General features: G+C 35.5%; 1 protein-coding gene across 1 annotated transcript; it reads left to right on the top strand.

The window, feature by feature from the left end:
* Positions 1-27,472: 27,472 nt before the first annotated feature.
* LOC134743188 (netrin receptor unc-5-like) lies at positions 27,473-40,609 on the top strand. Its single transcript, XM_063676567.1, has 10 exons — positions 27,473-27,828; positions 28,434-28,886; positions 31,680-31,858; positions 33,330-33,408; positions 35,192-35,362; positions 35,945-36,097; positions 36,192-36,326; positions 36,587-36,710; positions 37,386-37,501; positions 40,001-40,609. The coding sequence occupies exons 1-10, from the start codon at positions 27,753-27,755 to the stop codon at positions 40,159-40,161; spliced, it is 1,647 nt and encodes a 548-aa protein (XP_063532637.1). The 5' UTR covers positions 27,473-27,752; the 3' UTR covers positions 40,162-40,609.
* Positions 40,610-70,171: the final 29,562 nt, after the last annotated feature.

Below are 70,171 nucleotides of genomic sequence, written 5' to 3'. Positions count from 1 at the left end.
GTCACAGTCATTGAGTAGGGTGACCAAATAGTATGCAAAAATGTTTTTTGTACTTGTCATCTGAAAAATAATCATCATTATAGGTGATAAACAATAATTAACAACATCATTAGGCTCATCTTTGAATTATGTATGATGTCTTGCCCTCTTGGGGGTCCCTTTGTTTGACATAATTATTGAAAATCATAATGTAATGATTGTCATGTTATCATTAGTCATAATTCTGAAACCGTTAACTTTTCAGGATTTTTCTCGGGTTATCCTATAGATAGGTTAAGTTAGGTTTGTTTTATAGCAATTCTGAAAAGTTACGCGTTTCTGAGAAAAACAAAATTATGACTAATGATAATATGACAATCATTACATTATGACTTTCAATAATTATGTCAAACAATAGAGACCCGTTCTCTTGCTACACGACCCCGAAATGTTAATGTTAATTATATTTCAATGTTACATTTTAGCTACCAATATGTCATACGGTCAAAGTACATATTTTGCAGGTAGGTATTGAAAGAGTTTATGATATGAACGTGCTAAGCTTACCTGCAGTGTAAGTATACGTGGATCAGTGGATTTTTCTTCCTACTATTGATTTTTCTCTTTTTTTCGCTTTGATTGCAGCTATTACCGAAATAAATTTCAAAGTCTTATCACTATACGATACTCTTGGAAATGCATTTAACGCGTTGCATATGGTAATGGGGTAGGTAGTATGAGGGCGTATTGTCCATGGCGGCTTTTACACCATATGGTCCAAAAATTTACAAACAAGTGTGCGCTAAATCCCACTCACAATACTCGCGATTATGCGTTTGAATTAGCTACTATACAAACATAAAGAAAACAACTCTATGTAAACAATAATAAGATCGAAAACTTCGTGGCAGTTTATGACAATTTCATTAGCAGAGGATAAAATTAGAAAATCAATCGTATGATACATGATTTAGAGTTCAAATTTTAAATTGTATAGGAAACTGTCCATATGAAAGTAGAAACTACCAGTACAACTTTAATCAAAATATTTCACTGTCTAAATTGTAACCTTGAAGACTTGTACATTAAGTCGATTTTACCTTACACGTTATGATTAGATTTTGACAATTAATAGGGTGAATGGTCTAAAAATAGGCGCTTTGCAAGTAGAAAGGGATGATTATAGTGGAATTGTATGATGGCGCATTGTTAGAGATCGGACACCATATGTTGGATTTATATTAGTATTATTAAGGGATATTGCAGAGCGTATTTCGTGGACAGGTGTTTGTTTGGTTTTGTGACTATCGACAATATTGACTTTCTGGTGCAACATCATTATGGAGCTATTAACAATATTATATTTTTAGCGATGTATGAGCGATTATGAGCTCTGTTGGTCCTATTGAAGTACCCAAGTTTTATCAATGTTAACAGTGTCTCAATTTTCATTGTATTATTGCACCAATGTTTGTATGTATATATGTATAAATATATGTATGTGAGTTCCTTTATTACTGTTTTTGCATATTGCATCATATGAAATATTACACTAACCTGCTTAACTTATTTTTTTGCAACGGTTTAGATTTTGGCAATATGTTTATAATGTTAATATTCGTTCTTCGGTATTGGATCTAGGCATTGTATCTTTTCTCACCTGCATCATTTCTCCCGCTGGAGTGAATTTACATTTATTAATCCGGTCATCCTTAGTCATAAATATTAACCTTAATTTTTATCCGGTCTTCAGCAACTTAATGTTTTAGACCTAACGTTTATGATGAATATTTATTTTTGAATTACTTGTATTAAGTAACTTCATACATCTTCCTGGCTGGTTCCAAACAAACTATTCAACATCTCAATCAAGACGTTGTCCCTGGAGAGTCGTCGGCAATCGCCTCTAAAAGAATATTAGTCGGCAACCAACTAATCTGTCGGAGCTTGACACGACGCGACAAGACCCGGGAGAGACGCGCAATCAAAGTTGCAGATGCGTCCGCGGCGGGATCATCAGTCAATCAGACAAAGGGTTTTTGGATACAACACATGAATTTTATTTAGCTTTTGTTCTACAAAGGAAATGGACGCCTAGACTTCTAACTCTCCCGATTTAGAAAAAACTCCTAAAATTGCTGAGAGAATCATCCAATCATTAATATTCCGTCCAAATTAACAAAACTGCCTGTCGGACAAACAAGCATGGTAGGTATAAGATTTGCTTTATTTACGTAGCAATATTCAACTTTAGAGGCTCGTGATCACTCAAATGTGTCCTTATCAAGGAAGTGAATATTTCTCTTCGATTTTCTATTGTTTGCGCAAGCTATTAAAATGTAAAATTGCTCATCTTAACGGCGCTCGCTGACGAGCTGATGACCTATTAAAATTGACAACTATAGACAGTTCGGCTTAAATCCAAGTCATGATGTCCAAATGAAATTAAAAAATATTACTTAGTATTCCATAAAACCATTTTGGGGCAAAAACCCCTTCTCAAAATAAATCATTGAAAAAGTTCTATCACACCATTCAAAACGGCATTCTGCTAAGCGCGATCAAATCTAACGAAACATAAATTTAAATTTAGAATCCAACACCCTTTGCTAACGTTCACCCCAGTATTTCAAAAATCATCAAGCAATCGACTCAAAACGTTTGACAATTTTGGCTTGTATATTCCATGCAAGAAGGTCTGATTTTGCTCTGTTCAAGTGAAAAAGGAATTATGGATTTAAGCGCTGTTTTTACCAAAAAGAGTTTAATAGAATTTGGCATATCGATTGCGTGCTTTTTGGGCTACGTACCAAGTGCTTGAAATTTTTTGAATAGTAAACTTTATTGTGCGTGTAGCAAGCTTACTTTTGCTACTACAGAATGGCACTCAGATATGAGGTTGTGAAAGGCAACAGTGGGTATCTTACTAATGGAACGTCGGTTTAATGAAATGAGGTGCTTTTTGTTCCCATTCTGCGATTTATTGTAAATGCTCGTTTTTCAATATGCGACTGAACTCAAATCTGCTACTTTATTGGCACTCGGCTCAAATGAGTTTTTACTCATATTCGTTTCATAGATTTTAATGTTTGAGTTTGAACTTTGTAATAGGTACATATTTTTAATGAAGCCAATAATTATAATTGATAATTATTAAGTAAGTTTTGCCTATTTAAATGTTTTACTTAATTTTTTAGTGGTTTCACTAATATATTTTTTATATGTGGTACATTGAGTGCAAAGATAAATTAAAACCAAATATCTATTTCATCATAAACTGGAAATAAAATTGCATGTTATGTTTACGACTAATAAAATATAATAATCTTATTTAAAAATTGAGTATGCACCTAAATAAGTAAACATACAATAAATATGTATTAATTTCAAACCACAGATACTCACAGTTTATTATGCGCTAGGTGTTATTTGTTTTAATAAATACAACTTCAATGAGAAAAGTACCTAATGTTGCCTATTTTGACTAACCGCAAGCTAACAGACCTCTCGAATAATTAAGTGTCTCAAAAAAACTCAGGCGGATTATCTTAATCAGGTTCCATATACCAACTGTCAAGACTTTCCCTAAAAAAACCTTATCGACCATCTCCCTCCCAAACAAAGGGAGGTTATTTAGCATAATGAGTGACGTTTCTCCAGCGTTTAGGGGGATAGAGATAGCTGTACGAGATTTTGCTGTTGTTAGACTGGGACGGGCAGTTAGAGAGAACAATATCACAATCTTGTTTCTGGACCATTTATTTAATTAGTGGTGGCCGACAGCAGGCCATTCATCTGAGCGTTATGGTAGAGATACGAATGTGGCTAAAGGGTTGGGATTGGCTTTTGACGTCTTTCAGCGAAATTTACACTGAAATGGAGATAGTTTACATGTATTAGTACTTATAACCGCGGAAATTAAATGTGGTTGGCAGAATTTGTTTTACGGGGAGTATTGTAAGGAGCTTTGTAATTTTTTCTTGAACAAGAGAAAGACAAACACGAATAAAAAAATATAAGCTAACATAACTTTGTTTTACGTAAGTTGTTCAGAAAGAGGCAACTCAGAAATGAATATCAAAGTATAAGAACTATGAGTGTCGTAAAAAAGGAGAGTGGCATCTAATGAAAACAACTGCTAGTTTTTTCTTTATTAGTATATTTTTTTTATCATTATCATTGCTTTTACCCACATGCACAACAGCAAAGGCCGATTATTAAACTTACAGCTATAATTTGTAATAATCAGTGTTTCGATCGAAGTGAAAATCAAAAAAAATACACTTCGCTAACGGATCTTTGAGTATTCACTTCTCGGTTTGAATGTTTAGAAAATTGTGTAGAACAACTTAATTTACGAATTCAGTTTGTAGCTCTCACTACAGCCCAGCGCAAACCCAAATACAAATAAAGAAACTGCCACGTAGGGTTAAACACAGCTAACTGATCTTTCCAACGAATTAACCGTTCAAAAGCCGACGGGGGTCATAACAGCCGGGGGGACACGGTTGTAACATTAAATTGAGACATTAACATTGGGGGTCTTTGTCTCTAAATGGTTCGCAGTTCAGTGTGACACCGTGGCTAATATTTTAAAATCTTGTTATGTTCGTTAGGGTTAAGGTTTGATTCAATTGTGTCGGGAAATCGGATAACGAAGTAGTTTTTCTTACGACTTTAGAGGAATATCTACGCACACATTTAATTGGGATTTAGGTGTACCGGTTTGTTTTGCAATATTTTTTGTTAAATTGGTCCATTTTTTAAGTAAAAAATGCTTCAAGGTCTATTAACTAGACCTAAAAAGTAAAAAAAAAACAATAACTTGTTTTAATATTATGACAGCAATGTATTTTTAGCAAGCATAACAAGTTTGTCTGTCCTTAACAATATCTCAATAGAATCTGTCTGTTCATCCCACACAATAACTCTTTCTCACGTCACTGCCCACCAAAAAACTGAATTAATTCACTTCTATCAATATGCTTGAACAACGCACTTGGCAGCGATTTTTAAGAATCTTGGCTGTGGCAAAATCCGGGGGAAAATCAACAAAAAACGTTCATAAATCATGAGCTGTTGGACTCAGTGGCTGAATGCGGAATGAGCATTTGAGGGTTATTTTTATTCATTTCTGTATAAGAATGTGTTATGTCATCTGTTCGGAAAATAGATTGTAGGTAGTAGTGTAATGATTGTTTTGCGTTATGAATCTGTATATTCTTATGTATAATTACATAGTTAACAGTTCAATATTTCATATATGTAATATCAATCCAAACAAATCATAAAAAGTTTCTTATAGCGAAATGAGGGTACAAGCAAGTCAAACGTAGTAGATTTTTTTTCGATATTTTTATTATTATTAAAAAGCCTTACTGTGATTTTCAATAAACGTTAAATTGTCATAATAATGGTAATTTATCGTTGATCCTTGGTTGGTTTTTAAATAAATTAGATCCGCAAACTGAAGTTAACGATTGTGTCGTTTATTTAGTGTGGTAGATACTTATTTGTATCAGTAGGGAATACATACAATCATTCTAGTTTAATTCCTTTTACATAATCTAATGAATTTAAAAAATATTAGCCGTAAAACACAATTCCCTTTACATCTATCGATTAACATCGGCTAACTCCAGCTATTAAATCAAATAGCTATCCTCCTTTTCACCGTAGGTAAGTAATCCAGCTTTTCCCCCTACAAATTTAAGACACGGTAGCTCTTATTAATAACATTATAACAAAGACAAATAAAAATATAGAGCCCCTTTCCTCGGTACAATGGAGGCACTTATTCACGCCGCGCTTCCTGCCCTGTGTTCACTCGACATTGTTTTTTTTTTCACCAAGAACTTTTCTGTTCATTTGTTTTTCGCTTTTTGTAGTACTACGGACAGGATTTCTTGAACCCATATTTCACGCTCATATTGTCCACAATTTGCATCTAGCGAAAGCGACGTTCGTTTTTTGTTTTGGTAGGATCTTCGTTGAAATATTTTTGGATGAATTGTAATTTTTTAGCTTGTGTATTGTTTGTTATACTTTGTCATTATACTTTTTTACGATTACGAAAGATTAGATTTTGTAATTCAATTTTTAACATGCAGATACGTCTGCGATCGATACTTCTAATTGTATATTAGGAGTTTTAGGGATAGGGTTTTTATATTTTTTCCCTTTAATATAAAATTAGGATTTCGTAATTTCTTTGGAAGAGGCACGCGTAGTAACCTGCAATGCAACGTGCTTCAAAGGCCGAATTTTTCAAAAAAATCTTCAAGGTATGCCTTGTTTATTATTATTGATTTATTTATTATTATTAAATAAACAACAAAATTATATTTTAGATAGAAATCCCGCAAACTGTTATAACAGTTTATTTATTTTATTCTATTTTATTTTATTATCTTATAGGTATGTATACTATGTATATATGCCGTGACCTATAAAATTCAATAATAGAACCCTTCCTAAACAATTCGCACGTCAAGTTTATTGAGAGGTCATTTATCTTCTAAATTCTAATCTGCATCTATGGGTGGATCCACCGTCAGGTGTGGCGGGACATGTGGCTCCCAGCGTCTTAGCGTTTACATAAACCCTCCGAACACCGGACAGTCTACCGTGCCTTCTACAGGCTGATGTTCACATGAGACTATCTCCTTAAATAAAACGCTTTACGTTTTCATTAGTTTTTGTTAATTACGAGCCCCGATGCAAATTACTTCGTCTAGTTCCACACAACAATTTTGTTTATTCTAATAAATATTACAATGAAGATAAAATGACCCAGTAATGGGAACCGTAATAGTAATGTTTAATCTAGTTTATTTTGATCGTATAGTAATAAAATTGCATGAGACTCTTATTGTTAAAAAAATGTGCTTTTCAAAAACGTTCTCCAAATCATATTGTCCTCTCCTATAGCACTGCTGCATGCATGGTCTCGAAAAAAAATTGTCAGTACATTGGTAGAGCCGTGTTGCTTTCCCTAATAGCCCTTGTGATATCTGTTATATTCCTACCCGTCAAATAAAAAAAAAAAAAATCGTTATTATTTTTCTTTCAGTACAAACGGTATTTCTTGTATTTGGATTTAGTTATTGGAGAATATTACCATACAAAATTAAACTACATTAGCATTAGCATTAAATGTTAGTGATTTTTTAACTTAAACATTTTTTTGTATACAAACGCGACAAACCGACGCGACGCGAGAACCTCAAAAAATGGTCTGACTAGACGAAAACATATGCATCGGGGCTCGTATGTGTAGGTACAATGCCCTAAATAACAAAAGATATAAATTTAAATAAGTAACAAAACAATAATAAAATAGTGCCTACTATTATGCAAACAAGTACTGATAAATTTGAAATAAAAACAGCCGATAGGATTCTTGAAACAGTAGTAATAGCCGATTGTTTCCAAACTTTGTTTTCATTAAACCACATAAATCCTTGTCTTTTTTATACAGAATCTATTTTTTTTTCCAATAAACAAGATAAATTTAAGGGTTTTAACTTAAAGTATCTTCTAACTGGGAAAAAACGTCGTAACGTTAACGTTGGAAAAATGGTAAAATAATGAAATTTAATCGCGTTAGACCCGGTAATGACATTAATTATGTGAACAAAACGCGAGAGTTTAAAGTGTTATATCTTCTAACTGGTTACAAATTGGGATTATTTTTTCTCATTTCATAGCTCGATACTAAAAATAAAGGATATCAAGGCGTGGCAGGGATATTCATTTCAAAAACAAATTGTCAATTTTACTATTAACTAGGTAAGGTCAATGTGGGGAAAGGTCTGCATATAAAATGTATTGCAAGTAAGACCATCATAGGGCAAGAACTCTCGTATTTGCATCCGTACGTCGCTCAGACACAGCCATAAAGGGAGAGCTTCACTCCTTCTGCTCTACCGACCTTCTGTAAGTGGAGTATGTGGAGTTAAAAGCGATAAAAGAGCTTGTAGGTAGTCTTTCCATATAGACGGTCTTCTCCACATTGACTATATAATAGATTTTGCCTCAATATTTCGACAACGGAGCTACATCAGAGTTTTGCATGAGAATCTCCAACATCTCATCAGTGAATACGATTTACGGTCAAACGTATCCCTAAGCTACGTCATCCTGTATGTGTCCCCATGCATATGCGAGAGAGTTATGCCACCTCTAATCCTGTACATGCTGGCAGCCTCCATCTCGGATTACGCGCCGTTCTAATTATGTTCAGTTTCAGGGCGTGTATGAACTAAGATGATATTATGCTCGAGATTTGAATAATCTCCTAGGCCCGTATTATAGTCGGGCTAGCCAACCATTTCACTATAATTTTCTTAGAGTATTCTCATAATATATTTCATACGCTAGAATTACTTCCAAGAAATATTATGTATAATATGCTTTTACTACTACTGACGCGCTAGGTGGATTAGGCAGTTTAGCACCCAATGAATGTTTTTTTTCGAAGCCATGAAAATTTCATTCACGATGGTTAAACAATGATATTACATGGTACCTCTGGCTGAGCAAGAATGAAGAACTTTATACAGAAAATTTAAATGTAATACCTACTTATTAAAAAAATATATGAAGAAATTGTCGTCAATTTTGAATTTAACTACAAGCTTTTAATTACTTGTTCAACATTCTTGTTAATTCATTCAGAACCATTTTAACCAACTTCATGACTTAATTAGACATAATTTGCCACACTTGACTCCAAAGATAGTTTGCGCTTCAAAGTTACCGTATTATTAACCGACTTCAAAAAAGGAGGTTATCATTTTTAAAATACCTGTCCAATAACGTTTCTTCCACAATAAAAAAATACACTTACCGTGTAGGAGAGGTAGCCATACCTATTTACTCAAAAATAAAATTTTTAGGTACGTTAACATTTCAAATTACACTAGCATTAATGGTCACTGAACTAAGCCGTGGATGGATTTATAAGGGTTCCTTGCTGACTACGAAACCCTAAAAGGGGCCGATCATTATTAAAAGCAAGTTGAAAACAATGAGAATATATAGGTTTTTTAATATAAAAACAATTTTCGCCCGTTGAATATTTTAAATAGTTAAATGTAAGTACTTCATGACTGTAAATTTTTGATTCTATCATCGGAAAGTCAATAAATTTATTGAACTACTTGCATTATTCTTCAAACACAGCATACATAAACTAAAAGTCCAAACAGTTGCTAGCCTCGTTCGTATAATCTAGCCATTAGCTTCACTCGATTGGACACCAAACCAAATCCAATAACTGCACACATTTAATTCAATTTCTGTCAAGAGTCGTTTGCTCTTTGAAGAGAATTTTCAATGAAAGTTAGTTTTTATAGTTGCTATGGTTATAAAATCTATTATTTTAACGATTATTGATAGAAAGAGTTAAATGGGTTTTAAATGTTCTTCGATTTCGTTTTAATGTGCAATTTAGACCAAATGTTTCTATTAATTTATTTCTTCATTTGTAATGTTATTTAAGTTGATGGTTAAGCTAAGCTGTAGTAATTTTATACTCAAGTCAAATTTAATTTTTTTTTTCTTTACTTGGTTATGTAACCAGTAGGAGTTATGTCACCAGTGGCCAGTAAGTGACTATTTAGAGATCGACGACTTTTACTTTTACAGACAAGAAATGTGCTGATGTAGATCTCGTGTGAATAAAAGAAATACGTATGTACGAGTATGTTAATCGATGATTCTGGAGAGCAGTCCAGAATCATCGAACAAAAATAAAACACTCGCCCGCCAAGAAAAATTCACCTGTCGGACATCTGCCTGTAAATGATATTCTCGCATTACTTACTAATGGTTGAAGTAGATTAATAGGCGCATATATGGTGGAAATATTCGCTGTCCCCGGGTGTAGTCTTGGTAGCTCAGTTGGCAGAACATGGGCTAGTGATCTATGGTCGTGAGTTCAAGTATCAGTTCTCGTTCGAGACAGTGATTTTTTTCACTTTTAATTTATTTCTAAACTTAATAGCATCGGTTGCAGACGTTTCAGAAATTAATTTATAGATTAATAGGATCGGTTTATATTTACGAGGAATATTATATAATAATTAATGATGTTTTCAACCAAAACAAAACCTTTGTCTACCATGAATAATCGGAAGAATCTGCCAAATAAATATACTTCAAATTAAATTAGGATAATAAAACATGAGTTAATTTCATATGTATTTTAATTATGGTTATTTGGAGTTTATCAGTTCTGATTATGACCTATTGTTCTTTCACGCCCTATATTATAAAAAAAGGTTTTAATACCTGACCCGGACCCTTTAATTCAGAGCCGGAAGCATAGATAAAGCAAAAATATTTGGCACATAACTCAAATGGACAAAAAAGTTGAACAGGTGTCGACCGCGTCGCAAAAACCGAACATCAGGGTTGGCACAGCAACAATGACAGTTCGACTATACAGGATCTGTACATAGGCTCAGGGATCCTGAAGTTGGGTACTCTAGTTATAGACTGCAAGTTAGAACAGCAAAAAAAGTCTTACGTTTACACACACTAAAACACCGAAATACTTTACAGTAGTTTATTTATTTTTGAGTTTTCTATAATTATAACAATACAAATCTCTTATTCAACCGCTTGGGTATTTCCTCTAAGTCGTACGTAATCTCATGTCAATGTCACATTTTATCACAATCGCGACAAAACTATCTCTATCTAGTGTTTGATAAGTATCAAACACTTAAAAAAATAAAACGTAGATTGTTCGAAATATCCTTAACATCTAATACTATATTTTAAGTTTATAACAAGGTAATAATGTATGGGAAATGAGTTATTATCAAAGATAGATATAACTCCGTAATAGATGGATACAGTCTAAGAAAAAAACGCGAAAAATCAAGAAAATTTGATTCTCGATCAGAGGGCGCTACTAGCTTTGGCCTACTTTCGTATAGATGGCGTTGACGGTTTTGTTTGTTATTTAACAATTTTAACGCATATCAGTGAAAGAACATGGGTCAAAATCATAAAAATAATTTAAATACATTTTATCGTATTTTTATAAATCTTCATTTTTAGTTTTAAAGTGTGTCGACAGATGGCAGTGAATTTACTGGGGTTACAAAATTTACTATGACAGTACTGTACCGCTCTAGTATAAGTTACTCTATGGTATTATGGCGATGGCAGTTGCCATCTCATAGATGACGTTGACTGTAAAAATAAAACAAAATTAAATGACAATAGGTAAAGGCAAGACTTCCGGTTCGAGCGCCATCTTGATAGTTAGCATCGTGATTAATTACTTTGTTTTTTGCTTATTAATATTGTTTAAAGTGTAATATCGATAGCTTATTATACAGTAAACTAATGTGGTAGTGTGCAGTGAATGGAGAATTAATTTTGAAGCGCGTTTAACCACCATCTTGGAGTCAACGGCCGGTAGTCCACGTGCTTCTTGTAAAGTCTAGCTATCGATTTACAAGAGCTAACAAATCACCGTACACTGTCTTGTACAACCGTACAATTTTTGTCGTTTGTAAACCTCTCAATACCTTGATACTGGCGAAATAGTCCCACTGGGCTGAAGCCATAATTTTAAAAGAAGAAGAAGAAGGTAAAGGCAACATCCTTGTATAAGTAGATATTTAAAACAGCGCAAATCCGAAGACCGTAACGAGGTTACCGAAGGGCATAAAACAATCGTAGCTATTGTCGAGAAGGGTAAATTAGGGTTGTCTGTAGGGCTAATACCCTTTACTAATGCTGAAAATATTCATTAATAATTTTCATTGTATTCGTTTACTAATATGTTTGTTGTATAACTTGAATTTTTTTTGACAATATTCCTACACTGATTACAAAAGTAATGGCATAAAAAATTAACCATTATTCAGTCATTATACAGTCAGCATTAAAAGCTTATATTACAACGGAACTGTATAGTTACTTTACACATATTAACAACTACCATTATTACAATACTTACTCTTAGAATTAAATAGGTATCTCAGTGACCAGTCACTTAAAAATTCTTAAATTACACCTATCACTTTGTAGGTGTAACCTTATTCATTCACACAAGATTTATGAGCTTATTTGTAAGAGAAGAAGGGTTGGCAACCCTGGGGCCGGTGACAATGCCCGACTCAACTAGTTATCTATTTAAACCTGGATTAGCACTCGATAAACTGTGATTAATAGACGCGCGGACGGACAATGGGTAACGTCGGCAGAAACATTAAGGAATAGGTAGGTTATGTATACTTTGCGAGTTGGTAGTAAAAAAAAACGATCACTTTAATTAAGACAAAAGTCCATAATACAATAAGGTAAAACTAAGAATTATAATACGATAACTTAGAAGTAGGTTATTCATTGTAATTAGAAAGAGAAGGCATATTTAATTTACATTTGAATAGTATATTATAGGAGATTAACAGTGACGTAGCAACCCAACTGGGTTGTAATTCAGATTTTCTCAGACTCGGATTAGTTTGGTTAAATTGTAGATAAGTAGGTACCTAAGTTTTACACTTCTTAGAAACATATATTTAATTCTTAATTTGCTTTATGTTTTTAATACATTAAAAACATACATCAAGACTCTCATATATTATTCTAAAAATGTTTTAATAGGTATAAAAATAATTTGCTCATCAAACTCATTTTGCTGTCGGTACTTTAGGGCGGGCGCGTGTTCGCGCGAAGGCGTGCGGTGAACAGATAGTGCCGCGCAAAAGTGCGGATTACCGTGCGCGCTAATTTATGGCGTCGACCGTGTGCGGCCAGCTTAAAGCGTGTGGACCCGTGATTGGGCTTTTCAAAAGTAGCCAAGTAAAAAAAAAACTAACGAAAAGGGTCGAAAGTGGATTTTCATATCTCAAATGCCACAATATAAAGAGAAGATTGCTTCTGCCGTGCTCCATGTAAAAGGATTTAAGTAAGTAAATAACTTCTAAGGAACTAGGTAAAATAACCTACCTTATTCGTGAGGAGGCATGGATACCACACGAAAATAATATTATGTATGTGTGTTGTATGGAATAATATTGTGTATGAATCACGAAACACTATACCCCAACACCTTATAAAGAGACACGTGTCTAGTAATTATAAGTGAAATTATAGGTACTTAAACATCAAAGAAGTCAAATATCTAGTATACGACTCATTTTATGTTTAGTACATTACACAGGATGTAACAAAAGTAGTGGGGATCCGTTTAAGGGCAATTTCGGTATCGTGTCGTAATTGGCCTTTGTATGGTGACTTGGACGATCTGCACTGCCCCGTAGAAGAAAAATATCATTATGCGTTGAATATTTTATAAACATTTTTTAAATACAAGTGTGGTTACGGAACTTTTAACGTCAATTAGTTAGCAGTCTGTTTCAATTATTATTTGTATTTGGTTAATGTTCGAATTAAGTAGGTAAATAAAAATTCGTTTTTAGGGTTCCGTACCCAAAGGGTATAAACGGAACCCTATTACTAAGACTCCGCTGTCTGTCTGTCCGTCTGTCTGTCACGAGGCTGTATCTCATGAACCGTGATAGCTAGACAGAATCCATATTGTCTGGTCACTCTGCGAGCTGCGATGTCTTGAGATTTTGGGATTATTTAATTAAGTATAAAATAGCTGGAATTTATATTGATGTCCTAACTTTATTTTATTCTACTTAAAACAAGCTGTATCGAGAAAAACATTCTCTGGCAGTTTGCGCTAAGCTTCTTACTGCCCGCCATTTGCACGAGTTGTGACGACGACAAAATGGCGGCCGTCGGTTCGAGGAGCCGTCCAATTTGAATATAGAACAGCATACGTCTCCCGCGCTCCAGAACACTAACTCATCGGATTGTGTGAGATGGCGCGAAAATCGTAAAAATATATTCTTTTATAGGAACATAGAAAGAAGTGGGATGGTTTTAGGTAACAGTATTTTGTTTTGCATTTCGTTAATTTTCCTTATAATAAACTAGAAAATAATGTGTTATAGTTGAGTTTGTGAAGTGTTCAGATAAATCAGACGTTAATAGAATGAAGACAATTGTAATATTCATATCTATATGACACGGCTAAGATCTTTGGATTAACATGATAATGTCATAACTACGACTAATGTAGCTGATTTAGGAAGCTATAAATCTTCCTATAACTCCTGTGTAATTGTTGAAGGATTATTCTTGCATAGATATAATAGCCTTACTCGTCTATTTGTTTATCTGTCTTCTCTGGTACTCCGACGGCCCCCGCCCTTCTTATAAAACTAGCCTCTACTATCCATAAGTCAAATTTAAACCAAATCTATTAGTTCTTTCTGTGTAACTTTCATATTTATAGTATAGGTTATTAAGATGAAGCTTGTCGCTGTTGTACGACTGAAACCATGGGGGGCTCGATAGTTTTTTCTATTCTCCGAAGCGGGCTCCTAAGGCAGCTAAGAATATGCCGGCCAAAGCACGGCAGCGGAAGATAGCGTGCCAATCCGCCGGGAAGATGGCCGCGAGAAAAATAAAGACGTGCCGTTTGTCTTTATTAATATTGCCTGGGTGTTGGGTTTTTCGTAGGTGACGTTTGCGGTAGATTAGAGGGTTAGGGGGTTAGGTACTTAACGATATGTTACGAGTTCACTTCGGACACATGACTAGTTCCCTCAAATGAAAGGTTACTCAGATGAGCTTTGAGGATCTATTAAACGAACGGAGACTTTCGGCACCGTTTGGGTACGTGACCCTAAAAATTAGGGGTGTTTAGTTTACGCGGACATACTAACAGTAGTATTGTCTTGTAACATTAATTATTTTATTGATGTTTTTCTAAATTTAAGACTGTAAGTGTTATCACTAAATACTCTGACTCAATTAGGCATTAAACTTGACTTGATAAATATCTGGAACAGTTATTTCTTAACGTAACGTATCCATTTTAAATGTTCCGTATCATAACCATTTTAAATGTTTGCCCAGCTTCATTTCAATCCGATTCCCAATAACAACTATAGGAACAGCAATCACACCGTTCCCACAATCCGATTGGTATTAATTTCAAAATGCCTCGCTGCCGCACTCAACTCAATTTCAAGTGTGCTTACTGCCGCGTTCCTGCCATTAATGTTTTTGATAACCACTTATACCCCCAGGCACAGTTATATTTTCACATATGACAGACTAAAACCTCTTTTATGTGTTGCCCTGTAGGGTGCAACTCTTTTGTTTACGATTTTGTTTAAAGTTGGTAAAGCTCTTGACGTTGGCGATCAAAATATAATAAAGAAATAAATTAATTGTTGTAATAGACACCGCCTCAGTAGGTTTTTGAGCGTTTTCCTTTGTTTTTAGGCGGTTTTTCGCCATGTGTCTGGTGGTAGGGTGTAAGAGCAGTTCTTTCCTATGAGAATATTATTGGACTCGAGTGGTTTTTTATTCTTAAAAATGTGGTTCGTATTATTAAATGAGTAGTTAGTCGAAATTATTATTATTATTGGGTTTTCGTACTTAGTTTTCTTATAGCCCAAAGGAGAGGTAGGACTGCAAAGAATGTTTGTATTTTATATTAATATAATTTTAACGACAACGAGGAAGATCGTTACTAAATTAAAAAAAACGTAAATACAAAAAAACAATGATTTAATCAAGTTTGAAGAAAACAGCTAATTTGAATAATAAGTACGTTTTGCACGTTACACACTTGTAATGTTAGAGCTGCAGTTTGCAGTGCAAAGATGATGACCAGAATGGACAAAGATGGCTTTCATCGATGCAAAATATTTGTTTTCAAATAACATGTTCATGCAACTTTCATTCATGTGTCGACCGATATACATCCTTTATAAAATTTAAGGTTATTCTCGTCTCACTAAAAGACCCTGTCCCTGGACACAGTATTTCAATCAGAAATCAATCAGCACCGGCGGCGCGGACCCAATATTTCCCGGCGCCCAAGCTAAAAACTCGATACGGTATTGCTATCACAGCGAAGTGGCTTGGTTAGAAATTGTGTGGATAAGGTTTAATGAAAACGTTAACTTCAGAAAACCACACGTTATTTTAACAACATGGTTCATAAGTTATTAGTGTGATTACATTATGTATATTTATCATTATTTATTTATTTAAAAAAATATATTACAAATAATATACCACTAATCAAAGATAGATATAACTCCGTAATAGATGGATACAGTCTAAGGAAAAAACGTGCCTCGAAAATCACGAAAATTTGATTCTCGATCAGAGGGCGCCACTAGTTTTGGGCTACACTCGTATAGAGGGCGTTGACGGTTTCGTTTGTTATTTATAATTTTAACGCATATCAGTGAAAGAACATGGGTCAAAATCATAAAAATAATTAATGCAAATAAAAAAAAATCATTTATCCATATTTAAATACATTTTATCGTATTTTTATAAATCTTCATTTTTAGTTTTAAAGTGTGTCGACAGATGGCAGTGAATTTACTGGGGTTACAAAATTTACTATGACAGTACCGCTCTAGTATAAGTTACTCTATGCCACTAATATAACAAGCATTTATTTTCACGTCACAATAAATAAAACAGTAAATAACATCCATGCATAGATCGTGATCGGCAACGCAGGCTTCGTCAAGTGGACACAAAAGCAAATCAGCAACAGGCTTCGTCATCGACTTACAAATGATGTAATCCGCAACAGGCTTTGTCTAGCTTAACCACTAAATTAAACTATTTAGGCTATGGTGCCACCCCGGACCGTAGCCGGCCCAAACGTCCCCATGACACTGGCCCGTTGAATTGCCAAGGAGATCTGTTGGACCAGGTACGATCCGGAGCGAGGATCGCAACCCCTATCTCTCAGTCGCCGACCCAATTCCCACACAAACTCCTTAGCCTCCGCACCCCAAGGTCCTGCAGTCTCCACCGCAACTGGTATAAAATCATACATTGGTTCCAAGGCAGAGTACTTCGTATGCTTCTGTTTAGCCGCATACTCCGCAGCTGAACCAGCAGCACCGATGGTGTGACTCAGATGGGACGGGGCAAAGGTGCTAACACAAATGCATATATATATATAGTCCTCCTCATCGTTTTCGATGACGGCGACCCCAAATAAACATTATGGACGTTGTCTAGCGTGAGCCCTAATGTGGCTGGCCAGGCCGAACTTGTTCTTAAATGTTCTATTGCACGCGTGACAATAAAGTTGGCCAGCTGCGTTGAACGTGTACACGTAGGAGGGCTTTTTTTACACATTGTAACACATTGTAAGCGTAGGTATTGTAATAATGACTAAGATAATGTGATCAATAATGTGATCAATAAAACATAGATAATGTGATCAATAAAGCGTAGGTATTGTAATAATGACTAAGATAATGTGATCAATAAAACATAGATTTAAATTTTGGGCGTATCAAAACTAAACGACGAGGACAAAAAAACATAGATTTTTCTGATAAACGAGATGTGACCCTTTTAATTGTTTTTCACCACGCCAGCTCATAACTAATGAAATAGTTGCATTTAATCCACGAGATTGCCAAAGTAATTTTTTGTTGTTTGTAGAATCGACTTCTAAATAATGATTTCGAATCATATAACGTTATTAATAAATAGCGTTCATTTGGATTTGATTTGCTAGGTTTCATTTAATATTTTTCTACTGATGTGATGAAATAAAATTTTGTATTTCACTCGGTAACAAAGTTTGTTTAACCCTCGTTCCTTGAAATCGTCGTAACGCTCACGTTTCCACTTTGCTACGCTCGCTCAGATATGTCAATATTAGCACGAGAGGTGGAACGAACGTTTTAAAATATTACTACATCACCCTTCAGTTCTTAGAGAAAAACCAAGCCATGTAACGCTAACTTATTTCCCGCTAAGTACTCTTATACATCGCTGATAGTCAGTACGAGTGGGGTAGGTTACCCTGGCAAGTCCATCTGTAAATTCGCTAACACCACGTCTCATCCCGCCTACTCCCCCGACTGCTGGGTCAGCGCCGCGTAACGAGTTTAACAGAATATGATTTGCCGAATGAGAGACGTTTTAGCGACGCTTTTTATCCCCGAGAGGATGCGCAGACGGCCGCGAATATGGAAGGGTTGGGTTATGACGTTCTGTTGCTGGATGTGTGCGAGTTATGAGTTTCTCTGATACACTAGTATGTGACATTGTAAATATAAAAGTTCTTATTAGTTTACCTTTATTTAAAAAAAACTGGTATTCATCACATATTAAATATTTCGCATTTAGTTATAAGCCGATGTACGAACCCACGACCTCCAGTTTGGAAGTTGCATGCCTTACCGCGATTTACTAAAGAAGGTATGAAATTTAAATGTTAATGCCGTCGAGGTGAAATGCAATTAAAACTTTGCTATAGTACAATTTGTTCTGTAATATTTCAACTACATACTTATTAAATAATAAATAAATAAATAAATATTATAGGACATTCTTACACAGATTGACTAAGTCCCACGGTAAGCCCAAGGAGGCTTGTGTTATGGGTACTCAGACAACGATATATATAATATATCGATATATATAATATATGATATATACATAGAAAACATCCATGACTCAGGAATAAATATCTGTGCTCATCACAGAAATAAATGCCCTTACCGAGATTCGAACCCAGGACCATCGGCTTCGCAGGCCACTACCCACTAGGCCAGACCGGTCGTCAGAGTTAGTAAGTATATTTAAAAATGTGAGATAAAACCGATTGTTAAGTACTGTACCCGTAAGTGAAGCAAACTACTTGCAGGGTGTTGGCACTATCGATTCGAGCGAACGGCGGCAGGATAAGTCAATTATAGCGGGGGCCGTTTGATGAACTGGTAAAAAAATCCACTTCAGAAAACTATATAGGTCGCAAGTTTCAGTTGTGAGGCAGTAGGGTGACCGACGATTGGAATCAAAAGCTAAAATCATTATTATGGCTGCTATATTTACTCAAACACATGTGTAATTGTGTAAATTGTATATTTTAACTAAAAACAAGCACCTACATGGCGTGTAACAAGTCGCATATACTCGTGATGTGCCTACCTAAATATTCGCCTCAACAAACCTTATCAGCGTGAAGTTAGCCTCCTCCGTCTCAGCAGATTAGCATAGCGTAGATGTTTAAAACCATATTAAAACACGCCTTCATCCGAAACTGTTCATTTAAAATTTTCGCTAAACCCCAGAACACACTTAAAGCGATTATCGCAGCGCAATATCATAACACGGAGGACGTCCTAAGCCGTGTTAATTCGTCGGGCAGCGTCAAATACAATTTTACGGCACGGTGGACACTGAGCCGATTGTGGGCGACGCGAGACAAGCCTGCCGGGGGCGCCGGGATGCATGATCTCTGGATAAGGTACAACACAACACCTATCCTATCTTGTAGCATGTAGTCAGGGGTTAATCTTGTGGCTATTTAAGCCTAGTTTGATTGAACCAAGGAACAATTGTGCTAAGCGGCGCCGCCTGAGACAAAAGTGCAGACTGTTCCGTACATTTCTGCCACTACATAACTACCTATTGTCCCCAGTAAGATGAAACTGGTAACTAACATTTAAGGTTATCAGCGTAAAGAAATAAACGAAATATAATTTCACTATAGGTACTTACATAAGTTTTTTTACCAAAACTTATGTACCTTTAGTGAAATTATATTGGCAAAGGCTCTTTGTAGCAAAGGTTTTAAAGACTCCTAAAATCAACTATTTAATAATTATTTTAAGGCATAGGTTAGGTTAGGTTAGTTGGTACCATTATAAGTTGACATTTTAAGAGATATAATGCCGTATCCATGTTCTCATTGATCTAACGGCAGCGGTCACGTATTGGTTAAAGTGTAGGCGAATGTTCGCAGATTATACCGTGGCCGTGCTATCACTGCATCGCGAAATTTACGCTGTTCTGAATTCAAATTTAACGCTTACATCTTAGCTGAAATTCAATTAGTAACCTCTGCTGGAGTGTTAAACAATTAAAAATATATTTAAAATTGTAAACGCAGCATAACAAAGGGTTAGAACCTAGTCCTGACTCTCTGTCTGTAACTAACCTTAGTCTTGGGGACCCGAAGACCCGATGAAGACGGAAAATTAGAAAATTACTAAGTAGGTAAATTAATATTTTAATTTATATTACGTATTCGTAAAGACGCTAAGTAGGTATTATACAGTAAATAATTGCATTTGTACGAGTATCTACTAAATAATTTAAAGTTATAAATTGTTGTGAACGTGTTTTTTTTTGTAAATTTGTCTGATGCCACATGCCACGCGCCATAATATTGAATGGAATCTCACGTGAATAACTTTGAAGGAAATGCTTCAAAAATAAGCTAAATAGCTTATTTAATCGAATAAGTTAGTTGACATTGCTATTTTTACATATTAATTATAAATATAAAAAATAACAATAACGTAAAATCTTCATACAAACTCACCTACCGTGAAACCGCATCAGCTTACATAGCAAATAAATTACTTTATATATTTTATCGGTTCGATAAAAGATAATCAGATTGTTTTAATTCCTCGGTAAAAAATAAATGCTGGGAATCGTTGCACTTGTGCTTTGTGAGAAAGAAAGGTGATTATTTTTTTATTGGCAGGAATGAGAGAGATAGCGAATAAAAAACAAGTGTCATCATATTTTGAACTACAGACAGTGCATATTAATAATATTGCATTTATACTCGACTATATATACTCGACTATTGGCCTGTTGACTGAATAAATCCAGATGATTGTTTTTTTAAACTATACTTAAATATCAAATATCTATATATCATTAAATATCTTCGTTGGATGCAAGCGGCACAGGATCGTTCGGAGTGGCGAGCCTTGGGGGAGGCCTATGTCCAGCAGTGGACGTCTATCGGCTGACATGATGATGATGACTTAAATATCATTGATTAATTTATAATTATGTTCCTATGAAATTACACAATTATATATAAACCATCTTATTTATTTGTGTAGCAAAGAAATTAATTTAATTATAATAAAAACAAAATATGTATTACTGTTACGTAAAATAAATGTGTATACTTCGGGTAGATAAGTTACAGTGAAATATTTTTTAGCAATTACATAATGTCTATTATGATAATATAGTAGTACTGGACACAGGCGTAGGTATATACCTGATTCTATACAATTTGACAAACGGATTACATACTTTATTATCTATGTGGGACACAAAAATACTTCAGTTATTGCGTATCACAACAATAAACTAAATATTTCCCCAATAATCTCCCCACTGCCCACTTAGTTGTCGCTAAGCCCTAATCAGCAAAAGGCGTAAGCGGGTTAGTGGCAGCCCTGGCCGAGTTAGTCCCCAAGATTCGAACAATTGAGGGGCAGTGAGACGCGCTGTACTGTAGTTTGTGCTACGTGATAGGGTTAGCGATGCGGCACGTAAGGATTTTTAGATTTAACAGTATTTGCCAAGTCATTTTAGCTTTTATTAATTGTTAACATTGATTTTTATAATCTAATATTGAAATGTCTCCTTTCTCTAGCGTCCATATCTGTAATTAATACTTCATTGAGAGATTGAGTCTTAATGTTACCTGATAGGCTGTAACGTTGAAACAACTGCAGACGAGTGACTCTGTGAGATGTAGATCTCGAGAACTTCTAAAAAAAAATGAATCTACAAAAAAAAAACATTTATCGACCCTGCTCACAAAGTTAGGTACTCTGAAATCGCGACCTTTAAAGGGGAACAACCGGACAAAAAATGTCTACAAGCATTTTACGTGACAGCTACTCCATATAAAAATGAACTGTCATAGGGAAATGTAACAAATGTATCACAGTTTTTTTGGATCTCAAGAAAGCTTTTGATACCGTGTCTGTCCCCATACTTGTCAAGACTCTCGAAGTCTTTGGTATTAGAGGAGTCCCTTTGTCCCTTTTCAAAAGTTGCATAACCGCAAGCAAAGGGTAAAAATAGAGAACCCCGTCAGTGACGAGTGCACTATAACTTACGGAGTTCCACAGGGCAGCGTTCTTGGTTCTACCCTATTTTTAATTTATATTAATCAGCTCTGTTGTATGGATGTTGATAAGGGAACGATGTTTGGAACGAGTAAGGGAACGATATGTTTTATGTTTTAGTGAGAGCGTTTAAGGAAGTAAGTGTTCATCTCAATCATATATATACCTAACAATGTAACCTTTTATCCTGTCGCATACTTCTGTTGTTTCTCCAATAAATAAAATAAAATAAAATAAAATAAAATAAAATAAAATGTACACGTACGCAGACGATACTGCCATTATATTCTCCGGTGATAGGTGGGATGACTTGCGGCTATCAACTGAACACGGGCTCACAGAGGTTGCAAATTGGTTGTAAGAACATCTACTTACCCTAAATACCTTTAAAACATATTATATATGCTTTATGAATTACAACCGAATACAACCAGATACTGACTTCTCTGTAAAACTACATACTGACTACACAAAGTATAAATATTTTTTATACCTGCTCCTGTGCGACTATAACGAAAGCAGAGCGTACGAAATATTTGGGAGTTGTGGTTGATCAGCGCTTAACATGGCACGCTCATGCGGAGCTTATCATGGCTCGAATACGCAAACTCGCATTTGGGTTTTTAAGAATTTGAGACACGTGGCAACTACAATCCTTCTGAATCAAATTTATGTTACGCTAGCACAATCAGTGATGACTGTTGACTGACATACTGTGTTCCCATAAGCGGTGGGGCAAAAAAAAACTATATTTTTGGAGCTTGAAAGAGCACAACAGGCATTACTCAGTCATGTATTTTAAACCGCATAGGTTTCCGACAACCGAATTATATAAAACCTGTGATCTATTGACTGTTAGGAAATTATTCGTTTTACATACATAAAAAAACATAAAACTACCACCTTCATACCGGGTGTTACAAACAGTCGAAGAAAAAAGACCTGAATTATCCCTATACCGTCCACGAGCACTGCATTTGCGAGAAGACAACATGCATCACGGTCTGCCAAATTATACAGCGCTAATTATCAACGAATATCTAGACATTTATCCCACTACATTATATGAGTGTAAGAGTAGGGTCACCGATATAGCTCGCAGAATTGCAAACCTTAAGTGGCAGTGGGCGGGGCACATTGCTCGCAGAACTGATGGCCGGTGGGGCCGGAAGGTTCTGGAGTGGCGTCCGCGTACCGGAAGACGAACTGCCGGTAGGCCTCCAACGAGATGGAGCGACGACCTGGTGAAGGTCGCGGGAATTCGGTGGTTGCGAGCGGCACAGGATCGGTCGGAGTGGCGAGCCTTGGGGGAGGCCTATGTCCAGCAGTGGACGTCTATCGGCTGACATGATGATGATGATGATGAAGAGTAGGGTAATAAAATTGTTAAAATCTAAGACCTATAGAGAGATTGAAGACTTCATAGAATAACATAACATATTGTATAATCTAAAAATGTATAAAAAAGGACCTTAAACTTAGTTTTATTTAATACTTAGTTTTAGTCATGATGTAATACTCGTATTTAAAATTGTTAACCCTTTGTGGAATTAAATAGCGGTTGTCTCTTACTACAAGTTCTTTGTTTTAGATGGTCGAATGTTGTAAATGTCTTCAAATCACTCATGGACTCGACCGGCGTACCTTACTGAAGTGCTCACAATTTGTCCACCCGCGCCCACTGCCCACGAAATAAGGATTAACTTAAGTTTTACTTGTCTCCTTTAGCGGATTTCTTCCCAAGCAACCGTTTCTGAGTGGTTTACTTGGTAGAGTTGTATTGGACATTTGGGCTGTTTGTTTGGCAACTTATCTTAATTGTTCGACAATAGGTAAGTAGTCCGGCTTAATTATTGAGAGTTTTGTTAGATATATAAAATATAAATTAAGCCTCTTAGTCGACCTATTACAGCGATATTCGGTGCTAAGCTAATATAATAACGCTTCGCCATAGACAGTACGTGGCAAACATACCATCAGCTTTGTAGCGCTGACTGAACATATTATTTTTTATTTTATTTTGTTTATTTAGAAACAAACAGTATCTTATAGTAATAAATTGTTACAATATAGGGTAATCAGACTTATAGACCTACAGTCTTCTAAAATAGAGTACAGTATACATTAACACACACATACACAACATATACACTCCATTCCCGTTGCCAGGGTGGTTTTGGGTTATACTGAGCAACTTTTACTATGGGACCAAGTACGAAATCGCGAAAAAAATTTTTTCACCTCAGCAGCTCGAACTTTTCTGTTTATTCTGTGTAATTCTAAATACATTTTAACCTTTAATATGTTCTCACTACTGAGGTGAAAAATTATGTGTGCAACACGAGAGCAAAGTTATTTTACATCTCGTGTTTTTGAGTCCCTCGCTACGCTCAAGATTCTACCTTAGAATATTTCGCTTTCTCGGGACTCAAAATAAACACTCGCAAGAAAAACCAACTTTCCTCTCTTGTTGCACAAATAACTATTACCCTCCCATACAAAATGGACCAGCCAAAATGTATGACCAAGCCAAATTATTTTTTTTGCGATGTCGGGGTTGGTCCCATAGTAAAAGTTGCGCAGTATAATTCCAAAACCTCCCTGGCAATGGGAATGCTCTTACTTTTTAGCCACCCTGTTGTATAGCATATACAGTACCGGCCAATAATACCTTTGAGTATTTTTCTATGAGCTTGTATAGAGTAAACAATATATTAGGTTAGTTTGTAGATTGCATATTTTACTCGTCATTTTATACAAATATATGATGAATATTGCAATGATATACTGTGAATTACAATAGGATACTCAGCATATTAAAAAACCTCTAGTAAAAAAATGAAGTCAATAATACATAAAAATAAGACTATGAAATTACATGAGACCAATTTTTCTTATCGCCCGTACAAAGGAATACTACTAGACTACCTAAAGCAGTGAGGTGGAGTGGAAGTCACTCACAAATATTTAAAAAAAGTTATACCGTAAAAACATGGAGGTGATATAATATATATTATTGGCCGATACTGTATTATATGCCCTTACTTTCGTTTATCAAACTACGGATTGATAAACTGAAATGAATATCTTTTGGAAGGTGAAAAAGGTAAATAATAAATAAAAAGTAGGGCTGGAACCTTTAATTAGAAATATAATGTACCTAAGTACTTGTGGCAGAAGGCCTTGCACTTCCTTATCTGAAAGGGCACAGTACAACCAACCAATTTCTAATTTATTATACCGATTACAGTATGTCCTATTAAAATTATAACTTTTATGTTGATGTTAGGTATATGAATTGAACTGTAATGATATATATATATATATATATATAAACTATTCGAATTTAAAGTTAATTAAATGAAGTGTGTATTTATATAGGTACTGTATAATGAAATTTTAGAAGTAAAAGATTGCTCTTAGCGTAGTCTGCAGGAATATTCAACTAAACGTCAAAGCTTTGCTATTAGGCAAATCGCACCAAATTGCTATGGTCGAAGCAAACTCGGAAAAATACTGGCTTCTAAAAACATCCACCTTTGATATTCTTATTGATTGCTCAACCTTTTAAAGGCTCATTATACTTGAAAATCCAGCGGAAAGGCTCGCCAACCCGCCAAATTTGAATTTCCGCACCTTGATGAGAAAGAGATGGCTACACTTGTATTCAGAAAGAAGAATAGAGACGGAAAATGTTATTCTGAATACGAAAATGTGACTGGAGTAGCTACTTACATGTTTTACACCTTCAAAAGGATACCGGTGGAATAAATTCGAATAGAGAATACGCTTTGCCGTCCAACGCCTTTTGTGCAATCAATAGTCAATGTTGGCAACTGAACACGAGGTACGTTTGAATTTGGAATCAATCATTTGGAATTTCAAATTTCGAACACAGTAAGTAAACGTAAAAAACAATTTGCGGGAGAAAAATGTGCATATTTGAGTTGGTGAGGAAGAAAATTATAGACGATAGTATTTTTAAAACGCATAAGTATTTTTTCTGGTATTCGTTATATAACTCTAATTCAAGCTTCAAATAGATAACAAAAATTGTAAATTTTATTTTGGGTCCATAACTACCTAAACTATAAAATAGGTAAGTAATTAAGTTCTTACCAAATTAGTTTTCGATAATTTAGGGCTAAACCCCCAAACTAGCGACCCGCACCGGCTTCGCGCGGGTTACACAAAACCTTAACAAATTATACTTACTCAACACCTAAACCTTCCTCAAGAATCACTACATATTGATAGGTGGTCACTAGTATATTGATAGGTGAAAATCGCATGAAAATCCATTCAGTAGTTTTTAGGGTTCCGTACCCAAAGGGTAAAAACGGGACCCTATTACTAAGACTCCACTGTCCGTCTGTCCGTCTGTCACCAAGCTGTATCTCATGAACCGTGATAGCTAGGCAGTTGAAATTTTCACAGATGATGTATTTCTGTTGCCGCTATAACAACAAATACTAAAAAGTACGGAACCCTCGGTGGGCGAGTCCGACTCGCACTTGGCCGGTTTTTTTTGAGTTTATCGCGAACATACAGACAGATGCGGCGCCTTAAAAAACATATAAGGTGTAGTGATATAATTATGTGCCCGCATTTAACCAGCATATACCACCAGGGCTAAATAGAGAAACACTTCACTTGTCGTTATTGTGGTGTAGGTAATAATTATATATGTACGTATTTGCCCTAATTAGAAATAATGATTTGATAAAGAAATAATGTGCGTGATATCAACAAGCAAACGGCATTCGAACTTCAAAAATACGACCTTGATTTAATATTAACCCCAGAGAGGAGTTTTTAAAGTCAAATTTAAACTACGGTATTTAATAGTATTTTACATACGTACGCCATCTCTTGGGGGGTTGTAGCGACAAAAACTACACAGATGAGGCTAAATTAATACGTTAGGTGACGAGAAATTTTTCCTACTAAGTACCGAGCAGATTTATTACTGCCATCTACTGGTTTTAGAAATTACTCTCTGTTAAACAGACTTGCCACCGAAAATGTTGCTAATAGCGACACATGCGACATCTATCTGTAAACATCAAAACCAAGTTCAGTTATGTTATCATGCGACACATGAACGGTAACAGAACAGAGAGAAAGCTTGCCCCGCTTTTACGAGGCAGCGACAGATGGCGCTACTGGTTCTAAAATTCAATATTTCGACTGTAGCGGGGTTTGTATGCGAAGTAAAAATTAAAACAAAGTGTTTTGTTTTGGTATCTATAGACCTTATTAATTTAGCAGGTTGATGGGGTATTAGTTTTGATATCTTGTTATGATACTCAATTACGTTCTCACGGTTTAATTACTTTGAAAGTTTTTTTAAAAGTTTACACCACCAATGAGTCTTCATAATTTATAATTAAATTGAAAGATAACATCAGCAAACCTGCACATGGCAATTAGAGGCGGTTAAAAGTTTAATAACATACTTACGCAGGTTGATCGTAAGGCGTTCGATGTATATTTAGTAAGCCATAAGCTCCCGCAGAGAGAACACGCGTCCCGTACCCCCATGTAACCGAACACGTGCTTTCACGAAAAAAAAAAACAATTGACAAATAATGACGAGAAGCGTCAAAAATGTACAATAAATTAGTGCTATTAAGATAAAATCAAATGAAACGTTATCTGCTTCCAATTTTAAAAGTGGAAAAAATTGCGGAATTTTGTAAATGAAGAGCGCTGTTAAATAATTTATTTTTATTTATTATTTTTTGTGGTTGTTACTGTGAAGTGTTAGTTATGTGTTTGGAAAGATATGTTTTGTGTTTCCTATTATTATTTATTGTGATGTCTGTAGGCAAGGAAAAAAATGAAGGTAATTTTTTATGATGAGAGACTAAGGGAGTAGAGTTCGTCTCAGCCAAAGATCTCAGCTAACTCTGCACCGACTTTAATACAACGAAGTGTAAAGGTGTCCTTATTAACGGCATATTTTCATAGAAATTTCACGTCTATAATGATATACTCACACTGTCATTACAAATGACGTGCCAAGTTAGCTTGCTCCGACTCTAGGTAACACGGTAACTGCGAATTGTCGAGGTAATATTTTCATATATATCGGTAACCATAGGATCGTTGGTAAAATATTGTGCTGAATAGAAAATCCCATTTGCTTACATTCCTTACTTCAGTGACAAATCCCCCCTTTCATCCCCCAAATGATGGAATTTATAGCAACGGGAACCCGGTGCCATCACTCCCTAAATCATACTTTATGTTTCCTGTCGGAAACAAGAAAACGTCTCAATGAATTATTATGCATTGCGTTAGGTATCGTTTCGAAGTAAACAGGAAAAGTTATAAAGAAATATAATTTAGGTGTTTTTTTTGCACTTGGTTTTAAGACTCCAATGAAATAACTCCAATCAAAGCGACATAATTATCTGGAAAAGTTAAACATGTGAAATGTTGTTTCAGACATTCAACACACAACAGAAAAGGAAACTCGTCCGGAATACATACACCCAGATGGCCTTTTAACCTTTGACCCGTACCTATCAGATATAAAACCAGAAGCCGAAGACGATGACTACATACCACTGCCTGAAAACGACGAAACAATAGACGGTCTACCCATATTTTTAATAGAACCGAAAAACGCATATGTCATGAGAACAAAACCAGCTAGTCTCCTATGTAGAGCTGCTAATGCTTTGGAAGTATTTTTCAAATGCAATGACGCTAGAAGTAACAAAGCAGTGCAGTTTGAACACGTTGATCCTCAGAACGGTGTGAGGGTAGTTGAAGCTGAGTTGAATGTGACCAAAAATGAGATTGACGATTACTACGGCGGCAAATTCGGATGCGAATGCCTTGCTTGGAATAGCAAAGGAAGAATTAGAAGTCAGGCGGTGTTCATTGAATATGCATGTGAGTGTTCTTGTTTTATCATATGTTGTATAAGTACACCGCAGGAGGTATCATGTAAAGTTAAAAAGCTTAAAAAACTATTTGTATTAAGTTAAGTATCCTTAAAACATGGACGAGACTGTTAGTATACATTTCGTCCTAATTACTTCACTAATTTAGTATCTACTCAAAGATAAGTAAAGGCATTTTAATAGTAGCTTAGATTTATTGCTCTGTTGATAGATAGTTTTTAACTCTAGTTGGAAACTAAAATGGAAGTACCTACCATTAAATCCATTAAAGTAATAAACTTTATTAATCGACTAATTCTCTAACCAAGCAGTAAAATTTATAGCTGCTACCTTTCGTTACGCTCATATTTTGGGCCATTCTAAATTTCCTTGCAGATGAATAATTATGTAAATTTTGTCATTAGGGCCGGGATTTAATATCCATGTTTATATGCATCAACCAATCAAAATATTGCGGAGTGAATTTTAATGTGCCTCGCACTCGATTTTGGGTCTTCAGGCAAAATCGAGTTAAAAAGCTGCCGGAGAATACAAGCCAGGATTTTTCCAAATCGATTATAATTTCAAGCTACTAAGTTACCTGTTTTTATAGCACAAATTAACGTTAGCAGGTCAGATATGAATGTAAAGATATTAACAACTAAAATAACTTTAAAAAAAGTATAAACAATTTAGTTACTGTTTTGTTCATTCGATACATAGGTACTTACATGTATTTAGTACAGTAGAAATATTTAAGTACCTATAAATTTCATTATTGTACATCCGTACAACACGAGCTTATTTTATCTACCTACTTAAACCAGATTAGAACGTGCATGCATAGGGTTTTTTAGTGTACTTAATTAAAATATTTTTAGCGATGTGACAGACAGTCAGACGGGCAGTCGCACTATAAGGGTTCCATTTTACCTTTTTGGTACGGAACCCTAAAAATGATTAATTCCAATACATTCAGATATCCAACAGTATTTTTTTCCGAAATCATAACCAACAAAAACGCCAACGTTTCAATTACAATACCTGGAAAATGAAAGGTATTGTAAACAATGAGTATTGTCTAGGCAACGGGTTCGTGGGAAAGGAAGTTATTCCGCGAATAGGTTTAATACAAACTATAGTGTCAGTAACGATGAAGGTATACATTGCACACCTAAGAAAATACCTACTAAACTAGTACCTAAGCAATTGAAGGTCCATTCGTAAGTACGCACAATAAGATTTGTCAGTTTGAACATCAGAAATTTCCCCGTCAAAGTTTGTCTCCCTCGTCGTAATCCTAAAACTTTCCCTAATCTAAAGCTTAGAAACTCAGACATACATAAGTCTATGAATCGTTCAATTTGGCATCTCGCTGTACATGTTTTTATTACTGCAAATACCTACTATTCAGGGCGACAGCCTATTGCAATGAAGTTCATTAAAAAGCCGCTAACTGGAGTAATATGTAGGATAAATATTTTAACACAACCGCTTCAATAGAAACAAAGTTAAATATACACTAAACCGTCAACACCCTCAACATAACTTGCGGCACAAGTCAAGCGCGACGCCTCCCATCTAGTCGCACTGTCACCCGACTCCCGTCATCGGAGTCATCACTGTCACACTATGGCGCGCTGACAGTACGACGAAACAGTTTATTAACCAACAGTCTGAAGTGACGTGTTTGAATTATTGTCTGCGACGTTTTGCGTATATTGGAAATGAGATTGGATTCCTGATTTTCGGGATACTTGGAATTACTGAAAGATAAAAAATATATGAAGAAGACAGATATCAATATTTTTATCGTATGTCGTTCGTAGCTAGCTAGGCATCAGTTAGTTCCTCTGTTTAAAGAGCTCATGACCCCTTGATGGCTGTTTGTAAACATTTTATTCTATGTCTAAAAAACTTTTAGGATTAATAGTATCTACTTATATTATTTGTAAATTAGGACATTCTCCCGTCATGGCACTTGGGTACCGCAAACTCTCCGCTACCCATCTATTTTGATTCCAGTGAGCTTAGCACAAAAAAGCTTCCATACCCTGTGCAACTTAAAATAAGTGACACTCTCAATTCTGGAATAGTTTCATTTATAACATCCCTCAAGGCACGAGGGGTGAGCACCATTACTGGGAGGAAGCATTTCCGCTCGTTAACTTGAGCACTTTGCTGTTTGATACAATGCTTACTAGCCCTTATTCTGGGGTGCAAATCGTTAATGGGTTATAGCCGAGAATAATCATAAATATTAAAAAGACTGTGCGAGACAGAAAAACAAGGATAAAAAATCTAATGTGCCTTTTATGAAGACCTCTGTTTGCGAGATAAACTTGTTTGTTACGAATATGTAGATAACATTATTGTTAAAGCTTTTATTTTATTAAAGGTCCTTTTAGCAATAACTTGACACAGTTAAGACATTTTATTAAAAGATAGATCAATCTTTATCGATCCATTCGTTGAAGAGTTATATCGATAGCGCAGAAATCAAACGACGGAACAAAGATCTAAATTTCATAACTAACATGTCTCTTGCCACTATGAGGGTTGTAAAAACAAAAGCAAAGTTTATCGGAGAAACTTGTGATACAGTTCGTATAATATAATATCTCTTACGATGTTTCTTGTCCCCCTATGATATAAAGATATCAAGAAGCAGTTTGTCCAACTTCCCCAATCAAAATACGTTGCGTAGGGGGTTAACAATACAAACAGGGATACAATCGATAAAGTAAACAAAGCAAACTGTTGTCTTCATACGACGTGATGCTTACTGCTTGTTTGCCTGCAGACATCAAGAAACAGTTTGTCCAGCATCCCCAATCAGCGACCATCGAGGCGGGTCACAGCGTGACGCTGCGTTGCGTGCCACCGCAAGCGGCGCCGCCGGTGGAACTCAAGTGGACAAGGAACGGAGTGCCGCTGGACGTAAAGGAGAATATGCTACAGCTAACAAGTATTGGGTTACAGGTGCGTAAAGCAAATTGTAGGAAATCTTAAAATATTAGTCAACAGAAATCGCATAGTTAGGCCAAGATAAGTTTGCAAGGATTTTGATAGCACACGCAGTGCAAGTGTTATTTATACGTCATAATTTCATAGAAGTTTGACGTTTAAAATAACACTTGCAAATCGCTGCTATCAAAATCGCTGCAGACTTATCTTGGTCTAACACTACCAAACTTTTAAAAAATGCTTCCCAATAAAATAATCTTCAGCTTGGGTTTCTTCCTGTTTTAATACGTTAAAGTATCACACTGGCCATGCCCTTATATCAGAGGATCGTATTTATCACCGGATAATTTACCCTTGTTAATTAATTTCCATATATCATAGATCTAACTAAACAAAATTAAAAGTCCTTACCTACTGTATTTTATTATGTTTGAAGTGTAAAATCCTTGTATTTAAGTTCTTCAGCTAAATATTACTTAACAAATAAATAAATAAATAAATACTAGGGGACATCTTACACCGATCAACCTAGCCCCAAACTAGGCACACTAGGCTAGGCTAGGCTGGGTGCTAGGCGATAATATACACACTTATATAGATAAGTGAATACTTATATACATAAAAAAATCAAAATTAAAATTTTATTAAATTTTTTATTGTTATTTCACTAATTGTTATTGTATTTTAACGTGTAATCTTCCTCGCGTTGTCCCGGCATTTTGCCACGGCTCCATGGGAGCCTGGGGTCCGCTTGGCAACTAATCCCAAGAATAGGCGTAGGCACTAGTTTTTACGAAAGCGACTGCCATCTGACCGTCCAACCCAGAGGGGAAACTAGGCCTTGTCGGGATTAGTCCGGTTTCCTCACGATGTTTTCCTTCACCGAAAAGCGACTGGTAAATATCAAATGATATTTCGTACATAAGTTCCGAAAAACTCATTGGTACGAGCCGGGGGGGAGCCGATTGTATTTTAACGTGTAATGTATGTGTATTTTATTAATAAATATGAATATGAAACATACTGTAAATACGCCTGCGTCGCGTTGTATCTGTAATATATTATAAGTACGCCACCCGTCACTACTCTACACAAAAATACTTTATGCCAAATAAGGACACTCAGACACATCTGTCTGCAACCGTCGGGGGTCACCTGTTACATTTTTAGTCCAAACCCCACCCGGTGCCTATCCCCTTTTTGTCCCGAAACATGCCTTTCTTCAAATAGTAACCTGATGTACCCGTTTCGTTAATTTATGTACCCCTGCTCAGTCACCGTGGGCAATCAGTGAGGCCTGTCGATCCACCTGAACGACTGCTGGCGTATGATTGTGTGGCTTAATCTGTATAAATGGAAATTAAAGCTAAGCTAGTTGATTACGCATAATTAAACGGAAACCTTTCATTTAAACGTCGAAAACCTCATGTTAATGGTTGTTGAGATATGTTGAAAATCTTGGAAGGAGAAATTTTAAATTGTACAGGATATGGCCAACTATACGTGCGTAGCTGAGAACATAGCAGGCCGCCGGGAGTCGGATGTTGCTGTCATATCAGTATATGGTAAGTTATTTACAAGTCAAATATGTTTGTCGACTACATTTTTCAACTTGTTATTTTATTACTCCTTTTTTGCCCATTTTCCATGCGTTATATAATTTTTTTTTTAATTTTTTTTTTATCCTTGTTCGAGGCGAAGCCACCTCAAATCTCGGTATCTGGTAAACACTATCTATTAATATTAGTAGATAATAAATAAATAAAAATAAAATTAGTAGATAGTATCTCCTATATCATCATCATATATTTATAAGAGTTAGACTCTTGTCGGTGGAGCGATTTCCATGTATCGTCGGTCCTCTGCCTTCTCCTTGACAGCCTGATACGATACGACGTTGAGTTTTCCCTTTACTTAATCTATGTACGTTCTCCTTGGTCTCCCCCTCCGTCTCCTTGCCTCAACTCTCCCTTCAATGATGTTTTTGATAAATTCGTCCTGTCGTATCAGGTGTCCAAGCATTTTTCCTCTTCTGTTTTCTATGGTTCTCATCAAACTCCTCTTCTCTCCTACTGTGTTTAAAACCTCTTCATTTATTTTCTTCTATAGGCCAATTAAATTAGATTCATAAAAAGCGTTTGAGGAATTAATTCCCAGCAACCTGGAAATCATTTTATTGCCTTCATTTGTTCCTAAATGAGTGTCCGAGTTTGCGCAATCTCAGGTGTGCATAAATTTTGGGAGCCTTAGGAGGAAATCTTTTCTTGGATTGCCTAACCACTCGAAGTAGAAGGAACCCAGCATCAATTATAATGGTACTACCTGCCTGCAAAGTTTGGTGGATCAGACACTGGTGAAAAGGCGTTTTCGGATTTTTAACATGATCATACCAAATATAAAGAAACTCAAAATGTCAGCCATTTTTGTACAACTTTGACTACAATTTCATATTAAGGTAATTTTCGGATCCTCAGATATCAATTTTCATCATGATTAGGTAGAACAAATTGTCCGTCGGACGTACCGTTTTCGATCTATAAGCAAAAAATTGAAAAAGAGCATAAACGTATGCACATCTCCTGGGATTGCGCAAACTCAGATTACACGCATTTAGGACCAAATGAAGGTATTGAAACGATTTCCAGCTTGCTGGGAATTAATTTTCCGAAAAAAATTAAAAAAAACCTACTAGGCCAGCATACGAAAACGCTTTGAGAAGGTTTTAGGTATTAGAAAAACTACGCAACATTAGTTACATCATAAAAGGATATTGCGTTTGCTGTACCGAGCATCTCACCACTAAGCTTCTTCCTTATTACACCGTATCCTGTCACGCAAAATTTCTACCGTTTGTGAAATTAAAGTCCATGTGTACAATAGTTCATCAATACGATGGTTCATGTTTGTAATCCTTTAGCTAATTTATGTTTTACGTTTCTTTGCTATTAAATAATTTACTATGTCGGGTTTTAGTTGTATTGTGCAATGTAATATGCAAACATTGCTTCTTTAAAAGAATAGGTTTACTTTCCGATCGACACGAAAAATGCAAAGCGTAAGGCCTCATTCGCACAAGCGCTTTTTCGACGCGCGTTAAAAAAGCGTTTGAATGGCACAAATAGATACATTCACATGATGGTGGTGGCTCTTTTTATCAAGCGTTGTTAGATTTTTGACTTTAAGCGTTGGCCGTTAAATCGAATTTAGCGTGCGGGCGGATTTAGGCGCTTTTTTAACGTGCGTTGAAAAAGCGCTCGTGTGTGGCCTCTAAATGGAAAGTTTTTCTCTGTAGCAGGTAAAGCTAGTGTTGCAAGTTCGGTATGAGTTACTATTGTTTTTTTATATTAGTGAATGGCGGTTGGTCGGACTGGTCGCCCTGGCTTCCGTGCCGCTGCGGCACCGCTACCAGCGGCCGCCGCCGCACCAGAACCTGCACCGAGCCTGCTCCAGCCAATGGTGGGGCACCCTGCAGAGGTCAACAGTCCCAGAATGATGAGGACTGCCTGAGCTGTCAAAATGGTAAGACGAAGAGAAGAATGTCATTAATCAAAAGCTTATTAACTTGTCAGAGAAATGATAACATTCGTGACTGTGTTAATATTACAAAAAAATATGGCTTAACAAAAAAACGTAAATAACACTGCGTCAGTTTCACCTACTCTTAATCTAGTTAACGAGATATATTAGACAATTAATCAAATTAAAGGCAAATTTTAATGGAAAGCCTTTTCTGTAGCTGTAAACTAATACAATGAAAATTAAGTACTTTTAATTTATAATGTATAAAAACTTGAGTTCAAAACGCATTTTCCATAAAATTGAAGTGGCTGTTACCATAATAAATGTAAGCACTAGAGTGCAGGAAGTGACAGCTTTCATTAAGGAATCAAGTCCCTATTAAAGCGGCACGCTGAGTCTTTTATAATAATTTGATTATTCAAGTTCTAAACGGATGCATTTAATGGCTGTGAGATGCTTCAGTTTCGCTACTTTAAACGAATAACTATTCAAGGAATCGCAAAATATTGCTGTAAAATCTATAACAAAACGTGCTGAACCTTCAAATTGGAGGTGCCACGCTAGACCGCAATGTTTTTACAGCAGCTTGGTCTGCCTGGGGCGGCTGGTCGTCTTGCAGCGAGGACTGCATGAGGGTTCGGCGGCGGCAGTGCATCAGTGGGCTGGTCTCGTCTTGTTCAGGCACTAGTCTGCAGCACGCCGCCTGTGTTGATGGATTGTGTTCTACTGGGATGAGTAAGTAACATGTTTTATCAGTAACTTAGTATGATAATAAATTGTGCCCAATAGTTAAGTAAAAAATGCTTAAAAATTTTCATATATCTAACAGGGCTAAGTAAGAACAACTTCTCTCTCTACATCGGCATTGGCATGACTGTTGTCATTTTGGCGGTGGCGGCGGCCATCTTCTACGTTTGGTGTAGATACAAAAACTCAAGGCCAGGCTACATCGCTGCGAGTTCAGGTAAGAAAAAAAGATTGTCAAAACTTGCTAAATTGAATATCTAAAACTACCTCGTAAAACTGATGGACTATTGTAAAAATTTCATATATGTTACACAATGAATATAACTAATATAAACAAAATTTCGTGCCACTTAAGGTATTTTCTTCTGAGCATACAACTTTGCTTGTTAGAAACTGTTTTATAATAAAAAAAGTATTAAAGTAGGTATAGATTCAGATACACTTCAGTATACAATGACGTATAAATGTTCGGTACAGGTATCCCAAAGACGTATCCGACCCGAGACAAAGCGGTCTCCGGGCCAGATGTAACCAGGTCCTGCAACGAGTACTGGATGCAGGGCCCTGATAACCATTACGATATGCCGCATGTGCGAGACAGGTACCTACTGTAATAATTAAGTATTGATTTCTAATTGTATCCACATTCATTTATGAGTCATTTTGCAATGATACGGCCATAAAATTTTAACGAGACCCAAATAGAAATTCGACACCTGGGTCTTCAAATGTTCCAACCAAAACTATAGTTTTTCCACCATTTCATTCTTAGCTTCGTCCTGTTATACGACGACGACCGGTCTGGCCTAGTGGGCAGTGACCCTGCCTGTGAAGCCGATGATCCTGGGTTCGAATCCCGGTAAGGGCATTTATTTGTGTGATGAGCACAGATATTTGTTCCTGACTTTCCTGAGTCATGGGTGTTTTCTATGCATATAAGTATGTATTTATCTATATAAGTATGTATATCGTCGCCTAGCATCCATAGTACAATCTTTGCTTAGTTTGGGGCTAGGTTGATATGTGTTGTAAGGTGTCTGTATAAGATTAAAATGTATTATACTTTTTTGAAAATAAATTAAAAAATTAAAATTAAATTAAAAAATTCTAATATTTATTTATTTATTACTTATTTATACATTTCTGATCACGTTTGAAACGTGACCCTGTGTAATTTAACAAATTTTGATAGGCAATATGTCCTTCCCTTTATTTATCATGTAAAACAAATTGCCGGTTATAGATCTGCGTTTATCAATATTGCTCCCTTCGCTAGCTACTCGTCGCCCTTCGGCAACCGGACCCGGCAACCCTCGTCGGCCGGAAGCAACCACTACGAGATGAAACCCTACAGCCCATCCGGCGAATCCGCTTCTAGTTGCTACACTAACTGTAAGTATCTTTTCTGAAGCAATTTGGGTCAATGTAAGTTTACATGAGGCAGTCTGCAATGTTGTAGTAAAATAAAATATTTGTAACACTTAAAAAAAACACATGCATTTGGGAGTTTTCTAAAATAAATATTGAAAACCTGACTCACAGATCCTGGCGTTTTTGGGTTCTTTCAACTCAGAGTGACTACTATCACTAGCATATTCAATTCTGATGATAAAAAAACGTCCCAAAAATTTGTATGTAAATTGTTCATTCCACTACGTCACGCACATACAAATGAAAAAAAAAATCACACAAACTGTTCGAGACTCAAACATATTAAAATTATTTTAAATCGGGTCACTCACGTATTATTAAGTCGATTAGCTCGATATGTTTTGGCGCGCCCTCGAACAGTGAAGGTAAGTCGTTGCTCCGTGAAGAAGATCTTTGAAGCTTGGATCGAAACATGTCGAGCTATTACGTGCCAATACGTGAGTGACCCGTTTTAAAATAATTTTAATATGCTTGATACTTGTTGAAGAACCAGCTAAGACGCATATTATTGTACGTAATAAATATATTATATGGGTACTTTTCAAATTTAGCTATATATCAATGAAATATGAAATATATACCAATGAAAATGTTTTATAAATTTGTTAGTGAAATGTCGTACTGTCTTCTGTTGTAGGTATTTATGTATAGACAGATTTTCGTGAATCATGGCCTTTTAAATTCGCTGGCCTGGACTTATGTTTTTTTTATAGTTCAGCATCCAACTATAAGTAACAACGGGAGACAATCGTTTTTTAAATTCCAGTTTGGAATAAATTGTATTAATTTATTTTATTAATAATTTTCAAGTACCTACGTAAATACTACAACACTGGCATGACATTTTGTATGAATCATGCCGTTAAATATTTAATTCTTTTATAATCTAGTAACGGCCACTTTTCACCTTGAAATAGTCACTCCATATATATACACAAACGAGTTCAGTGATGTTCACCCCTTTGGGTAACGTGACACTGATAGATCTAATGTGACGTGCCGGGGTGAGGTGTCATATACCCCATTACCCCGGGGTAATAAAAGTGTTACACGCCGCGATGCGAGTATTTTGTTGTTAGCCAGTCTGGTTCGATTTTGAGTCTTGAGATTGGTTTAGAGAAATGAAATTATTGATAAAAATGAGAAGTAAAAAAAATCTAGTTTCTTTATGAGATCATGCATTACAAAAAGAGTAAGTATATTCCTTATTCGTTCACTTTATCGCGTTTGAAACTTACGAGTAGACCTTATGACCTAAAAGTACAAATTAAGCACCAGGCCGCGCGTAGCTAACATGCCCATCGCTTACGCTTCGTAGCGAACGAAACGCAACTGTAACTCGGCCCGATTCGAACTTTAAGATACGTCAAATATGAGATCTAGAAACGATATGGATTAGATGTGTCAGTGTCAAAATGACGTTTTTGTTTGAAGAAACGTCACTTTGACACTGACATATCTAATCTACATTATGTCGTTTCTAGACCTAATATTTCACGTATCTTAAAGTTCGAATCGGGCCGACTGTCGCAGTAATATGGAAGAGTGATAGAGAGACACAAAGCGTTTCGTTGTCGTAGCGATAGCGATAATGATTGTCACCCTGACTAGGCCGAGTAGGCGGGCTGTTAAACACCAATGAAAACGTAACACTATATAATTTTCGAAACAAAGTGTGTAGTTGTATAAAGCGTGTACTTATATTGTGTGTATTTTTATAATTTGTTGTTTCCATGATTTATCACCTTAAATAATTTACGTCAACTATTTAAATCACTAATTAGGCGCTGTACTACTAACTTACTTATAACGGATGTCCCAAATAGGACGCAAGATTTCAATTTGCCTCCATTTCTGTATTTTACATTTTGTAAAACAGACAGCTGAATGTTTGTAAAAATGGCGGGTTATACGAAAGATCAACGCGTTTTTATTATTCAACAATATTTGGCGGGTACGGTTCGAAAATTCGTAGTCGTGTGATCTCTCGATTCGGTGATCAGAATTGGCCTTTAGACTTCTTTTTAGGGTTATTTAAAATCTAAAGTCTATGCCAATAAGCCCACAACCACTCATGTTTTAAAAGGGGAAATTCGACGCTGCATCGGAGATATTCAGCCGCATCTATGCAAAATGGTCATAGAAAATTTTGACAAAAGAATGCGTATGTGCCAGAGAAGCCTAGGAGGACATTTGCCTGACGTATTATTCCACAAATAACCCTATTTTATGTATTTCAAGATTTTAATTTTAATTAAAAAAAATGCGTTTTTCATCAATTTCAAATCTTGCGTCCTTTTTGGGACACCTTTACATATTTAAAAGCGAAATTGTTTTTCGATAAACCTGTCCGTTTTTACAGTAGCCTACATATCGTGTACCTTGTTTTTTATTGTTTTTGTTTTAAAGTGCAATAAAGGATGTATTGTTATTTATATTACATAAAATCAATTGCTGCAGCCAGAACAATGACGTCACGCTCCAGCGAGTGCTCCTCCCAGCTCGCGGAGTTGGTGACGTCATCTCCCAGCTCCGCAAAAGTTGACGTCGCCGTCACGCTACCGGCAGTTCCTTTGGACTCCAGTTACAGGGAGAAGATATGCCTTACTGTTGTCAAATAGACTATTGTTACGTAGTATCAGGGTAAAATATAATGTAACAGCTGTATTTGGTTCGTTCCCAAAACCATATTTGCTTGCTTGGATAGCAGTTGGCCGTTAATAAATACCTATTGCTTTATTTCATTGGCCTCTAATCCTTCACGTGTCGTCCGGTGAATCGACAAAGGTGCTCGAACCGACTATGTTTAAAAAATAGAGACATGTTATCGTCTCACTTACAGGCAGGCGTCTCTGAGCTAACGAAACAATTATATAGCTCAGAAAATTGTTACGGCTATTACGTTACGATACAATTAGCGTCGGTATTTGTTAAATATGTATTGTGCTTTTTCTTTTGTATTGTGAAATATTAATATGAGCAAGGATGCCTATTGTAATTAAGTGTATGTTACAGGATTGTCTTTAATACGTAAAGGGCCTATGTCAAAGTTCAGTTTAATTTTATTATAAACTTTGCGATTTTGGTATAACGACGTTAAAAAAAATGTCTGCTTATTTTCAGAACCAAAATACTTTAAATTCGTAACAAGCCAATAATGATAATTTTTACTAGATAGACAAATGATAACTATTCTGACTAGTTAGTCAAAAGTCATTGGTCATTTATCTAATAATAGAAAGAAGCATATAAAGTACTCTGCCTTGGAACCGACGTATGAGTTCATACCGGTGGCGGTGGAGACTGCAGGATCTTGGGGTGCGGAGGCTAAGGAGTTTGTGTGGCAATTGGGTCGGCGACTAAGAGAAAGGGGTGGCGATCCTCGCTCCGGATCGTATCTGGTCCAACAGATCTCCTTGGCAATTCAACGGGGCAACGCTGCCAGTGTCATGGGGACTTTTGAACCGGCTACGGTCCGAAGTGGGGACTTGGCCTAGTTTAATTTAGTGTTTAAGATTGACGAAGCCTGTAGCTGATTTATTGTTGTAAGCACTTGACGAAGCCTGCGTTGCTGATCATGAACTATGTGTTGTATATAATAAATGATTATAATAATAGAAAACATTATACCTATGTAATTACTACACTAATAACTCAACACAATGACGGCGCGTCCAGAAATTTGCAATTTTCGTTATTTGGGGTCAGGAGAGAGTAACAGCCCTTTTGCAATAGACTAATTGGAAAAGGCCGGATGCTTGCGGGTAATAACTTCCGCCATAAACTGTGTCTAGGGCCGCTACTAGACATGCGCCTAAGCCATAGTAATTGGCGATTATATTTCTAGCGACGTTTCTCGTCACGGAACTGAAGAAAGATGCTTACAATAAGTTATGGACGCTATTAAAATTACTGTAGTACGTGCCGAATACTAGCACAAACATAGGTACCTGCTAAATGTTGGTGTTTGAATTTATTTTATCTGCTTAATAAAATAGTTGAACCAAACAATGACGGAGTTCCTTAACTTAATAAATGAATTAACTCGTTACTCGTATTTGTTCATGCCTGTAAGTAATATCTTTAATTTTCCAATTGCGGCCAAATATTGCAACTATTTTATTTAGCAATGTGCAGTGTCATCTGTTTATAGTTGCCGAAAATAATAAAACTTGTTTGATGGAGCGTTGAGTTCCTAGTAGTATAAAATACTTTATTTTATTTATTTTAGTAATTTTATTCCTGAATTTAGCAACTATCTTTAGTTGCTAAATTCAGGAATGGGACGCAGATACGTTAGACATTATGGCCAAAAGTAGTAATTGCTGCGTCCGTTCGTCAGTCACTACGTTCAGGAAGAGTATCACGCGCTTTACTTCATAGTTAATGTAAGTGTTTATTTATTTGCACCCTTATTATTTCTTAGTTCTACGTACTTGTATTGTCGGTTTGTTAAAGTTATTGTTTGTATTTGCACTTTTATTACAAATCTTTGAATTGTTCCACATTAAATTAAAAAAAATTAGCTATAACCAATTACACGCAATGTATACGTTTATTTTCTTAGGGTCAAATTCAGTTAAAATACTAAATAATTATATCGATGCATTTTTTAATAAACTCTCATGTTTATTCTAATAAATAAGATATAAATTGTAACTCAATGTAACTCCAGAAGATCAAGTTGGAGCCCGATTTTGACTTTATATTCTTGTTCATTTGATCTGCCAGCTCAAATACACAACACACAGAACAATAAATTAAAATTCAAATAGTTTTTTGTTGATTTAACCTGTAATTCCATAGTTGACATCTTTATGTCGTCAAATATCTATGTGCATTTAAATTTAAAAACACCTGTTTGTACGAAAAACAAAACTGTGTGTGTAAAATTATCACTTTTTAATTTAGTACCTAATTATGTTTGAATTGTTTTGTATTCTGACAAATACAATGCATTTATTTGTAAGCGAAATTGTATATAATATTCGAATAAACTGTGATATTTATAATAAACATTTTCAAGAAGCTGTAATTTTGGTTTCTACTTGCATTTTATCGACCTGAGTGATATAAAACAGAAGGATATTTAATTTAGAGCGCCATTAAAGCTATATCCGACCACCCACTAAAAGTGATATATCAAAACCTTTAAAGATCGTATAAGAGCCAGGCACGGCGTATTTATAGTATTCGACTTATGAGTCTTATGACTGAACTGACGTCTGTTCTTTGCGTTCAAGTAAGATAGCGTAACCGTATAACTTATAAAGATAAAGTTTTCGATTACAAATTGTATTGAACTAAAATGTACTTAATGATACCGTATTTCAATAACCTTTACTTATAGATTAAACCTAGGTACAGATAGTACAAAGAAGCTTGAAATTGACTATAGTAATTACTGGATTGTGTAATGTGTAATTTATGCCATATTTTCGGATTTTATCGAATGCAGAACTCAGCAAGAAGTCAGAAATAAATCCTGTTAGGTAGACCTATCTAACTTTGTTTTAAAATGACGTCTGTCAACCAAATAATAACAAATAAAACACTCGGCAAATGCAAAATGCATTTTCTAAGTTGTCTTATGTATTGGAAACTAGGAGTAGGTAGCATAGCAGATATAGTTCCTACAGGTCCTATCGCAAGGGATTCGATGTGTCATTTTCATTTTCCCTGTCTCTCACAGAAGATGGATATCAAAAATTTTTTTTGTTGAAAATCGATCCAGTTAGATAAAAGTAATGTAAACGTGTAGTTACTTTAGTATTACAATAATTGTGGATCGTATCGCAATCGTATCGTGCAGTCTAAACCTGATTTATTTGAAATAACAAATTAGAGTTATTTCTGTATCAGGCCATTAGTCAAACTCGAGAGTAAATCACGAGTTCAAAGATGGCGGCTCACGTTTGTCACTCGAGACCCGTTAATTGGGACTTGTTTGGGATGTAACAAGGAACGGGTTGTCTGTTTGAGCTTTAATGGCATAAGTGGGGATTAGTATTAGTTAAAAAAAGTACCAAAACGCACACCTATGATATGGCTATGGCTGGTGTACAATTACATCATAGCTTTTTTATCCGACTGACGAAAAAGTGTGTTTTTTTTTATAACTATGAACTTATGGAGGCAAACCTTACCGCTTAACAGAGTGAGTTTCAACCGTGGAAATTACAAATTTCTTTTTATTACTTGTTTAAAGTTTAAACCACGAAAGTGGCGAACATGCATACGGTACTCTTCAGGGTAAGAGGATACCGAAGTGTATAAGCGCTTGCAACTCTTTTTTACAGGTAACTTTTGTTTTAATAGGCGTAGGTCTGCATGAGAATTTAACTAAGTAATTTCAACGGATAAATAGACGTACTTAATTTAAACTTAGTTGTCGACATCAACACTGCAGCACTGTAATTTCCAAAGCTTGACTATAGAACTCTACTTCACGAAGTGTACCTTAAACGTGGTTTCTGTAAAACAAGAGTACCTTTTTTTTATTAAAAAAAGACAAGCATTTGACCGCAATTTCACCTGATGGTAAGTGCCGATGCAGTCTAGGATGGATCATGCTTACCTAAAAGATGTCTATTCACTCTTGATTTAAAAAGATCCAAGTTATAGTGGACTGGGAATATATTTGCAGGAAGTGAATTCCACTCCTTAGCCGTTCGCATGATAAAGCTGGATGCATAGCGAATCAGTGGCAGAGTAACGACGTAAGGGTGAATCGCAAGTCCGCGTCTAGTCCCACGGTGGCAGAATGGAGATGGGGGGATTAAATTATGTAATCCCATCGCACACTCCCCGAAATGTATCCTGTAGAACACCGATAAACAAGCTACCTTTCTACGGTGTTCAAGGCTCTGCAGTCTAGCCTCTACTAATCCCGCATCTCCAATAAGCTTCCTAGCGCGTTTGTCTATGGAATCTAAGGCGGCTAACTGATATTTGGCGGACCCATCCCAAAGGTGGCTGCAGTACTCCATTCACGACCGGACTTGAGCTACGTAAAGCTGAAGAAGCTGCCCCGGTGTGAAGTACCGCTTGACCTTAGAGAGGACGCCCAATCGTCTAGCTGCAGATTTGGCCAGAGATTCAATATACGCCCCAAAGCTCAGGTTAGACGAGATACTCGTGCCAAGTAGCTGAAGATGGTTGGATATTCGTTTCGCAGAGAACAGACACGCCTGCGTTTTGGTTGCGTTGAATTTAACCAGGTTAGCGTCACCCCAATCGGACACTGTCTTATGTGTCAAATTCAGACGGTCCACCATAGCTTGTCGACAAGATTGGACCTCATCTTTTTTGACCTACCTACTCACCTCCACCTTTTCATGTTAGGCCGCTCCAAATATGAGCATCATGCCTCTAATAAGGTGATAAGATAATGACTCTCCATCCGTTGCCGTAGCTCGTCTGCTCATAAATTTGCGCCTTGCGTGATAAGACATGCTAAGTACGTCCACAATTGAGCAAGCTCAAACATGGCACAGTATGGTAACGAGATAAACGGACATTGCATTATCTAAACAAAATTTTGGTAGGTACTTAAGCTTTCGGAGATAGGTACATGTTTCCAGAAAGCTAACTACTTTAAAAGTAGTCTCTCCTTGTCATTTTATTCAATGCCTGTTGTTCTTATATTTATCGTGTTTATAAACCGCAATAGGTACGTACCACCATAGAGTAACTTATACTAGAGCGGTACTGTCATAGTAAATTTTGTAACCCCAGTAAATTCACTGCCATCTGTCGACACACTTTAAAACTAAAAATGAAGATTTATAAAAATACGATAATTTGTATTTAAATATGGATAAATGATTTTTTTTATTTGCATTAATTATTTTTATGATTTTGACCCATGTTCTTTCACTGATATGCGTTAAAAATTAAAATTGTTAAATAACAAACGAAACCGTCAACGCTATCTATACGACAGTAGGCCAAAGCTAGTAGCGCCCTCTGAACGAGAATCAAATTTTCTTGATTTTCGAGGCACGTTTTTTCCTTAGACTGTATCCATCTATTACGGAGTTATATCTATCATTGGTACCACGTACCTAGTATGCGTCTATAAAACTTTCTAGTTACTGGTGAAAGAAATTGGGAGATATCTGGGCGTCCTGTAGTTGAACAGTAATCACAAATAGTAATCGACTAATTTGGGTAACCATACAGAACGGAAGCTACCAATCAATTAAAGTGGTTAAGTGATTATTGTTATAAGTACATATCACAAATTTAATTCCTTGTTGAGAAATAAACAGAAAAGATTTATAATGTCATAACCAACTTTCTAATTTTCCATCACAGACTTGAGACTTCAGAGTAGTTGAATCTTAGTCATACAGAACCTGTAATGTTGTCGTCCTGTAAAATACGAGTGAATCAGCCAAAAGATGTCTGCTGCGGAGCCTGCGAAAAATAGACTTGAAGGCCAATTTAAAGTTATAATGTGACATTAAAATGATATCGAAATGATGTCAGTCGCGCCAACTCATTTTGATGTTACAATGTATAACTTTGAATTGGCCTCATAGGCTCTTACTAGATTCACAATTGCGAGAGACGTTCGTTTCTCCACATACACTTGGAAAATATGGGTATGACATCCATTTTAGAAATATCATTAGACCGACAACGAAAAGGAAGCTATCAAACAATATCTTTCAGGTGTATGTATCTATTGTGTTGTGGTGGTGTATAACAACATAAAATGCATTTTTCAATATACTTTTAGCGCAACAATCAAAATTTTTCCTAAATGAATTCACATTGAAATGCTATAAGCTTAAAAAATATACAAGACGCTTGTTACTACAAAGTTAATGAAGCGTACACCAGTCCTCGAGTAGTTTCTTTTAGAATTGTTTTTACTCGTAAACATAATCCGCTATAACCCTATAAACCGGTGCAAATATGTTTTTTTTTTTGTAATATTTCTAAGAAGGATAAACAGAAGTCTTACTCAGCCAGCGCATATTAAGTCTTACTCATTCCATTTAACAGTACATATGGTGCTACTTTCTCTCACTAGTGCGTAAAGAGCACTTTTCGTGCATATGTCGAAAGTTTAAAGGGCCATATGTACAGTACAAAACGTTGTAAGATACACGTGCGAATAGGTAATTCGCAACTGGTGTCGATTTAAAACACTTCTTGCGGTCGTGTTTTAATTTATCGCCACTCGTTTTGGATTTCCTCTTTTCCGCACTTGTCTCGTAAATAACTATTTTATTTACATATTTGCTTTACGACGTTTACAATGCGTCGTGACTTAATAATGTATCTCGTGCACAAATAAAAAACAAGTACGAGTATTATACGTACAGTTGTACAAAGCCTCGAACTACTTTTGGCTATTACCGAACTTAGTACCTGTAAATTAGGTAACAATATCAGCATAGAAACATAACAGAATCTGAATTTGTATTATCGCCAACATACCTCGTAAGATGTGTCATTCCACTATGAAGCAAGTATCGGCTCTAAAATTCGCAGAATCTGGATCTGGCTATATATGTTTAGTTGCGCAAACGCGAGAGAGTTCTTAGCCCAGTATAACAAGATCCCGAGATTCTTACTCATAACTATTCGTATTCGCCATAATCGGAGAGCGGACTTATACGAGTATTTAGGCTGGTTTGAAAGGCTTGAACTCACGCGTGTTCGGTAATTGGGAATGACTCCCCTGGATGGGAATGACTAACCCGAAAACGATTGACCGCGAATAACTTGGTTACACTTACAACGTGATTCAGGATTTGTAATATTTTGATCTATTTTAGTAAGTATGCTTCATTGTATTATGGATTATTATTTTTTGATTGTAATTTTTAAATGAATAAATAAATCATATTAAAGTGATAAACTGCAATAGATGTCATTTGACTCATATGCTTATTATGCTTAAGAAAAATAGAAGTGTGAGTATATAGAATAGTGTAAGTGGTGTGGCTGTAAAAAACACAAGTAAATAAAAATTCAATTTAAGGGATGATAAGTATTTGTACTTGCCTAAACACGATTTGAGAACATCAAAGAAATTGCGCACAGAGGGCGATATGTGGATTTTTAGTAATAGGTAACGGTAACGATCCCTGCCTCTCTAGCACTACATTGTTAGCAGTACTGAGATCACAGAACTTTCCAATCAGTGCCTTTCAGACACATTCAGCCGCAGCATTCAGACGATTGTCAGCCTGAATGGACACTGTTAGATTAAAATATAGGTAGGGATACCTACACGAACAAACAAATTAATGGTCCTCATAGACAGTGGTCGCAAACATTTTCACGTAATTGTTCTTGGTATGGACAGACAGTGTTTGCCGAGCACACCGAGTGCCCGCATATTCATCACGTTAATTACGGCTGCGTTTGAAATTCATCAACTTAATTTGGGAGACCAAATGTTGACTGTGTCTGGAAGGGAAGTGTTATATTTGCTCGTGTTTCGTAATGAGTGGCGGAAAAAAGTAAAGTAGCACGCTGTTTACTTTAGCAATTGTCGACGGATTATGATTTCAAGATTTTCAAAATATGAAAAAAAAAAATCGTAGAGGAGATATTTAGTATGGCATTATTCGTGTCTGTCAAATCTGACAAACCGTTGATAATCGTTTGTCCCTATCCATCATTTTAACATTTATATTTGTTAGAAAGAGACAAAATTTTGTAAATATTTTTAAGAGTTTGCTAAGTTTTATGAATAAGGCCCACTTGCACCATCCCTCTAGTCCGGGGTTAAACGGTTAAACCGTTAACCTAGTGTTAAATTGTACTGGTATCCATGGTAACTCCGGGTTTAACCGGTTAACCCCGGGTTAGTGGAATGGTGCAAGTGGGCCTAAAAGTGGGTGTAAAATAACAAACATTATCGGCAAAAACTTTTATGCTGAATAGCCAACATTCACTGGCTGAGGCATTTATTTATTAGGACATTTCTACCAAATCTAAATATTAGCAGCCGAAAACTCATTCATTGTACAATTTCACGTATTTGATTTAAGATATTTCCAAAATTCTCGTTCCGGTATGTCTGCTGTACCGATAGACGCGGCTGGGAACAGACTGTGGGTTGAACCGATTGCAAGGCACAAAGCAAAATGCTGCTTCTGCCAAGTTTTTAAATTTGATTAAAATTACGATTCTTTCTACCTACTTACATCAAGCTTTTTGTCTTGAATCATTTTCTGACAGTAGCTTCTCTGGGAGTTTTAATATCCAGCGAAATTCATGTCCCTCTTCGGAACATTTTGTAAATGTGAATGTTTACAGAACGCTCGCTCTAAATATTTGCTGGATCTCAAAGTCAGTGCCAGACCATAGAGCTGAAAAGAGCGAGATTAGTGGGAAGGAAGGAGACGCTCAGCTACTGACAATGTCACAGATTCAGTATCTCTTTAGAGATCATGTGTTTTCAATTCTTTTGTATTTTTTGAACTCTCAGACAGTTAACTTGATTTTTAGCATTATATGTTGATTGCCCAGAATGCCTACGTGGGGGCTTAAATATATCGCGAAGGTGTGTCAATTTTCGCAAACCGAAATACACTGATTCACATATATGCTCATCACGAGCATGTGAAGGATCAGGTTTACTACCTTGTGACTTTTGACGTCCATAAGTTTTAAATTTAATAATTTCAGGTCAGTACTATATTTCTATTAAATTTCAATACCAATTAATAATATATGAACATTTATGTTGTTAAAGGCATTTTTGAAACGATCGAATTTCTAAGAAGCGCCATTTTAAGGCTGTGCCATGGAAACGTCCACGTGGGAATGCTGAGACGCCGCGTCGCGCCATCAATTCGCAGCACTATGTCACTCTAATTGTTAATTTATGGCACGTTTTGAATTATACCGATATAACATTTGAATTTGATATTTATGTGGTTGTTTTGTTTTATTGTATGCCTTTTTATTAAAATGATTTATCAGTATCTAAATTATACTCGTACTATCAAATTATCTATTGTATGTACTAAGTATAATATTATATACGTATATCCAGAAATTACTGTTTCACTTTGTTTTGTTAACCCATTTAGATGAGATGAAGGAACCCACGGCAGGGTAAATGCCACAGAACTATTCTCTTGTGCTTGGGGCAACGGGTAGACATTATTTTAATACTTGTAAAGCAGAATCTATTATACCTACACAAGTATGTTAGAAATTTATTTTTAATTATGTTAAAAGCAGGGCCGCATTGGACACCTGAATATATACCTACATTACCTACAGTCACTTATTTTCGCTTCAATTTACTCGAATCTAATCGTATAGCCGTTCAGGTATCAACGCGGAACGTCTCTATTTCCCGACAATGCAGCTTGTCTCAGACGGCGCCATTGATTGAATCGATCTAAACGCGCGTATGCAATATTCGGACTCCGTCGGATATTCGAAAGGGAATTTCAAATGCAATTGGAGAATAGAATAGGAATTATCTAGTAAGATGTCGGTAGTTACACTTATGGATGTCTGAGATATCTGCTTGTAAGTACATGGTGAAAATTACTCGTAACTCGATTCATTCATGTAATTTCACCAATCCTACTCGTCAGACGTGACCTGTGGACGTGACACTTTTTTAAATTTATTCTCAAGGTTTGTAGGTGCTTAAGCTTAATAGTAGTATTTCGCTTAATTATCTCTGTTCTCATTAATTAGCTTCCTCAGTGATTGTCAGACTTGTTGTCAACACTCCTTTAAAACAATAGAGGAAACAATAAACGGTCTAATTACGGATATTGAATGCGATCCGGTCATAAACCGATTTATACAGAAGGGAAACTCGAGTATGGAGTGGTTCTAGCGTTATGCGCTACAAACAAACTATCACATGCATATTTTTAGTAGGGTTTTTTTAACTGTGTGATTTAATTGTTAATGAGTATTTATGCCCATTTTATTACGAGTATGTCCATTTTTTAATACGGGCTTGATAGATTTTGCAGCGTGTGCAGTGTTATTTAATACGTCCCGATAGGTACCTGTACCTATACTAGAAAGTTTTTTCAAGTATACTTACAGATAGTTACACCTACAAATATGTGATCTACAAGCATGTGATCTGCTCGTCGGCGGCGGCTGTTTTAAGGGTCGTATTGTTACACAATATAGGTGAAGCTGAAAGGTACATTATAGTTATCCACATGGCCGTACAGTAATTCTCCTATAGTGCCGGCTTATTAATATATAATCAAGCTTTGTATCGATTGATGGTTAATAGCAGTGGTGTTAAGAAATGAGTTTCTTAGGTAGATACTAATTAGTAGTTACTGGTGGAAAAAAAGCAATACTTTTTCTTATATGAATTTGTCACAGTAAAATTAGGAGTAAACCTTCTGTACACAATTATATTGCGGCTCACTGGACCGCGCAAGCACTTCATCACGTTTTGAAACGTCGCGTACACAGAACATGTCATATCATTCATACCAATGGCACCTAATGACCTGTAGCTTGTTAATTAGAAGTCATTTCATGCATCGAGAGCGGTGAAAATTGTGATAGTGCCTCTGCCTACTCAGTATGGTTCTGTTATTATACTAGGTTACCTGTTTATATTGCTTGGTTTTAATTTAGCATTGAATTGCTTAGTACCTACTACGGAACGGTTAAAGTTACCTACCTAACTTTAGTAGGTACACAGGTTTTTACAGTTATCATATTGGCTTATCGTATTCAATTTTCTAGTACTTCATATTTCGCCTGGTTCTATATTCGCCCGTCGTTCTTTATTCGTCTTGTCGTCATCGCTACCTATCCATCACTTCTTTAGTCGAATTATTCTTTGTCGCTATCTTAATAAGTCTTATTAGTTTTTTGCCACAAGGAAGACTCCTTGTCCGTAAATATCTTTTCATTTTTTTACTTGTGTAAGTATGTTAATTATAGATAAATTTATCATTCTGTCCACTTATGTACTTCTATCTAAACTGCAAGACCTTTGCTTTTTAATATAGTGCAAAAGCTTTGGCAAATATTACGTCACAAAAGCTTAATAAATAACGGTTTCCAATACGACAATAACTCATATTTGAGATGTAAACGCATTTGATATTCGAACATTGGACATTCCACGTCCGAAATTGGTTCGTAACTGTTTTCTAGAATAACTTTCGCATGCTCCTATCTTCTTTGATAAGTAATTTACAAAACACGACTTAGTTCTCTTTAAATATGGTTCAAAGTTCAACAAAGTATTGATACGTGATTGGAGCATAGAAATGCCTTTTCTGTTTGTTTCGATTGGGATCAACAGACGAACGTTGACACATTGTGTTTGCAATTGGTTTCCTATTTACGCTCAAATGCGAATATCTGCGGGAGATGATAGCAATAATTGTTAATATTTCATTTGCTCTTAAAATCGTTTGTTTAGTTATGTTTACATAAACTGAAATAGGTATTAATTGTATTTAGTGATGATTTTTATAGAATCAATAAAAATAACTAAATGTTAATTTTTATTGTAATCTTAAACATAAGGAGCCCACGTGTTGAAAATTGGTTGTATGTATGATTTTATGTAAGTAGCACTTAATATATTGCCAACTGACAATTGGAATCTTGGACTATTTGTATTTAGGTATGTTATCTTTTCAAATCTTATAAGATTTTTATAATTATCATCTCATTATTGCATGTATAAGTGCAAAATTGGAATCTTATTGGTTTTAACGTGCAATGCCCCGATACTTTGAATAAAAACGATATGATAAATATGTGATTTTAGTACCTACATATCTAATAAAAGTTTAATAAAAATGCACTTTAATAACCTCATTCTGTGGTCACTTAAATATTATGCAGTCAAGTTCGCTGAATAACTTCATAAAATTGCAATAAAAACTTAATATACGACGTCGTTTTCAAACACACCGCATGTTATTGTCGTCGTAAACGGTTAATAGTTGGCGGCCGACAATACCTGCCGCCTGATTTATGATGTCCGGAGTAAACATGGCTTGTAAAAAACCTGGCATTAGAGGTGTCGTCGGCGCAAGCGCGGCTGCTGACGACACCATTACGTTTACGTACCTTGTCGCGTTACGTCCTCCTCCACGTATATTAAAAACACATAAGTCCATACAGAGCTGAATGTAATTATGTACTAACAGAAGGTTTTGATTACTTCATCAATTATCCTATTAACAGCTAACAGATTCATAAACCGCGTAATTTTACAAATCGCTACATTACAAAAACAACCTTGTTAAGAACAATATAAAGTTGACTTTAAAAAACAGATTACATTTAGATGCGAGGTAGTTAAATTAAGTGAATCCACTCATCCCTCTCCCCATACTAATTACTGACTGCTCAAGCCGCAAGATTAAACCTATATTTTCTTCCCCTTTAATCAGTCCTTAATCCCTAGACGTCAATGGTGCCTGATTGCAAGACCACTTTTCAAAGGAGGGGAGGACTTTTAAAATTATCGAGAATTGAAGCAATTTTCCATGTTTGCTGGAAAACTTGGGGTTAGCAAAGTATGGGATGTAATTTTTGACACGTGATTGCCTATTCATAACAAAGTTTCTGATTATCTTGTAAATTTGCGGTTTGGTTAGTATTAGCTGACGATTTAAGAGGCCCGAGAATTGGAAATTGTTTAAGGGGCTTTGTGTGAATAATAGCCAACTTGTTTTAAAATACGTAGATGCCTTTTGTAATGAAATAAACTTGAAATTTCCACCAGCTTGGGACTTTCTTTCAGACGTTTCGAACCAAACGCTGTAAAGGATTAGAGGCGTCGGGACATATTTTAAATTTATTATACGCGATATAATCCGTTAAATAGTACATTATTGTCGAGGCTCGGAAGTAGCTACTTGCTGGCTGAGGATTCGTTTTAAACGGACGACCTTGGGAGTCCGTTTAATTGAATCCGAAGCCAGCAAGTAGCCTTCCAGCCGAGTCATATATAGTGCTTTTCTCAAAAATGGCGCAATAAATACAAATATTATAGAAATATTTTACTGAAGCAACGTTCTTATGTATATATTTTCACAGAAAAAAGTAAAAAGATTTGATCGCACTTAAACTATCGTGAGACATATTTCAAAATATTTATCAGTACGGTTTTTACTCACTATTATTTTTAGTCTCGTGCCTGAGGATGGATTCCCAAAGAATCCGAAACATGTCGCCAAAAGCGACTAAAAATAATAGTGAGTAAAAACCGTACTGATAAATATTTTAAAAAGATTTGCTTTGCAGCCGTTTTATTTTTTTAATTAAAAATAGAAGTGTATTTTTCTGCTGAAACTACGCCAACCTATTTGAGACACCTAAATAGTCGCGGTACCAACATTATAATAATAAGTACTGATCATCTGTTTGGCTGTTTAATGGACCTATGCCTTCATTTGATATGGCCACTTCAACTTTTAAAAAATTTGGAACTCGACAAATAATGGAATTTGTATGCAACATTGCAGTCCTGAAATCGAGACTGCAATGTTTTTAACTTTTTAATTTTTTGACTGACCATAAACTACGCACTTCGCGACCTACTTTTTAACCGGCAACGTCGACTTTGCTGTCCATTTTTGAGAAATAGTACATTATTGTCGAGGCCCGGAAGTAGCTACTTGCTGGCTGAGGATTCGTTTTAAACGGACGACCTTGGGAGTCCGTTTAATTGAATCCGAGGCCTGCAAGTAGCCTTCCAGCCGAGTCATATATAGTACTTTTCTCAAAAATGGCGCAATAAATGCAAATATAATAGAAATATTTTACAGAAGCAACGTTCTTATGTATATATTTTCACAGAAAAAAGTAAAAAGATTTGCTTTGCCGCCGTTTTATTTTTTTATTTAAAAATGGAAGTGTATTTTTCTGCTGAAAATACGCCAACCTATTTGAGACACCTAAATAGTCGCGGTACCAACATTATAATAATAAGTACTGATCATCTGTTTGGCTGTTTAATGGACCTATGCCTTCATTTGATATGGCCACTTCAACTTTTAAAAAGTTTGGAACTCGACAAATAATGGAATTTGTATGCAACATTGCAGTCCCGAAATCGAGACTGCAATGTTTTTTACTTTTTAATTTTTTGACTGACCATAAACTACGCACTTCGCGACCTACTTTTTAACCGGCAATGTCGACTTTGCCGTCCATTTTTGAGAAATAGTACATTACTACAGAGGCCGGGAAGTAAGGGGTTGCCGGCCGAATGCATATATACGGCCGAACGTAGTGAGGCCGGATAGTTATGAGGCCGACAACCCCTTTTCACGCCGATGTATGTATAGTGCTTTTCTCAAACATGCAATGAAATAAATAAAGAAATCTCCACGAAATCAAAGTTTTAATTCTAAAGAAACTAAAAGTAAACTAGGCACAAAATATAACTACTACCTGTACCTATCTTTATCACACGTGTCGTATATTTTACACATGTAGTTAATCAATTTATTACACAAATGTTCAAAGGTATATTTATGTATCTTTGATTTTTCGCCTTGCATCCTTCTGACTGTAGTGTTAGTAGCCACATAACTAAGATTACATCGTTTTTTATGTTGATATTATGCTTCACATACATCGTTGCCTTAAACATGGAGTATAATTAACAGGTATTCATTTAATATTTTCGTCGGAACTCATATTATACAATAAACAACGCACAATAAATCCAATAAAATAGAATTACAGATACACAATGAAAAATGTTCAACTTTACCTCCAAAACGATTAAAAAAACACCAACGCGTGTTTGAGTAGACATTTTATATAGTTTATCAAAGGACTGTCTCATTTCAAACATAGACAGAGATAATCATACTATCTTTGTCTTACACTGGTACTAGCACCCAAAAGAAAAGGATGAGTATAGTTTTTTTGTTCTTTTTTACTGACAAACTGGTTTGACCAACTATATTTTAAATCTGTATTTGTAGGTAAATTTGCAATTCAATATTATTGGAATTTGTTAATAATGTTTTATTTATATATTTTTGTAAAACTGCAAAATATATTAATTATCGTTTATTGCTTTTTTATACCCCTTATTGGCAGAATGTCATTCCGAACCATAAGCAAATATTGGTTATAGTTTTTTTTTTGGCTGAATGCCATGATGCTGTGTCACAAATATATGTGAAATGGAAATTAAAAAAGAGGCACTTCCCGGCCTAGGCCTGCAACTTTGTATGAAATTTCATTACAGGCCCCTCGTCTAGCCGCGCCGGAGTCGTGATACTTCCCAGCCTAATATAAAGAACGTAATATCAATATTACATAGCATGTTTGAGAAAAATAATTTTATTTCATGAGACCCCGGTAATCGATGATAATAATTGCCTTATTAAATTGTGACCCTGCCGACGAAGCAAGAGGGTTCGAATTCTGGTTAGGGCATTTATTCTTGTGTTTATCACAAATATTATTTAATACACAACTATAAATTATATCTTGATTTTTTGCATTTAGTTATTATTGTTTTAATTTTATATAGTAGTGTTTAGGTTTAATTAGTTTATAGTTTGTTTTGTTTATTTTATTTTATTTAACATTGATGTAACTATTTAATTTCATGTAACATATCTATAGTCGAGTCGTCTCCTAAGTACCCACAACACAAACCTTGTTAAGCTTACTGTGGAACTTAGTCGATCTGTGTAAAATTGCCCCTTAGTAATTAATATTATTTATTTTATTATTCCTAAAGAATTGACAGGAAGAATGTTAACGTTGTTACAATGACGTGTTGCTCATGTTGTTTTTTATATTAATTATCACTGCAAGATTTCATTACCTCGACGATCTAAGGCTACAGTTTTCCAAAGTACTGACAAATTGGCAGTGTTTCAATGAAGGAGTCATTAAAGAAATTTAAAGGGTTTGCAAACATCCTATGACAAACTATTTAATATGATACTAAACAATACTTTCTTAATATAACGCTAATAAACACTTTTATTATCTTTCATTCATCGATTAAATATTCGAGGCGGAGGAGACATTTGCGCCACAAATTTAGTACTTTGCATTAATTAACACTTGGCTCTGTCACTATGCAAGTGCATGTGAAAAGCCAAGTGAATTAAGACGTTACACGTCACCTAGAATTATAACTAAGCGCCACCAGCACCGAGCTTGCCAACTAGATTAAATGTGACGAAAATCAAGAACGCCATTTGATATACGTTTGATTACAAATATTATTAGTCGTGACGTTAGAAATGGGGCGAGTTGGTGCCAACATTGCCGTCTATTGTAGTTTAGCTGTGATGAGATCAAGACAACTGGTAAGATTCGAATTCCGGGTGGCTTGGGGAATCTTGAGAATATACGTAAAAAAGTTTGCTGGTAAATCAAGTTTAGTTTCACCGAATATTATTAATTAGAGTAAAATGGACTATAATTGATTATCTCTTTAGGAATCGCTTTTAACACCAAGATTACTAGAAAATTTACGGTCTGTAATCTAAGGCTAAGCCGGCCTGTAACGGTGTTGAGCTGAGCAGATATAAATACTGGATAAATTAAATAACAAATTAAAATCAAGAGGTCACGTTTCACGTTAGAAAAACTAGCTACGATTAAGTCACGAGTATCTAAAGAACCTGTCCGACACCTTGCTGGTGGGCAAATAACTAGTACGGCAACGGAAACTAATAAAACACTAATTCTTCCTTTTTAGGAACCTATCCAGTGAGCAGCCAAGCGATGAAAGTAAGACAAGAAATATTCGTATTCTTGTAGAAATGTAAAGTAGGTAAGTAATGTAGATATATACATCCGCTCATAAGGTAGACGTATCATGATGGAGACCGGGAGGCTTATTCAGAAATAGTAATTTCTTTTAACTTTCGACAGCTGACAGATCATATCCATAACTGACGATCAAGAAAGTACTAAGTATCTGATAGAAAGTAATATAATATCGATTTTTTGAAATGTTCGTGGTAGTAGCAGAGCGGGCACCAAGACGATGTAAAATGAATGCAAGTACTAATTGTTTTTATTTACTTTTCAACTTCAATTTTTAGGGTTCTGTACCCAAAGGGTAAAAAAGAGACCCTATTACTAAGGCTCGTTCCGCTGTCCGTCTGTCCGCCTGTCTGTCACCAGGCTGTATCTCATGAACCGTCATAGTTGAATTTTTTACAGATGATATATATCTGTTGCTATAACAACAAATACTAAAAACGGAATAAAATAAATATTTAAGTGGGTCTCCCATACAACAAACGTGATTTTTTTGCCGTTTTTTGCATAATGGTACGGAACCCTTCGTGCGCGAGTCCGACTCGCACTTGACCGGTTTTTTTTCACACTACGGTTTTTTTAACTTATGATAACGGCTAAACTGGCTCTCAGAAAGCATAATGAATTTTAGAGAGTGACACATCTCATTGTACATATATTATTAAGGCTGAAACTAATTTGGCTTTCTGTGGAAATCCGATTCAATAAACGTAAAACATGACTACTAGAGGTATTGCTAATTGACGTAACTGGAAATTTAAAATGTCCACAAACTGACAGAAATTATTACAACCTTGTCAACGACAATTGGCTTTTCGGTAGTAAGCTAGTAACGCGTAATATATGCGTTGGTGTTTGGCTTAGCGAAGGATATTTCGTTGGAAATTTGGTTTAGTTTATATCCGAATGCAATGCCTAGTTTACATCAAAATGATGCCCCTTACTGGTAAACAAGCTTAACATGTAGTCCCAGACGAAACCGGAAATTAACTTTCGTCGGCTCGCGTGACAACTTTATTAAGAATACTTTTGTTCTTTTGTGCCTTCTAAACCAGAATTCCAACGATTCAGACTTTAATCGACATACTCACGATAAAGTACCCGCTGCGAAGGCAAAAATAAAGTGCCTTAACGCACATAAAGCCCGGCTTTTGTGCATGTTTTCCTTTTTAACTTGACATACATCTGGTAGTTATAATTGTCAATGTCAACGGAGTTTCAGAAATGTCCATCACTCGACCTCAAAATCTCAGTTCGATACCAATTCCATAGATAAATTGACGACCTGTATGGCCTATAGTGGGTAGTGACCCTGCCTACTATTAAGTCCATGGTCCCGGGTTCAAAACATGGTAAGGGCATTTATTTGTGTGATGAGGACGGATATTAAATTGGTTGCTGAGTCATGCTCATGGGTGTTTTATATCTATCTATCGCTATCTATTCATATAAAGCCATGCGATCTGCATTACGTACGAGTATATTCACGTAATAAATTCAACAGTAGTTTATGCTAAACACTTAAATTTGATCCGGAACATAAAAGCTAAAAGCCATTTTAATTATATATAAAACAGACTCTTTTTCTGGGAAGACTGAAAAGCTTGCAAATACATAAACGGCGTAATGCTGTGATATTTGCCTTTACATTTCTTAGTATTGTAAAAGAGACATAAACTCTTTACGACTAGGAAGCAGACGGTTCGACTAACTACTTAAAACACAGTAATTAATATTAAGTTCTAAGAAGCTTATTAAAGGTACTTTATGGGACATTTTTTATTAGAAGTACTACCTTTATAATACTAGCAGAAAATAGAAGAATTTAACAAAAGGAACAATGATAGATTCAAGTGTTAGAAATCCGGTTATTTTTACCGACACTGCTAGTGTCGGACTAAGCTAACTCTGCACGGGCTTTGGATGTGGAAATGTCAATATAAATATTTGTTTTTTTTTTTTTTATTAAAATATGCCAGTACATGGGGCTACAGTATGGGGTTCTTCAAAAAAGTAGTGTACAGGTTTTTAAAGGGTCGGCAACGCGCGTGTAGTATCTCCGGTGTTGCAGGCGTCCATAGGCTACGGTAACTGCTTACCATCAGGCGGGCCGTATGCTTGATTGCCACCGACGTGGTATAAAAAAAATGCTGTTTAAAAGTGTCTAAACTGGTCGACGATAATGCAGTCTGTAATCAAATAAAAATGTTTGTTAACGACATATTATTTGATTTGGCCTTAATTTTTACGTTTGACCTGCAAAACCAAATTAGTAAGATACATGAGTGTAATTATATTCGTATTTAGTCCTGGATAATTTTAACAGTGTAGTAGTCTCGATCGCTGGCCAATCTGACGCGAATTTAGAGTCGCCGAGATGAAAGAAAAAATTACCAACTGTCACGATGACATTCATATCTTTTTCGCGCGCCATATAACGCACATGTCGCTTTATGAACAATTTATGTTTTATTGAGTAATTCTTAGTTTTCCCGTAATAATCAATGCAGTTATACCTAAAAAGACGATATGCGGTGCAAAGTGCACATGGAAAGTGAAAGTTATAAAATATCGGAACGTAAGTACATTATCATCAGGAGATAATTGAAGCAGTCTTCATTTTCCAAATTCTTGCTACTATAAGGTGCTAAAAGTGTTCCCGTGGGGAAACTTGGAGGTGTGATACAATAGTTTATGTACTTATCCTCCCTTTATTATAAAATACCTATACAATTTTGTATCTAGTTCTTATACATTCTCGTGTGACGAGTTTGTCTATGTCCTTGTGGGACATTGTTTAAAGGTTGACTTGATAATACCCATATGTCGCGTGGCGACATGGTTTTATGTTATCTTTGTCCGTGGAACATTCTGGGAGATGTTGGCTTAAAAATATCCACATGTCGCGTGGCGACATTGGGCCTCGTTCGTGGAACGAGGGTCAGATCTTTTTAAAATGACTTCAATTACTATGCTCATTGCATAGCAAGAAGCCCTTCGTCCGTGGGACAAGAGAACCGAATATTCAATAATAAAATGGAATTAAATATATGACCAGAAACACGTCATCCGTGGGATGATAATACACGAAATGTCTTTTAATAGCTAATTAATTTCTTATAATGACATTAGCAGCTGAGATTGACCTAACAAGAAACCCAAATATCTGGATCAAATTTAGCGCATCTTGTCACAGTCATGGACGGGGTCCTGTGTCATGTACATAAATATCAACTAGCTTATTCTAGTATTGTATGCTAATTAAGTGCTGACTTATTGTTTACAAATAATAACATTATTCTGGAAGCTGCTGGAATAAAATATTTGGATTAAGGTCTGTACCAAACACTTATAATATATGCTGAACCCTTTTGAGGCATGTCATTTTTATTATTCCTTTGCTAATCAAAAATTCTGTAGCCTTATCCAGAAGAGAGGCAGTCAGTAAATAAATAAGTGACTCAGTAGTGCACTTCATAGTCTTCATACCTACTCATATTATACTAATATGCAAAAGAATGCTATCAGCCTTTATAAGGACAAGATCCAGACAGCTGCCTTATTATGAAGATCAAATCTGGGGGTTCATGGCATATACTATTTTCATTAACACTTCTTACAAGCTTCCTATAGCTTAAGCTTGTTTCATAAATTTCATAATATCATATTGTTAGAACGGAATTTTTTTCCTTTTGCAGGCAGTTTGGTAAATTGCCATACATGTTGACTAATACATTCCTTCTAATATCATAAGGAAAAATAACCCTTTAAGGGTTACTCAATTCAATTCAATTATAAATATAAATACTAATTTATTTTAGCCACTCTCACAAGAAATATAAATATCACAACAAATTATGATAATATTTCTTATTCTTATTCTTGATATGTTCCCGGATAGCCCAGTCAGTTGTGCATTAAAATTTTTAGATTCTCAAAGCCCAATTGCCTTTGATGAAAATAATCGAACATGACATAATTTCCATTTCCTTCAGAAATATGAATTATATATTGAATTAAATCAAGAGTTTATTCCTCCTTCAAATTACAGATAATGAACAGTAAGTTGTATAAAATACAAAACTGTAGGTGAACAAGGGTACTTACAATACCAAAGACTATACATAGAAAATTTTAATCAGTCAGCCATTGGATGGATGTCTAATATCAATAAATTATAAATTCTGAGCAAGTCCAAAGCTCCAAACTCTCATTTATTTAAATTATTTACCAAACTTTTGGGCCTTTTATAAAGGCAAGGCAAATTATGGCAACATTTTTCCTACAATTGCTTGGAACCCTTTCACAAAATGGTAGGGTTCAATTTAGCACGAGCTCAGATTTCGATACATTTGTGATAAGGAAATAGAAATTTAATGGATATGTAAGTAATATTAAATAGGTAGGTAGGTTATATAAGTAGGTAGGTAGGTAGATAATAATGTAGGTTTATAGGTATTATGCAATAGTCATATCACATTTCCCAACATTTAAACATTAGTGTCCCCGTTACCTGGTATTGTTTGGTTTTGAAGGGTCTACTAACTTTAAGCCTAAGACATTAAATAAAACAACATTATTAGTTAGGTATGTACTAGAAAGATTCTTATCCAAAGTGTTCGAATGTTTGATACCTCTTGGTACTGTAAAATTACTTTAAACGGTTGGGGGATGATGATGATGATGGACCTGATGAAGACAATTATCGATAATAGAGCTGAGATGGAAAAAAGAATTGGATTCCAAAAAGAAAAATATGCTTTATGCCATAATGAGCAATTCCTATATATTTTTATTTTATTTGTAATAATATAATTAATCAATTATATTTATATAATCAGTAGTGAATTGAAATAATTTCACAAATACAATAAAATTCACAACAGATCATATTGTTGCATTTCATTTATATCGTTTTTTATATACTTTCTGTATGAATATGTTCAGTATAGATCAAACAGAAGTTGGAAAGACCTTTTAGCAGTAAGACTGTCCAAACTGATCTATGAAGTTATTTGTGGCATTTAACAGAGCATTTGAGACAAACTTTCTGTTCATAATAACTCATAATTATGATATGTAATGAGAATAGTCATTTTCTGTTTTTCATTGTATTTCGGATTCTCAAGGCTAATGCTTATGTTGTAATTGATTCATGGTTTTTATTATGGAATTATGCAGGAAACGCCACAGACCGATCCACATACATATGTGGTGGTAATTTCACACATTTTCAATATAATAAGAATTTATATTATCTGAACCAAATTATAGGTTGTTTCGGTTCAAATTGCTTACTTACTAACTCATTTAGAATCTTTTGTCAGATTCAGTAGGTAGTGGTTGAGAAATACTAGAACAAATAATTGAAAGATATGATTCTTTATCTCTAACAGCATCACCTTTTTATATTCCTAGGTGTATATAGACATTAAATAAAATATATTAAAAGACAATGTGAAACTTGTTTTAGATAGGGAAGCAATTTAGAATATTTTAAGTGTAGGATGTATTATTTATATTATAGCATAGTAAGTGACTATTACTTACTTAGCTTAGTTAAGTGGTTACTTAACAACTTTTTAAATAAGGGTGCTTAAATCCCTTCCAACATAAACTATCTAATGTTTAATCACCATGTACATTTATTAGTACTATTGTTGAAAGTTGTTTAAACAACTCCGAGCATGTCCTAATCTCCCAAGATACACCAGGTCTGGGAAAAGAAGAGTGGTATTCAGACTTTAAAATATGGACATGATACAATCTATTACGCTTAATTGCGTGAATGTGAAGCAATGAGTGTCTTCTTAAGGGTGTATGTTACAAATAATAAATCAACTTGAGATTTTGAAAGTAAAATTACAGTCTTAGATATTTCATGTTTCAACAAATAATACAGTTCCTTTTATTTTTATGTTTATTTAAAACAGCAATACTCTTTAAAATCTTTAGAGAAGAAAAATTAATAATAAAGACTGCCACGCCACGTTTTTCCTTTACTGAGTGATGCCCCGAAAATATGACTGTCTAGACTCAATTTATTATTGTTTATGAATAAATAAATGAAATGAAATATGTATTTATTGGAATAAACAAATATAATATAAGAGAAAACTATAGCATCATAATGTCTTAAAACCTTGTCTGATGTGTCTTAGACAAGCAACAAGAATATAAAGGGTAGATAAATAGTAACGAATAAATATCTTTTATCTTTATCTTTGACAGTTCTCATGTCTTCTTTCTTTTATGGAGGCTTTATATTTATATACCGCAATATAGGTACATTATTACATATTTTCTTTACATTTTCTAATTATGATGTCTCACATTGGTCAAGATAAAGATCATAGTATATGGGTAGGTCTCACCAGTGAACATAATGTTTTAAGCATAAAGGGATGCTCCAGATAACTACTCTGTTACTGTCTGCTGCTCTTGTTAGATATGAATTATCTTTACATCAAAACTCAAAACTCTTATCTTTACATGTTCAAAACTTTGAACGCAGTAAATAAATCTCTGATTCTCAGAGTATTTACCCATTAAAGTAGTATAAGTTCAAAACCTAATTTTATTATTGGTAATTCTCATGTAATTGGTCGGAGAATTTTTTAAAATTTCTCTGCTTTTTGCCAGGAAACTCAAAAGCCGATTTTGATATTTTGAGATTTCTCATAGCGACTTGTTTATTTAGCCTTAATTTTAATTTTTTTATGGAATATAGAGATAGGTATAGGTTTCCATAATAGATAATATATAGATATACATATTCTTGCCAAAAATACAAGTGCTTGTTTTTGGGTAGATTTTTGAGACATTTATTTTTACAAATTATTTAATTATCTTCTCTAAACATCTACACTGTTAAAATTATCCAGGACTAAATACGAATATAATGATAGGATTAAACGAACTTACCTGAAGTGAAGTTCAATCCTGATTATATGAAGTATTTAGTCCTGGATAAGGGGTATCCCCACCCTCCTCGAGTAACCATGAATCCATGGTTACTTCCCATTTAGTGCATGAATACTCTAAACTATATGAATGTCATCGTGACAGTTGGTAATTTTTTCTTTCATCTCGGCGACTCTAAATTCGCGTCAGATTGGCCAGCGATCGAGACTACTACACTGTTAAAATTATCCAGGACTAAATACTTCATATAATCAGGATTGAACTTCACTTCAGGTAAGTTCGTTTAATCCTATCATAAAACGTACTAGATGACCAGTCTGTGACACAGCTAGGTTACAGTAGCGGCAAAAAATCCATCATAATGCTATTTTTTGCAGGTGTTCGAAAATTCGTAAAATTAAACTTTATATCATGTGAACGATGATTGTATCATTATCACGACCATATACAGGTTTAGAATAAATTTAAAAGTAGAAAAAATTACTGCCTGGATCCAGAGGCCGTGAGTTCAAGTCTCACCCAAGGCAGTAATTTTTCCACTTTTAAATTTATTCTAAGCTTAATAGCATCGATCGCAGACGTTTCTGCTTGTTAAAAATTAACATATACAGGTTGTCTAAAAATATTCATGATTTCGGGGTTGGTCCCATAGTAAAAGTTGCTCAGTATAATCCCAAAACCTCCCTAGCAACGGGAATGTACTTATTTTTTAGCCATCGTGTATATATGTATATTTACGTCTCACTGCACGTGACAACATGTAGGCAGCCACGATAGCACAATGTAGATTGGGGACTTCACATACACCAATTAATCTATGTTATAAATATTAAATTTCTTATTTGAAAACACTCAATAGCGAATCTTATTACCAACAATAAAACCAAGATGGATCGATTTTTCCCCCTTGTTAGCCCCTAGTTTAAAAATTAAATTGAATAATTACTTTACAATTTAATACGCACCGGGCCACCGCGAAAACTCAGGCAAACTAATTATTTTAAAAATTTACCCTAGTTTCATACTTTGTAAATTTCATCGAAATCACTAGAGCCGTTTTTGAGAAATTACCAAAAAAAATTATGCAAATATATTCGCTGCTGTAGGTATACTTATGAAGAAGTAAATAAAGTAAGGAAATATTTAGAAAATTTAAATATTTTGTTAAGCATTTCTTATGTAGGTATCTTCAGTGTAGTGAGTAGGATTAGATACCTAAACACATGCACTTCGCCTGTATCGCCATAAAATAAATCCAGGGCAGACATTTCTTATAATCGCCCTTACCGTAACAACAAATCACGCATCTTCGCCCAGTCGCCGTGCTCCTCCCAGCGTGTCGTAAAGGTAGAAGCGCTTTTTGAACCACAGACACTGTATGCACAGTCTTACCACTTAATTCGGACGGTTCACAAAAAGAATACATATTTAATAAAATTTCATAATAATTGGTAAGTTACGTAGACAAAATATGGCGTTCAAATCGCATTTAGGCAATGATAGATTCGGATGACCAGTAAATCGATGATAGTTGTGGTAAAGGTTGTTCGATCTTTGGAATGAAGGAATGGGTATTGACCGGAAGTAGTTTCTGCAACACACACAACTTTTTCCTTGAAGATTTTCTGCAATTTTCTGCAACACACACAACTTTTTCCTCCTATCCTTTTTCCATATATGTTCATTTTCCGTTTTTTTCTTGATTTTGTGATGTCATCTGTAAGGTAACTGTACTAGCTGCACAAGTACTTTGTGACAAAGTCAACGACTTTGACAATGTATAAGTCGTAAAAATACGCAGGCAATGCGTTTTACGATCCACAAAATGCCTGCGCCAAAGACAATGATCATTCAATACTGCAATGTTGTTTAAAGGTGCTGATGCAAAATTGTAAGTGGGTAACATTTTCATGCTATTTGAGGTAAAATTACTATTGTATTTTTTAAACTTTCCCCGAATGCATGATGTTTTTAGTCCTCGGAAGAATATTCACATTTGTGAAATTATTTCTTTGAGTGATTAAAATTTGACATTTCCATAATAATTCAATATTTTTTAAGGACAATAAATCAATAATTATTGCATTGTTAAATTGCCCTTATAATTACACTAAGACGATATGACCTCCAATAAGAATTTCAAAGTGCATGTAGGCCCTAGGCCTTCTTAAATAAAGAATATTTTAACTTTGATTACAACAAATAAAAGTCACGTAATAAAAAATAAAGAGTTTTTAAGTAATTATTAGAGTAAACAGGCAGGCAGGGATGTACTGTTAAGGTATTATTATGTTTTCTTAAATCATAACATAGGTAATACTATTTTCTTTATTATGTGTGATAGGCACCAGAAAATCCTTCCATTTTTCGCAGTCTCTTGATTGAAATAAAACGACGCCATCTTTCCTTATTACCCCTCTTTGAGAATCTAATCGTCATGGGTTCACGGAAGTCATTTAATTGGGTAAACAAACAAAGTAAATATTTTTGTTTTGTGGCGAGCGGAACATAATTTTTGGAGGAGCCCAGGAGAAGTCGATCTCGAAATTTGGTCACTATTAATAACAATAGTAACACGTCGATCATCATTTCAATCGCAAGATTAAAACGGATTTTTAATCTTATTCCGTCGCTCTAGTTTTGCGTGTTTTATAGGTAGGCTGACTAGGTACTTTCGCTGTCATTGGCACTCGGAGACTCGGACAAGTTCGTTTGTGCCCGTAGTCCGTACGTATTGGCCTCTCTTTAACAACAAAAAAGCATAACATGTTAACAACAGCGACCAATCAAACGGTCAGCAAGCTTGCAGTTTAAGAACCCATTATTAGACCATTGACAACAAAAACATGAAGTTCTCTCCTAGTTTTTGTATCAATTGGAACTGAAGTATGGAGTATTACTTAATTGGTGTTCATTTTTAGCCGATCATTGTCCTACATGAGAAAAGGCTATTTTGTAAAAGGTATTAGTATTTGTAAAGGTGTATTGTTTAGGCTCTATAAAGAAATTAAGCGATTGTAAACCGGACTTCAGAACAAAAGAGCCTCAACGAAAGCGCACAACGAAAAAAACATTACAACGTGACCAATCAATTAACGAATTAACTTTCAGTAGCAATTGGACCATTTAGTGTTGCTTTAATTTACCACACACGTCGAGAACTGGGGCGAAATAACTCTTAGTTAAACAAAATTAACCAGTACAATTATACCTAGTTAAAAAACAAAATTATTATGTGCTATATTCTGCTTAAAAACGATGCTAAAAGCCATAAAAGTAAGTGTAAAGATACCGGGTTGAGCGCAGTCAACGTCAAATATAAAATTTAACTTATTGTATCACTTATTCATCAGAAATAATGCGGCATAAATGTCACATCTAAAAATTATTGACTTTGAATTGGTAAACGACCAAACGAACTCTTGTAGGTACTTCAAGCATTTTATTTGTAAAGCTATTGAAATATCTCTTTTTTCGCTCGTTTTTGCTAATTTGGGAAATTCTCCCCAATAAGTACGGTTTGCACGTAAAGTGCAGGCGTTGGCAACAAAAAGGCTAGGGGAGCGCGGGCAAATAGTGCGCTGTGCGGGTAATTTACTCATTTATCCGCTCAGTCCTGGGAAAGTAGGTGGAAAAACTTAGAACATGTGCCTTTTTTATGAGATTTCTTTGAAGTGTGGTGAATATTCAAAAAGTGTTGTTTATGTAAAAATGCGTTTTTATGTTTTAAGAATACCTAGATAAACAATAATTTTCTAAGACTTTTCTTAGTTATGAAAATTAAACACTTTGGCTCCTTAGTTAATTTCCTCGTAAAGAAGAAAAAGTATTAACATTCCACTTCCAGATTTTGGGGTGGAGCACCCTTAAAAATTACACTGTCTTGATCTTTGGCTTATTCATTATAATAATTATGCTAAACTACAGTACAAGGAGACAGCATACTTATTGTCCTATGTCCCCTAGGTGGGGCAGAGGGCGTCCACAGTGCGCCGCCATCTGGATCGGATTTGAGCTTCGTGCTTGACTTCGCTCCAAATCTTCCCAATAGCCTTCGCCTCTGCAATGATAGTCCGGCGCCAGGTCTGCTTTGGACGGCAACGTTTCCTCTTTCCTTGGGGATTCCAGTCTATAGGGCTTGCCTCGGTATGTGTTCAGGATCCCTTCGGAGTGTATGCCCAATCCAACTCCATTTCCGGCGCTTGATCTGCTGGTCGATCGGAGTCTCATTGCAGCATCTCCACAGGTTGATATTGGAAATTTTCTCGGGCTAGTATATACCGAGAATGCGGCGGAGGCAGCGGTTAATACAGACTTGTAGCTGGCGCGAGATTTCTTTTGTGACCTTCCACGTCTCGCACCCATACAGCAATACGGTTTTTACGTTTGACCGGAATATTCTGAGCTTGACTCTCCGTGTCAGTTTACTTGATTGCCATACGGGGCGAAGGAGACAGCATGATTAGTAAAAAATAATATATCAGTCAATCCTTTAGAGTAAGTCTACAGTGTGCGTGGTCGAACCAAACAGATGGATTGGCAAACAGAATAACGCTGTCGACGCATCTCGAGAGCACTCATCCGGTGAATCCGTGGAAATTAAAAACCGAAATAAATGGTAGGATCCATTACACGTATCGTTATTGGTAATTTAGTTTCTAGTTAGCTAGCATCACTTATGTCCAACATATGTGCAGAAACTCCAGTCACACTTGTTTTTAAGTTTTTACTTAATATTTAATTAAAAATAATCCAAAAAAATGCAAAAAGCAACGGTGATAGAATCTAAGATTAGAAAAAAAAACAATATTTTTTTCTCATTATAATCATTTATATTACTTGGTACAGTCGCCATCGCCATCAGATATATCGGAGCGGCCACTTCACAAATATCTGAACAAAGCCTCTATTGTTAAAGACGTTAAAGTGCATGTTCAAATATTTTTGACCACCTTGGCCGCTCCGATATAACTATCCTGATGGCGACTGTACAAATCAATTTGAAAAAAAAACAGAGTATTTTATAAACCTATCGGACAAAACCGTAGACATCAGCTAGTGTTCAATAATCACTGAAACTAGAGACAATTGTTTACAGCCGCTCTCGCGGAAATAAACAGAGCGTTATTCAATCTATTACCCTCGTTCTGTTAGCGATCGCTGGCGGAGGCTGGCGGTGGCGGGCCAGGAAACACAGATAATCACAGCGATAAGAAATGATGCCAGTCGAATGGAACTGCCTTATAGTTTTGATTAACATAAAAATCAGTACATATACTGTCGTGGTTTCTGTTCCTGTATTATGCTAGCCGTCTAGAGTTAGACCAAAATAACTCGGCAGCGATTTTGATCGCACAGACTGTGAAACGTCATATTTTCATAGGTTTGACGTTTAAAATAACACTTGCACTGTCTGTGCTCTCAATATCGCTGTAGAGTTATCTTGGCCTAACTTTATCTCATCTCCTTTTTTAAGACGAGTCGCTTAGCGATTAGCAATTTAATAAACCAACACCGAAATAGCGATAAAAAATTGCTTTTTTATAAATGTTGCCTGATCAGATGTCGATGTTTCCTATGGAAAAGCCAACTCTGTTTTAACACACTCGCTGTATAATGTAAGTATACATTAACAGCACTTTAAAAGTGTTTCCCTGTAACTGCTTTAGAAAATTAACGCTACATAAAAGATGCAAAACCCATTATTTTTACGATAGGACCCTAAGCAGATACATGTTCTAAATTACTTTCTCGCTGTTCGCCATTTTCCTGGCCCGATTCTCCCCTGTCTCCTCGCCACGCGACGTGACAGTTCACGACTGACATACCCGAAATCACTGCGACATTCTTCCTAAACGTCTTCCCAAACAATGCATCGAGGGTACCTTCATCTACCACCTTGATTATACTTCTTAAACAAACCCTATAGGCTTATTATTACGGTACGTTTTT

Source organism: Cydia strobilella, chromosome 7 (assembly GCF_947568885.1).
Source record: "Cydia strobilella chromosome 7, ilCydStro3.1, whole genome shotgun sequence".
NCBI lineage: Eukaryota > Metazoa > Arthropoda > Insecta > Lepidoptera > Tortricidae > Cydia > Cydia strobilella.
This window is presented reverse-complemented; position numbering and strand designations above follow the sequence as displayed.

Coding starts and splice junctions, on each gene's coding strand:
- LOC134743188 (XM_063676567.1), top strand. CDS start 27,753: ATGTGTTTGGAAAGATATGTTTTGTGTTTCCTATTATTATTTATTGTG. Junction 28,887..31,679: donor GGTGTTCATTGAATATGCAT/GTGAGTGTTCTT, acceptor GTTTGCCTGCAG/ACATCAAGAAACAGTTTGTC. Junction 31,859..33,329: donor TAACAAGTATTGGGTTACAG/GTGCGTAAAGCA, acceptor TAAATTGTACAG/GATATGGCCAACTATACGTG.